The sequence below is a fragment of the Etheostoma spectabile genome, unplaced genomic scaffold (genome assembly GCF_008692095.1).
Source record: "Etheostoma spectabile isolate EspeVRDwgs_2016 unplaced genomic scaffold, UIUC_Espe_1.0 scaffold00000886, whole genome shotgun sequence".
In the NCBI taxonomy this organism is placed as follows: Eukaryota; Metazoa; Chordata; class Actinopteri; order Perciformes; family Percidae; genus Etheostoma; species Etheostoma spectabile.
Genome location: NW_022602660.1, coordinates 1 through 51744, shown reverse-complemented (window position 1 = coordinate 51744; position 51744 = coordinate 1). Strand labels below are relative to the sequence as shown.

Genomic DNA, 51744 nt, shown 5'->3' with positions numbered 1-51744 from the left:
ATTTTATTTATATAGCGTGTGGGAAAATAATACAATGACTGAGGTGGTGATGAACAGGGCACTCAGGAACGGCCACGTAAAGCTGGCTTAAAGTATATGCTGAATTAACCAAAGACTAAATAAGAGTGTGTGTATGTGTGACATATTATACATTATGCTTTGCAGCTGGGGTACGCTGGAGGGAGAGAAACAGGAGGGCTATCTTAGTCAGATAAGCTACAGTGAGCACAGAAGAGGAGATGGTGAGGCCAAGGACACTGAAGTTCGAGGACGTCTGATAACTCAGAGAACAGGACGTACCAACTTAGAAGGGAGTGAACATAGCTGTCTTGTGAAGTAAATGATAACTGAAAATAATAGACAGGCAAGAAGGAAGAGGCAGAGCGGGATTGTACCCAGCACAGTATAGCTGACCATCAGGCCCCACAAGGGGAACCAATATAACCCTGAGCACGCTATTGTTTAAGTGCCTTTTTGGGAACCTCTGTACTAGACAAGTTTCCATCAGGTCCGTGCACTGTAGAACTGCCCGGAAACGCATTTCATCTGTTGACCACAAGATAAACGCTGTGTTAATTCATCATGGAGTCAGTTGTCAGTTTATAGAAGGATTTCTCCAACAAATTTGGTGACCCCGTACGTGATAACGTATTGGACAGGAGAATCCAACTGGACCTTGGCATTGTGTCCACGGTCCGGTTCAGCTCAGCCACCGGACTGACATCCCGCAGCCCGTGAAGGGGACTGAGCGGCGATACTGCGATTCGTTGGTGTGATCACTGAGAGCTCTCAACAAAAAAGGTAAGCAGAAGCCTGTTTAAAATCAAAATTCTGTTATTGGCTGAAAACTAAATTGATGTGATCACATTTCAACTGTCGTAAGTGTTGTTTTAAGCGAAAAGTATTGATTGAATGTGCTGTAATTAAAGGGATATAAACAGATGAAATGTTGGGGCATGTGATGTGATTAACAGAGAAAAACAACTAGAGAGTTGTGAGAGAATTGTTGAATAATACGGGTGGCGGTAGGAGAGGAAAGGGACAAATAGTCAGAGGAAAATACGTCCAGATGGTTGACGAGGTAGGAGACTGCTAAGGACAGATAGTTCAGATGAGTGATTGTGAATTGCCACCCTTGGTTCTGTGTGAACAACCTGAAAAAGAATTGCAGTTAACAGATTGTCATTGTAATATTACGAGTCCACCGCGAGTGTATTTGTGCAAAGGAGTGAGAGGTCACTTTTTAAGTTGTAAAGATTATAGAGATGTACATAAAAAGGCTCTAGATGGAGTCTTAATGAAAAGTTGTTTGTTGTTGCATGTGTGATTTTTGTTGTGGTTTGGCTTGTTGGATTTTTTCTCACTGCTTATTTGTTGTAAAATGACGACCCCTTATGGTAAGTGTTAGTAGGGGCAGTGAAAAGTATGGCAATAAAGGAGAGGAGAAGTAGCAAAAGAGATTGTGAAAGAATGGGAGAGAGGAGGAGGATTGAGGGAGAAGGGGCGCCGTCCCCGGAGAAAGTGAATGAAATAGTGGAGTATGAAAAAAGTAAGTTGGAGTATGCGGAAAGGCAGGCAGAGGAGGAAAAGAAAGAAAATGGTTAAATGACTAAACCAAAGCAGAAGGAGTATGAAGCGCAGAAAGAGAAATATGGGGTGGGGTTGAAAATGACAAATGCAATACAGAAACAATTGGATTGACAAAACAAGATGACAAAAGTTCACCAAAACTGAGACAGAAGCTGAACAGAATAAAACCGCTAGCGCAGAGAAAACCCCGCTGCCCGCTGAGGCGCCCCCGCCAACAAACCCTTTTTATCCAGACATAAGAAACCTAAGATTTCCGCTCCACCGCCGCCGTAATACAGGTCCAACGGCATCAAAACCCACAGTCCAGCCCCAGTGGTAACTGCCCATTTACAGCCAATGCATTACAAATAACGTACCACAGGACCCTTGATACCGGCATTAGAGGGCCGCGTACAGGATTTAGAATGTTATCTAAATTTAATGGTACAGTCAGCGCCAGGGGAGCAGCAGCGGCTCCACCACAACCACGGCCACAGTCCCCCGGCCCAAGCAAAGCTAGTACCCCATATTCAGCGTCTTTTTGCCAACAAAATCCAGAGCATTTTCACATGTCAGTAAAAGGACCCAGTCCACCTCACCATAGTACCCCACAAGACTCAGGAAGTAAGGAAGATAGCGAACAGTCAGACAGCAGCAGGGAAAGTGAGCAAACAGACAGAAGCTCTAGCTCTAGGGAAAGGACTAAAAAACGACATAAACGCAGGCCCAGATCTAGATCACAAAGTCCTCAAGACGTTTTTGTAGCAGGCACATTTAAAGGTAAATTTACCAACGAGGACCTGACGAAGTTATGCTGCGAAGATCAACTAGAATAAGGGAAAGACTTAACAAAGAGTTCAGAGAGATAAAAGAGCAGCAAGAGCAGCTGCGTCGACAGTGAATGAGCTCAGTGAGGAAGAGCAGACGCGCCACACACCAGAGGCGGGGCTACAATGCCCACTCCGCCCAGTAGGAGGAGGAGGAGGACTGTTGATGTACACCCCTTACAGTTTTGGTGACTTAGATGCTCTGTGTGCAAAACTCCCCTCCCTGACAGGAGGGGCTGAGCATTTCCTCACAGCTTTCAATAGTCTTACAGCAGGAGTGCAGCTGTGTTTGGGAGATCTCAGAGCAGTATTGGGTAGAGTAATGGAGCAGATGAAGATAGTGCTGCCCTCACCAGAGGGGGAGCTGGACCCACTGTTCCCGCATCAGTGCCTGCATCAGCAGTAACCCCTGGCATTTGGGCTGAGCTGCACCGCATGTATCCCACAGTTGGGGATCATGCAGCATGCATGATTTAAAAAGACTAAGTGATGAAAATTTTGATGCCTATGCAGATAGAGCAAAAAAGATTTGGCAGCGTGCTATGAGGGAACCGTGGGACCAGTCCGCCGCCACAGTGGCGCTGTTCCGCCATGGGGTACTAGGGGGATTACCCACAGCAGTTCAGACACAGTAGGAGGAGTAGTAGGCCTGCAAACAATGACCGATGCAACATGGGGCGAGAATGTGCGTCATTCCTGTCAAAACACCAAAAAGGTTCTGGGCCTCACAGGATACAGCCGCTCACATATCCCTGACTAAACTAACAGAACTACATCGCTCAGGAACTGGTGGCTGCTGCTGGGCATCGCTGTCTCACCGCCCCCCTCCTATGGACAACAGAGGCCGAGGTCGCCTTCTCTGACCTCAAAAGTGCCCTAGCAAGGGCAGAGACACTCACCTCCCCAGACTACTCACTCTCCCATTTCATATGGATGTTTCTGAAAACAATGGCTTTCTCAATGCCATTTTATTTCAGAAAAAGGGGGAGACAGACATGTACTGATGTACCACTCATCAAGGCTGGATACAGTGGAAAAAGGCAGGAGCCTATGAATGGAATCAGTGGCAGCGGAGCGGCGCCACAAAAGACAAAGATGGGATATGGAGGTCTCATCAAGGAAAGATAGCAGCATCAGCCGAGATGTGCAGAATGTTGCTACCTGAGGCACACAGACCAACACATGAAGGAAGAAAACAGACTCTCCTGAATCTGTCTGAGCTGTGGTGGCACCCCAATTTGAGGGACATGGTGACACATTTTGTCAGGAATGCAGGGTGTGTGGAGAGCATAATGTTCAGAAACCATACACCACACTAAAAGGAGCGTACCCAGTCCCCACAGCTTGTTTTCAAGATATCAGTATAGATTATACTGATATGGGCGCAGAAAATGTGGTAGGGGGAAAAAGGTATCTTCTGGTGATGGTAGACAGGTTCTCTAGGTGGGTAGAAGCCATTCCCACCAGAAAAGAGGACGCAAAAAACAGTGGTGAAATGGCTCAAAACTGAACTCATCCCGAGGTATGGGGTCCCAGGCAAATAAGGTCAGATAATGGCACACATTTTAACAACAAACTACTAAGAGAAGTAGAACAGGCCCTGGGAATCACTCATGCCTTCGGATCAGTTTATCATCCACAGTCACAGGGAATGGTGGAAAGAGCAAACCAGACATTGAAGGCTAAGATAGCCAAGGCATGTGCAGGAAGCAAGTTAACATGGGTAGAAGCGCTCCCATTGGCCCTCATGGCTATGAGGTCCTCAGAAGGACGAGAAACACATTTGACCCCACATGAAATAATGACAGGGAGAAAAATGCCAGGACCTCCACTAGATGGAGGCCACATGCCAATGTTAGATGTTCAGCAAATAGAAATGACAGACTATATGAAAAAGCTAACATCTCTGGTTTCAGCCCTTTCTACGCAGGTCCAGTTGGCGAACAGGAAACCGCAGGAGGAAGCAACACTACCTGTCAAGGTAGGCGACTGGGTCAGGGTCAAAGTTCACAAGAGGAAGTGGACTGACCCCAGGTGGTCCGGGCCTTACGAAGTGGGGGAGGTTACTTCACACTCGGTCCAGGTTAAAGGTAAAAAAGGAGCACCTTGGCACCACCTGACACATTGTGCCCCAGCCGCACCTCCTAGCCGCCCATTGGCAGAAATTAGAAAAGCAATCCAAAATGTATAGATGGAAGAGATGTTTTGGCGGGGAACAGCCCCACATAGTACATCCATAACTTGGAAGGCAATGGGGTTTGGGAAAAAGACAACAGTTGTCCTAGCAGTAGTAGTAGTAGTGGGAGTTGCAGCATTAATTCTGGGGTTGGAACATGCGTATGGGGACCGAGACCACAAAGAACAATCACCCGGTAGTGTCCAACCACCTCTCAGTAACAAAGGAAATGAAACTAGACGAGAGAAAAGAAGAGCAGTTTGGGCAGTAGTGAAGCAACACACTAAGGCCCATCCCCAAGGTGCGGTGCCAGATTGACTCTCCCCTATGTGAGAGACTCAACCACGTCATTTACCTTTGATTTGTGTCAGGCTATAGACTGCGGGGGGTATAATAGTTTCTACAAAAACACAGATGTGTACATCTGTGACGACTATCAAAAGGTAGAGGACTGTGAAAGGAGCGCTTCCGGACAGGTGAAAGGTAGTCTCTGTAACAGCTGGTATGACGCGGGTTGGACAACAGGAGGGTGGAAACCATGGGCGAGGTTGACAGACAAAAGAGATTGGTGGGTACAACAAGATGAATGGGAGATATTATCTATACAGCGGGACTATAGTTCAGACCCCACGAAAAATCCCATAACCCTGTCAGTAAATAGAGCAATTGGGAGCAGGAACGGTCAGGATGTGTGGATGTTAGCCATAGGTGTATGGATAGCAGGAAGTGACCAGATAACCCCCTGCAGATAAATATTTTGGATCCCCTCACGCACACACAGAATGACACTGACATGGCAGAGACTACAGTAAAACCCCCCCTGAAGGAGGAAGACGTAATAGTGCAGGACTTCTCTAAAATGAGGGTGGAAGATGTGTTAGAGTTATCAGCAGGTGCAGGCCAGGACAATTTATGGATCAGGTGGCTAATACAGAATGCCAAAGAACAACACATGGAAGGGTGCGTGGCCTGTGCCACAGCTAGACCAGTCATGTTCACTAACCCGGCCCCGTTGTTTCCTAATGAGGACCCAGCAGGATATGCATGCATGTTGAACTTCACACACTCTAAGACAGCTTCCCGCAATTGTACTACCCTAGCATCCCTCTTTCCCCCAGGCTTTGAAAAACCAGGGTATTTTACCGCCATAAAGGGGGAGGGTGCAAGATATCACTGTTTCAATCTCACCGGATCAAGCAAGCCCACAATCAAACTAGGTGATATACCCCCAGACTGGTGTAATACAACTGTACAAAACAAAACAGCCCTAGGCCCAGTGGCTAGAATAGGACTATTCTACTATTGTGGTGGTCTTAGGTTGTACTCCCAGATAAAGTTCCCAAATCAAACGTCAGGAGTTTGTGCTATGGTTAGATTAGCTATGCCCATATCTTTGGTGGGGAGTAGAGTCCACTATACCCACCATAAGGCTGTGCAACTGACCGTAAAGAGAAGGCGCAGGGCCCGTAGTATGCAAGGCCCGGCTTTTGATCCATGGGCGGGAACCCCAACCTATATAGACAGCATAGGAGTTCCTAGGGGTGTCCCGAATGAATACAAATTGGCAGATCAAATAGCCGCAGGATTTGAGAATATACCACTGCTTTCAGCCATCTTCCCCGTCACTCCCAGCAAAAATGTAGATAGGATAAATTTTGTGCATTATAATGTTTTACGCTTGAGCAATGCAACTAGGGATGCCATCGAAGGCCTGGCCGAGCAGATGGCCCCAACGTCCCTCATGGCGCTCCAGAATAGGATGGCGCTGGACATGCTGTTGGCTGAAAAAGGAGGAGTCTGTTCCATGTTCGGAGAGATGTGCTGTACGGTCATCCCTAACAACACTGCCCCGGATGGGAAGGTCACCAGGGCTTTGAACCAACTTCGAGCCCTTTCCCAGGAGATGCATGACGCCTCAGGTGTATCAAATCCATTGGAGGGGTGGATGACAACCTTTTTTGGCAAATGGAAGAATCTTATCACTGCTTGTTTGACATCTATTGCTGTTTTTCTCGCTATTCTAGTTACCTGTGGGTGTTGCTGTGTGCCCTGCCTGCGGACCATGATATCCCGGCTCATCACCACTGCCTTGTCCAAAGAAAAAGCGCCGCCTCCCTATTCCGCTGGGATGCTGCCATTACTCACCATGCCTGAGGACGGGGAGGACGTTGAGGCACTGCAGTTAGTGTAAAAAGTGTTCGCACCTAGTAGGTGCGAAAAGGGGGAATTTGTGGGAAAATAATACAATGACTGAGGTGGTGATGAACAGGGCACTCAGGAACGGCCACGTAAAAGCTGGCTTAAAGTATATACTGAATTAACCAAAGACTAAATAAGAGTGTGTGTATGTGTGACATATTATACATTATGCTTTGCAGCTGGGGTACAGCTAGGAGGGAGAGAACAGGAGGGCTATCTTAGTCAGATAAGCTACAGTGAGCACGAGAAGAGGAGATGGTGAGGCCAAGGACACTGAAGTTCGAGGACGGTCTGATAACTCAGAGAACAGGACAAGAAGGAGTGAACATAGCTGTCTTGTGAAGTAAATGATACTGAAAATAATAGACAGGCAAGAAGGAAGAGGCAGAGCAGGGATTGTACCCCAGCAACAGTATAGCTGACCAATCAGGCCCCACAAGGGGAACCAATATAACCCTGAGCACGCTATTGTTTAAGTGCCTTTTTGGGAACCTCTGTACTAGACAAGTTTCCATCTGGTCCGTGCACGTTTAACTGCCCGGAAACGCATTTCATCTGTTGACCACAAGAATAAACGCTGTGTTAATTCATCATGGAGTCAGTTGTCAGTTTATAGAAGGATTTCTCCAACACTAATATTAACAGCTGTCTATAGATAACAGCTGACCGGTGTTTTAAAAACATCAAGATAACCCCGCCCCCAGCACCTGACGTATCCGTTTAGACCAGCGCTAAGTTTTACGAATTGATACTATAAATTAAATTTGAATTAAGTTGGTGCTGATTTGGAACCCGTTTACTTGGCCCAGAGCCAGGTTTATTTGTGTGGAAAAGCAAAGAACCGGTTCGATGTCTGGCACTGACTAAGAAACAGCACCAGAACTGCGTTGGGGGAAAAGACATATTATAGCTACCTTAACTTTAGCTCAACGGTCTGAGCAATAATCACTTATATAATTACAATTTGACACATCTACACAAAATCAACACTTAACATAAACAGTCTTAGGACCTTAGCGAATGTCACTTTACAACTTTTACTTAAAAGATTAGAAAAATAAGAGCCTTGCTAAAACCTTCTGCGGCAACGTCACAAATAGCAGCCATTTTCTGCTAACTAACTTTACATTGGTTATTTACGGTAACAAAACGTTACTAATTTACCAAAACACAGTAGTATACTACACACAAAACACAGACAAAACACATGTAACGTTACCGGGGCCCTGGTGACATTTATTCACCTAAAAGAGAGAATTAAAACACAGTAAGTCTGTCGTCTGGCCTTCAGCGGAAAGTTCCCTCAGACGCTGGTTCAGACATTGGGCCGAAACCAACCGTTAATATACGTGACGTAACCAACGGATGATCTCTTAATATACAGTACGTAAAATACAGTACTTAACGTAACCAAAGGATGATCTCTTAATATAAAGTATGTAACATAACCAACGGATGATCCCTTAATATACAGTACGTAACGTAACCAACGGATGAGCTTGTGCCTTAATAACATAGACCGTTAACTGTTGTCAAAATTAGTCTTCCATGTGTAGACAATGTTGGAGCTAAATCCTGCTCCATTCTCAGGTTCATTCAATTAGTAGTCCAAATCTCAGATGGAATAAATAAAGAATAAATACAACAATGTGGTTGCAATTATTAAGTAAATTGTAATGAGGAAGAGTTTTCATACTCAATAATTTAATTTCCTTTTTTAACTCTTAATCATTTTTTGGGGGGGGTTCTTTTTTATTTTCACAGGTTTGTGTGAGTGTGTGTGTCTATGAGTGAGTAAGAGATACAGAGAGAAAGAGAGAGAGAGAGGGGGGGGGGGGCGGGGGGTTGGAATGTGTTTGTGTGTGTAACTTAATTTGTAATATTATTTATTTATACCGCAACTGCCTTTTATTTTTTTATAAAACACAGAAAGAAAGTTTCAGACACTCAAAAAAACTGGTTAGAGCCAGCAGGCAGTTTAAAAAAAAATAAAACTCCGACGGCAGAGATGCAACCCAAATAGCTTTCTACCAAGCACTATGTCTGAACAATCCCCACGGTTACCAGAAGTCTCCTGGTTGCTAAGTACTAGTTTGAAACGAAGTATAAAACAAACCTGAAGCTGAAGAAACCCTAAATGTTAACAGAAAAGCCCGTCTTCTAAAATGTCTACCTGCTGCGTGCACTGGTAGAAACCTGAAAACAACAAGTACAACAGGCATTTTAGTTCCAAGCCATTATAGTCACATGGTTCTAATGTGTACTGTATGAATATATTGCCTCTTTTTTTAAAGCATAAGTCAAAAAACCACACAAACCTAACCACTAAGGGCGGTGGATATGAAGGTAAATGTTGCAAAATGCAAAAACAAATATATGTAAATGTAAAACAAAAAAGTTTATAGCTGTCATTGTAGTTATGTAAACATCAATGTACACATTTTTCAAATCTTTTTAAGAAAATGGGTGTGTTTTTTCTGTGAGTAAAAATTTCAGTTACAGCAAATTACAAGCTCCCATTTTATCAGCTCAAATGTGTATGCATAGTGAGTGAAAGTGTGTCAATGGTTAGACAGCTGGGACTGTGGCTAGCTAACGTTAGCTTCTGTAACGTCACAGAAGTCACTACCGAAGAAATAACTAGCCAACAGTAATGTTAAAATATGCATGTAAGCATGTAGCCTGTTCATATCCCCAAAAATATAAATTTTTTAACTTACTCTCAAAACGTTGCTGAATTTATTTATCCTAAATCTAGTTGACTATCAAAACATTAGCACTGGCGAACAGTTATACCGGAAACCCTTCAAAATAAAAGAACGAGTCACTGAATTGGACCAGCTAGCTTACGTTGAGACTCAGCTTTTACTTCAAAAGCAAGAATGTTAAGCCAGAAATGGGGCACTGACAAGTGAATTTGCTTGATAATATAAAAATACTCTTAGTATTGGTGCTATATATTTGCTCTGATTTCACTCAAAAAACTTAAACATTTTATAATACAATAATAATAATAATGACAACATCGGTGGCTCAGGAGACCAAAAGATTACCTTTACAATCAGTTACCTATTATATGATAATGTGTACTGTACGTTAAAGCCTCACTCTGCCTCGCCCCCTTATCGCGTTAACGTCACTGCCAAACAGAGACTGGCCCACGGAACAACAGCGTTAACGAGATAAATGTTGGATGAGTCGCTGATGTCGCGATATCAACATTAACGCCAAATTAACGGACCCTTCTGGCCACAACCACACGAAACGCACTCACAATACCGACAAAATCAACATTGTTATATTCTACTAATTTTCTATGAAATAATTACCTTTTACACAAATTTGAGGAGATCAACCTTAAACTTTTGGTTGGCAGACACACAGTGGTGGGGGGGGGGGCATTATTGTTTCATATCTGCTCAGATTAAAAATACGGACAATTTACTGTGAATAATTCCTAGATAAAGACCCACAAGTAATGTTGAAGCGGAACATAATGGATGCTTATTTGACCTAATGCTATAAAAATACCTCATACAAAGCTGCTCAGTTTGTAAAAAATCAGTTTTTTTTATCTCCAAATCCCAAAGAGCTCATAAACAGCACACACTGTAAAGCCGTCGAACAGCAGCTCGCGTTAGCAAGCTAACGTTAATATTAGTTAACGTTATTAGCATTGTACCGCTTTTCCCATGAAAAGTTCCCATGATGCAATTTGAAGTGTAAATTAACAGAAATATACCTATGAATTACGTACTGTGGACAATTTCTGTTAAAATATACAGCCAAACAACTGTTAATTTACAGATATTTCTCAGAGTGCTGCTGTTTGCGAGACTTCCTAGTAATGTAAAAAATAAATTAGTTATATGGGGCAGAATTATGTAATAGTAGGCCTATAAATGTATCTACAGAAAGTGAGAAGTGCTTCTCCCAAGAAATGTGATGTAATGATGGTAGTGAGGCCAAGAAAGAAAAAGTTCCATATCTTTTCATACTTCTCTGGGTTCCTCCTCACACTGAATAAGATTTTCTCAAGTGTGCTGTGACTCCTTGTAAATAAACATGTCCAACATAAAAAAAATGTCATTTAGCATCGTAACCAGAGATGGGAAGTAACAAAGTACAAATACTTTGTTGCTGTACTCAAGTAGATTTTTCAGATATTTTTTACTTTACTTTACTATTTATTTTTGTGGCAACTTTTTACTTCTACTCCTTACATTTAACACAAATATCGGTACTTTCTACTCCTTACATTTTACAAAATTGGCTCGTTACTTTAGTTTTGTACAAGAGGTTGTTATGTCGGACAATAGCGTAGACACGCGCCTCAAACCTCGAGCGGGTGCGCGCACCACACGGAGAAAAAAATGAGAGAAAAGAAAAAGAGACTAGCTGTCCGGAGGATAATCAGCTGAGATTGTATGTGTGCCTCTTTGAGAACTGTAAGTCATATAACTCATGTTGTCAGTTCACTTAAGCCTGTTATTGGTCTATAGTTCTTGCACATTTAAAGTAAGTTAGCTAGTGATTCTGGTGTGTTCTTCACCTGTTAGCTAGGTTGCACGTTGGTCTTAATGAAGCATCAGCACTTTCACCAGCTTTATTCGCATGAGTTTTTTGTTTTTTTAACTGAACTTCAGATACTGTAATTCAATTGACAAGTGGATGGAAACTTAGCTAGAGAGAAGTTATCGCCGTCTGTTTTAACAGACACATCAGAATCAGCTTTAATGCAGTCCTAATCTAGTCCTCAACTTTCACATCATTTCACTGGAGTTATCCTCATTTATGTTTACGTCAATAATACCATATTCAATTTAAATGGATGGGAATATATCTACTGTACGTTGCATTTGCCGCAAGACTAAGACAACTCAACAGATTCGACATTTGGCATTAATTCACAGCCAATCATTGAGGCTTGATGGCGCTAACGTTAGCACCATAGACCGTTAATATTAATGGACAGAGCATGTGTGACGTCACCCATTGGTTTGTGGAGATCAGAAATGAGTCGTTGAGTTTGCGTTTATGGGCGCAGCCATCGTGGTTACGGATGTGACGATTTTAGAGAAGAGGGCGGAGTGAGAGAGGAGCCACAGACCGGTGGGCGGGATATACAGTCTATGGGCGGGATCTGACTGACGTTAGCTGAGAGTTAGCAACGCTGCTCTACCGTTACGTTAGCTAACCACTTTCACTGGCACTGTGGTTGCAACTGCTGCTGAATAATTCAAGGTAAGATTTAGCTTCACTAGGTTTTAAGTATATCTTTGTCCCATATAGTCTATGGTTATATAACATATAAGAGTCACATTGCAAAGTAAATGTATCTGAAGTTACCATGTAAATTGTCTGTAACGTTAGCTTGCCGCTTAGCTAGCTATGGTAAAACATGCTAACGTTAAATTTTTTAATCGAAGTTTACTTCTCGTAGTTTCAGCGAAATGCAAAACGGCGATTGTCAATGCTTATCATTGTGTAACGCTATTAGCACATGTATAACCAAGTTTCTTATAACATTTGGCTAACTGTAATAACCATAATGCACCGATAATGTGCTACTGTTTGCCCTGTCAGTCTATAGTTGGGGCATTTAACCTTGACATGCTGTTAAGAGCTAATGTTAGCAGAAATAAGCTTATTTAACTAAGTTACAGTTACACTAAAGAACAATGGACTGTTGTTGATTCATGTGTATTCTCCTGGATAATTAATGAAGTAGTTACATGCTAGTGTGCATAGATATTTAACTGTGAGGGGCTCAAATGGAAATTGATGATTCTTTCATTCTTTTAGAAATAAGAGTGCTGAGAGCCACGATGGCATGTTCACCCCCCAAATACCCCAGAAGTAAGCAAAAGTAATAGTTCTTTTGCTATATATTGTGAAACATTAAACTTTAATCAGACTTTTTTTACAACTAAGCCAAGGTAATAATGCATTTTCAAAAGTGTGTAATTAAGAGTGCTGTTCATTTATCCTTTTTCTCTATAGCTTAAAATATTTGCTTGGCTGGTCTGCGGTGGAAGAGACTTCTCCCTTTCTTTTACCAGTCCCTACAAGGAAGAGCTGTCCCGGACGTCCTCCTTATTCACTGTGGCGGGAATGACCTGGGAGATGTCAAGGGCGTCAACCTCGTCGCAGGGATGGAGGAGGACCTGCAGCACCTCCACCTGCAGTATCCAGGCATGATAGCACAAGTGCTGTAAGATTTAAATGTTAAGCTGTATTTTTATATTGTGATTTGTAAAGTCAACCATTTCTACTGTAATTAACAGACATAGAGATTCAGCGACCTCTTTATTATGCAGACATGTCTTGTGACAGTTAAGTTTGCCTTTACCTTAACCCACAGCAGTGTTTTATGTATGGAATTTACTCTGGTAAAAGGTGAACTACATTATTTAATTCATATATTTTTAAAAATCTTTAGTGGTTGGTTAATGTATTTTTTTTTAAGTTGATGCCCATTTCAATGTGAAATAAAGGTCCTTCTAAAGCTACATTTGTTGTTTTTCTGAAGTAACTATAATAGGAACATCCAGCATTGTAGTCATACAAGAAGACATTGGTAATTTTATAGAATTTGTAATTGATAAAAAGTGTCTTTCTATTTTGGCTTTAATACACATAAATGTTACCATACTTGCTTTTCTTGTGTATTTTGAACATTTTTAGTAGATAATTGAAAATGCACTAGGTGCTGTTTAATCTGTGCAGGGCTATTGTAAAATCATAGCGTATGATCACAAATTGCAAAGGAGAATTAAACAACTTATTAAATGTCAGTAACTAATGATTAAATCAAATGTGTCTGGTACATTTGATTTAATCATTAGTTACTGACATTTTTAAAGTATGAAAACTAAAAACCATACAAGGAGATGCAATGTCAATATTTAATTCTAACAGTACATAAATACATAAAATATACAAGACCCTTTATGTGAAATTACTAAACATACTTTCACCTGTGACTGCTAGAGTATATTCATTATTTTATTCCAGTTTAATACTTATAAAAGTTTTAATCCACAAAACTACTTAATGTTACTACTATCACCTATCAAACTACAGCAGAAACTAAGTCAACCACAAGAAATTGAACCTCTAACTACCAAGTGCCAAAAGTTGGTCCATCCTTCCAGCAGAAGATGCTGAACCAAAAATGATTTTCTGGCATTTTTACAATCAGAACACATTTGAGAACTTTGGATGTGGTCAACGCTCTGGTTTCCACATCCAGATGAAATGGCACCAAATACGCCGCTCTATAACACCAGGTCTTCCTTCTGGAGGCTCTATACACCAGGTCTTCCTTCTGGAGGCTCTGCTCATTCAGTTTTCAGTGTGGATACCTTTGTAGTTCCAGTAAAAGACAAACATGTAGTTAAGGCACGGTAGATCACAATTAATTATATTAATATATGAGCTAATTTATGAGACACACACTAAATTATTTATTTAAATTAATAATACCTGCTTGTCTCTAAAAACTGATCTTCCTCAAAGTGTGAACTGCAGACGTGACTTTTCGTGGTTCCATTTGCTGGTCTCTCTCCTCATGTTCACCAACCATTGCTTCAGCCTGGCCTCATCAACAGGAAGTCTGTTAGGACAGAAATTCATGTTGTGCATTTAGAACTCACATCCCAAAGGCGTATATACTATCAATTTACACTAACAAAGCACCACATCTGCTGTATGCATCTGTAATGAAAATGATTGAAATGTATATTTAATAGATTAATATAATGTCATACCCCAACGTAACTTTACAATAATGTCTAATTGTTTCATGTGCGCCATTTTATCGCTAACAATCTGACCCACCCCCCCACCCGGAGACCTCCGTCTCCAAGTCAACGCGCTCCCGCCGCAGCTTAGTCCGTGTGGTGATGGCGATGCTGGGTGGCTGCTGCCGCGGCGAGGGTGACAGGGTGCCCGGTAACCTCTCGCCCAGAAAGATCCGCAGCCCCGACTGGGGGGGGTGCAGGCCTCACCATGGCCGTCTTTAGCCCGCCTCCGGGTAACGTTGCCCAAACTTTCGGGATACATATATTTGACTCAAAAGCAGGTCTACGTTTGACGTACAAATCCGCCACACGAAGATGTGAGGGGTTATGTCTGAATCACACGCTGTTCCACGATGATCTTACCCCGTGCTAATAGGGTCTATGAATTTGCAATATAACGTTAGCTACATCAGGCTTTGATTTTAAGCTAACGTTACCATTACATGCGCATCGATTAGCACTAATACCACCTATTACAGATCAACAGATCACAGGCGAGATCGTTGGCGAGATCGGTGCATACCTACTGTATTCGACTGTAACATTAAATATATTTTAATACGTTTATACATAGACTGCATGCGTTTATACGGTCTGCATAGCCTTATTAGTTAGTCCGCTAGCTTGCTTAGCAAGGTGCAATCTAGAAACTAGCTAACTGATATTAATTGAGATGCTAACGTTGGCTGACGAAAAACTGTATTAAAACAAAATATAATTTTACTTACCGGGAAAACTGAACTGCCGATTCCTTTGAGTGTCTTGCCGTGCAACCCAACGCTGAACAAGACATTATTATCCGACCAAAGTGTCACAGCCACAGCGATGAAACGTAGTCAACCCCCAAAATGAAGTTCACGTGCCGTGGACAAGCTTTGCTAACACTCTGTCATGATTGACAGGCCGAGAACTGTCAATCACATCGTAGCCACGCCCTAAAACACCCCCGGCTTTATCGCCTATTTTAAAATCAACGAGACCGTAATTTCAAAAATGAACATCATTCTGTATTGCAGAATACTTAGAACTAGCGATCGAGACCATAAACTCATTATGAAGATGTTTACTGAGGTAATAAATCAAGTGAGAAGTGGCTCATTTCTCCATAGACTTCTATTGAAACCGACCTCTTTTGCAACCACGCGTGTCGCCCTCTGCAGGAATTCAGATAGAATGCAGGTTTAAGTTACTTCCGCAGTGGTTGCACTTTTCGAAACCGGATGCTCTGTCCACTTATATTAACGGTCTATGGTTTCAAGTCAGGTCAATTTAGCAGGGTGGTGTGAGGGCCAAAAGAACAGCAAAAGCAACATTTTCAGCCCAACAAATGTTACATACCCTATCAGGAGACCTCAAGGAACAGCGTGATATACTCTATACAACCATTCTATCACCCCTTTAAATAAACCTGTTAATTCACACTCCTGTCTCTGTGTTCTGTCTGCATTTGGGTTCTGTTCCTAGTAGTTACCACTTCAGAAGTACAGTAAGTACATCATTTATATGTTGGATGTATATTTTATTATATTTAAACTGTTTGAATTTGATATTGACATTGCATGTCCTTGTATGGTTTGGTTTTACTCTAAAAAAAGGTCAGTGCATTTGAATTAATCATCAGATTGAATCATTAGATTGAATAAGTTTTTTTTCCTTTGCAATTTGTGATCATACTTGTTATGAATTTATAATAACCCTACACAAATTAAACAGCACCTAGTGCATTTTCAATTACACTTGACTTAATTACAAATTCAATGTCTTCTTGTATGACTACAATACTGTATGTCCCTATAGTCACTACAGAAAAACGACAAATGTATTTCCAGAAAGACCTATTATTGCACATTGAAATGGGCAGTAACTTAAAGAATTACATAAACCACAAACACTGTCAATATTTCTAAGTTTCTGTTGAAAATTGAATTAAATAGTGTAGTTCACCTTTTACAATCTAATGTAAATTCCACACATAAAACACTGCTGTGGGTTAAGGTAAAGGCAAACTTGCCATCATGGCTCTCAGCAATCCTATTTCTGAAAGAAATAAAGAATCTCAATTTCCGTTTGAGTCCCTTATGTTAAATATCTATGCACACTAGCATGCAACTGTACTTTATTAATTAGCTAGGAGAATACACATGAATCAACAACAGTCCGTTGTTCTTTAGTGTAACTGCAAGTTAGTTAAATTAGCTTTTTTCTGCTAACAGTAGCTCTTAACAGCATGTCAAGGCTAAATGCGCCTAAAAAAAAAAACTAAAGACTGACGGGGAAAACAGTAGCACGGCATTATTGGTGCATGATGGTTATTACAGTTAGCTAAATTAAAAGTAAACTTTGATTGGCAGAAAATGAACGTTAGCATGTTTTACCATAGCTAGCAAAAGTGGCAAGCTAACGTTACAGACCATTTACATGGTAACTTCAGATACATTTACTTTACAATGGGACTCCTCTTATATGTAATAACTATGGGATTAAGATATACTTAAAACCTAGCAAAGCTACATCTTACCTTGAATTATGTAGGCTAGCTTTCAGCAGCAGTCGCATCCACATTGGCGGTGAAAGTGGTTAGCTGAAGTAACGGTTGAGCAGCATTGCTAACTCTCAGCTAACGTCAGTCAGATCCCGCCCATAGACTGTATATCCCACCCACCCGTCTGTGGCTCCTCCCTCACCTCCGCCCTCTCGTCTAAAATCATCACATCCACAACCAGGATGGCTGCACCCATAAACGCAAACTTGACGACTTATATCAGATCTCTACGAACCAATGGGTGACATCACGCATGCTCTGTACATTAATATTAACGGTATATGGCGTAACCTTTATTGTTCATATGTCAAGCATTTAGGATGACATATCTTTCTCCACCTAGATTTTGGTTTAAGTAATTAGCCAGGGCCCCTCATCCAGTCTCCTGTAATCAAACAACATAAAACACTCCACGACCGGTTGCGGAAGCGCTATGCTATAGGCAGACGCCAAGCCAAATGCATACATGTTGATTCATAAACAATCTGCAGAGCAAGCAGTGTATCGATTGCATTTCTGGTTTAAATGACTGATAAATAAAAAAATATCCACCAGACTCCATTTTAAAAAACAGTACTTTTGGCGTGTATAGAGCAAACATATGTGCACATGTAAATGAGTAACGTATGTGTTTATTCCTACCAACACTAGAGTTGTGATGGTTAGAAAAGTGTAACAAAGACCAAAATCGGCTTTTCATAATTTTATTTGGTTTCTGTCTGCTTTGAATGAAGAATACGATGCTAAAATTAGTGTTTATTTACATGGAGTCTGGTGGGTTTATCGATGCGAGCCTTAGCAAAGCACACTGTACATGTATAAACCCCCAGTTTTGCTCAAATTATAATTTTAGTTTCAATGGTAAAGTGTCTTATCCCTTCAGCGCTATACCTTTTTACAACCTATTTAATAGGGATGAGCGAGTACAGCATTATCTGTATCTGTATCTGTATCTGTTTACCACATGAATTATCCGGATCCGTACTCGGACTGGGCGGGGCCTAAACCGGAAGTGGTCATATTTAACCCGGAAGTGGGTCAGGTTCTCTTGAAATGTGCGGGCCTTTAACCGGTATGTTATTTTAAGCATGCAATTGATATGAGTTGATCAAAAATTGTTATATTTATTGCTGATTTGAAAACTATTTACATGACAGCATCAAGCTTCAGATCAATGGTGTTGTCATGGTAACAAACAAACTATGTACATAACGTTTTGCAACAATGAATACAACACATGGGGTTGCAATTATGAAGTAAAATGTAATGAACAAGAGTTTTCATACTCAATATAACTTTCTTTTTTTAACTTTTTAACTTTTTTATGATCAGTGTGATTTTTTTTTTTTGGTTCTTTATTTTTTTTATTTCCACACCAGGTATATGTGTGTGTGTGTGTGTGTGTGTGTGTGAGTAAGAGAGAGACACAGAGAGAGAGGGGGCGGGGGCAGCTGACAGTAAAAAAAAAAAATCTCCGATGGCAGAGACGCAACTGGAGTCGCATTTAAAACAAGCAGCACGTCTGAAACCCACGTTCACCAGAAATCTACTGGTTACTATGTAAGGACTACAAACCCCACGTTCACCAGAAATCTACTGGTTACTATGTAAGGACTACAAACCCCACGTTCACCAGAAATCTACTGGTTACTAAGTCTGTAAGTACTACAAACCGAAGTTAAAAACAAACCTGAAGCTGAAGAAACCCTAAACGTTACCGGAACAGATCCGCAGACCGAATTGACTGCCTGCCTGACGGAGCGGGAGCGCGCTCGCGAGAGAGAGCGAGATCGAGTGAGAGAGAGAGAGAGAGGGAGAGGGAGAGTGGCCAGGGAGCGCATTTCTCCTTGTTCTGTGTGTGTGATTGATCCGAGCGTGTTTGTAGGCGGGGGCGCTGTGATTATCACAGAACGCAGCGCGGCCAGTTGAGGAGTTTTATTCAATCCGAGCACGGATATTGACTCTTATTACTCGGATAATACTTGTACTCGGCAAAAGTGCTTTATCCGTACCGGATACTCGTTTCAGCCGGATACTCGGATCACCCCTACTATTTAAGACCTTTCTGTTTCCCAGAAAAGGCTATGACGTACCTAGCACTAAACCAACCAGACTCCATTTAAAAAACAGTACTTTTAGCGTGTATAAAGCCAACATATGTTCACGTGGAAATCGGTAAAAAATTTATTTTATTTTATTTTTATTTAACCTTTATTTATCCAGGTAAACTGTTTGAGAACCAATTCTCATTTACAAACATGACCTGGCCAAGAGGCTACAGAAATAGATATGAACATACTGTACAACTTTACATAGTCAAACACATGACACATAGAACAAGCAACTGAATAAAAAGGAAATAAACATACTGTACAACTTTACATAGTCAAACGCATGACACATAGAACAAGCGACTGAATAAAAAAAGACAGTCAACGAAGAAAGATAAAGAATAAGAGCTTAAATATGTGTGTATAAATATGGTTCATGATTGTCAGCAGGAACAAGAGTCAACAATGTAATTTTGGAGGTTTTGCTTAAAGGTGGAAATTGGGATCAGAGATGTAAGTTTCAGGGTATTTTGTAGTGTATTCCAGTCATGTACTGCTGCAAAGCGGAAGGCATTACGTCCAAAGGTAGTAGAGGTAGGAGGGGTACTAAATTTAATCAAATTACTCGATCTTGTGTGATAGGTGTTATGAACGGCATGAAGAAGAGATAACAAATAGGGAGGTGTCTTGCCCAGGATCGTCTTGTATATAAAGAGAAACCAGTGATGTAGCCGCCGGGTGTAAAGGGAGGGCCATCCCACCAGGTTGTACAGGTCACAATGATGAGTGTGAAAGGGTGCATTAGTAGCAAAACGAATGGCTGAATGGTAGATTGTGTCAAGTTTTTTTAGGGCTGTGTTTGGTGCCATTTTGTAAATAATATCACCATAGTCCAAAATTGGCAGTACTGTCATCTTAACAAGGGTGCATTTGGTAGCATGAGTAAAGGAAGCTTTATTACGGAAAAGAAAGGCTAGTCTAGCTTTGACTTTTGCTTGAAGGTTATTGATGTGTGTTTTGAATGACAGAGATGAATCCAACCAAATACCTAGATATTTATATTTATTGACGTACTCCAAAGCCATACCGTTCATACAGGTGATTGTAGGTGGAGTCTCGGTGATCGGTTTTCGGCTAAAAAGGATACATTTTGTCTTACTGGTATTAATACGGAGTTGGAGTTTATCAAAGAACTGTTCTATATTGGTGAAGCTGAGTTTAAGACTAGAAGCCGCAGAATTGAGAGAGGAACCAACTGAGTACAAAATGGTATCATCTGCATAAAGATGAATCCGAGAGGTTCCAACAGCTCTGGCTATATCATTGATGTAGATAGAAAAAAGGGTTGGGCCCAAGATAGAGCCTTGAGGCACACCTTTAGAGATAATAAGTGGGTCTGACATAATATTTTCAACCTTCAATTGTTGTACAAATGTGTTGATTTTTACCAACACTAGAGTAGTGATGGTTGGAAAGTGTGATTTGGGAGAAACCGTGCTTGATATCTGAATGCGCATTCAGCCCAATAAACACAACAAGTCTTGTCTTCGGTTTCAACTTTTAATTATGTTTCTACGTTAAAGTATGGCAATGCAGCGTGGCCTCAAAGAGGTGTTGTTTTGAGCTGTGTTGAGTGATATCCCATTAAAGTCTATGAGTAATTTTGCACCGATTTTTGCAGATTTTGCAGATTAGACACGTTTCATGTAATTTGTGTGCACGTGTTGGCAACGCTCCTTAACCTATAGTAGCCTACTAACGTTAGCTACTTCATGACAGCTAGCTACTATCCGGTTAACAGTCAGCTAGCATGTCTATGCGCTCTAACTTAGTTTAACGTTTTAAATCCCAAAATACTTAAGTTACGTTGATTATTGTTAATTACTGTTAAGTTATTTATTGTGTAATGCAGCTTACAGTTGATGGCAGCTGATTAGACAACAAAACAACAATAATAGGTTTTCTAACGTAACTTTTCTATGTAATTAATTATGTTAACGTTAAAGAAAACATACAATTAGTGCAAAAAATGCATCCCTTTCTCTATTTCCCTAAGACAGTGAACTAACTATAAACCAGCAGGAGTAACGGGGGGCAGAGCCAGAGCGCTTTCAGCAGCAGACCTAACAGTAAGTTTATCTTTGTTCCATAGTTATTACATAGAAGGAGTCACATTGTAAAGTAAATGTATCTGTAAGTTACCATGTAAAATTGTCTGTAACGTTTGATTAGATTTTCGAGTATAATTCCACGGTTCCATTTCTTAATATTACTTTATTTTTTTTAAGTGGCAGGTTGCTATGCCATTTTTAGACTTTTATGCAATATAATCTGACCTTTGTTTGCAATGTACCCACTACATTGTTAAATGTAAAACAGTAACAACATAATGTAACAATAACTTATATCTTCAGTCAATCAAGTTAAAAGAAAAAGAAAAGCTTGCAAAAAATGATGAGAAAAGAGTCTTCGGACAGCAGTGTTAGGTAACTCTGATAGCTGCTAATGTGCAATGGTAAATAAATACACAGAATATAGTACACACATAACAGACCTTGTAAACTGTGGCTTTTTTTGCGACAATGCAAACTTTGTCAATATAAATCATGGAAATCCAAAATACTTCCAAAATGGCAACTTTGGTGAAAGCAGAGGGGGTTCAAGTTCTGTCTATGGGTCTCCTGCATCTGCACTCTGTTAACTGGCAAGACTTTTTTTTTTTTTTCACTTGTCAAGCTGACCAGATGTGACACGGGGCGAGGCAGCATCAAAGAGTCCATTTGTTATATTAAAAATTTGAGACTGTAACTAAATTTCGGTCAATTTCGATTTAAAATAGAAATCGTGACACCCTTTGTGTTCAATCAAGGGCAAAGTCAAGGCAAAACAATTGTGTGTGATGTATACTAATTACAAGTATGTAGAGTGCAGATGTGTACAGTAAGGTTAGACAGTAGTAGTACCCAGCCAACATTTATGCGGGCCCATGTGGGTAAAAAGTGGGCAGAATCATGGGCCCATGTGGGATTGTCAGATCACACCCATATGGGATTGTCCGCGGGTTCCATGTTGGCCCCAAGCCAATTGCCCATGTGGGTTTAAGGCAGGATTACACCAGGTTGTAGATGGGCCCCAGCTGGGCTAAACAGACAAGACCCATCTTGGTCCCAGCTTTAAGTCCTATGTGGGGCCTACATGGGGCCAGTATGGGCTGAAATATGGGGGATTGTCCGCAGATTCCATGTTGGCCCCAAGCCAATTGCCCATGTGGGTTTAAGGCAGGATCACACCAGGTTTTAGATGGGCCCCAGCTGGGCAAAACAGACAAGACCCATCTTGGTCCTAGCTTTAAGTCCTATGTGGGGCCTACATGGGACAGTATGGGCTAAAATATGGGTTGCAAGTGGGATTGTCCGCAGTTTCCATGTTGGCCCCAAGCCACTTGCCCATGTGGGTCGAAAGCAGGATTACACCAGGTTTTAAACTGGCCCCAGATGGGCGACGCAGACAAGACCCATCTTGGTCCCAGCTTTAAATCTTATGTGGGGCCTACATGGGAAGTATGAGCTGAAATATGGGTTGCAAATGGGATTGTCCGCAGTTTCCATGTTGGCCCCAAGCCACTTGCCCATGTGGGTCTAAAGCAGGATTGCACCAGGTTTTAAACTGGCCCCAGATGGGCGACACAGACAAGACCCATCTTGGTCCCAGCTTTAAAACTTTATGTGGGGCCTACATGGGGAAGTATGAGCTGAAATATGGGTTGCAAGTGGGATTGTCCAAGGGTTCCATGGCCCCGGGCCAATTGCCCATGTGGGTCTAAGGCAGGATTACATCAGGTTTTAGATGGGCCCCAGCTAGGCAAGACATGTTTTTTAAAATCCTAATTGAGTACTCAGTACAATTTGATTAAACCATCCTAGAGCTGCAACAATTAATAAAAAAAAATTACCAGTTTGAGTCAGGTTCTTTAAAAATGGCCACATTCTCTGATTTCAACTTTTTATTTAGAAAGTTTTTGTTGATAGACAAAATGATCAACATTCATTAATGAAAATAACAGTGATTCAATATTTTTTAACATGTGATAAAAATATTGATGAAAAATTATAAATATTTTAACAGTTTAAATCTACTTTTAGCTGAATACAAATGTTCTGCACTCACATTCCACCACTGCTCAGTTCTGTTTAATTTGGCACTGGCTGTCTAGATAACGTTCGTCCTCCTCTGTCTCTTGCCCCAGTGAACCATTTCGACAGTGCCCTCTCTGCCTCCTGCTGGTTCACCTGTGCAGTCAACGAATTCTTCTTAAGAGCCTCTGTAAAACAAATTTGGTTGACAGTATAAGTTAACATTAAAAAAACTCTTTAAACACCATTTAGAATTGGAAAATTGCCAAATTCAGTGCTATATTAGCAAAAGTATGAAGGATATGTTATGTATTTATGAAGTATTTGAACTTAAAACAGTTTCCCTCATAATCATAATTAATATCTAGGAGCTTTGTTAGGTGTGTACAAATAATTATAAATGATGCACATTTGTCACATTAAAATGCCAAAATACATTAAAAGCAATAGCTGATACACTTTAGTTGAGGCTTCAATTGTAAAATGCAGGCTTCAGGTTTGAAATGCCAATATAACCAGCATTATTTGTATAAAAAGATTGCTATTTATATGTTGATTTAAACTTATTTAGTATTAAAAATAATTAGATGAGCAGTTCTCAAAATAGTGCAGTCCAGGATGTTCCTTGCATTTTCATCTTGTGAAAAATGTTTCCTCTAATTTACTTTAATTTGAAAATGCCACCGTGCTCCCTACCTTACTGGTGCGTATTCAAAATAAATGTAAGTCCATATGAAATGTGGGCCGCAAACAGATACAGGGATTAAAGCAAAAAAAAATTATTTCACTGAAAAAAAGTAATACCTAAGTACTACACAGATAAGAACATCTGCACCACCACCACCAAAGGGAACAAAAAATAACTAAATATTTAAATGCACGACACTGTTGTCAAAACCCACACAATCAACATATAGACACACTTACAGACAGCATCTTGGAAGTTTGTGATCAATACTGTATGATGATTAAAAAAAGTGGTGTCCCATTTCATAGGGGTATGTTTTCACTCCTAGCCCTTACCACTCGGTGTCAAGGGCCAAGGGCTAGTGGTAAGGAGTAAGGGGCAGGGTAAGATGGAGAAATAGGATTCAGCCTTAATCCTTGCAGATGGAATGTTTTTCAACAAATTATTTTCAATAGTTGTAGAACTTCTCTGATTTACTTACCGTACAGAACGTTGAAAAGACACAAGTCCTTAAACTTCTTTTTCCCGTGACGGCCAAACATGTTGTAGTCCAATGCCAGCTCGTTTGACAGAATGTATTTCATCATTCGTCTCGTTGCGTCATCTACATTTGTGCCCCCTATGTCTGCCACCATGGCAACCTAGGAATGAGAACCAAAAGGAGAAAAAAAGGCTTACAATAACTGCCAAGACCATAAGGAAATAAATAAATAAATAAATAAATACCTACAACAGCAGACATTAGACTGCGGTCCCCCAGTAGCTCCTCAAGCGCCTCAACGTCTGCTTGAGTTTGCAGTGGGAAAACCACACCATCAGGAACCTCCATCACTGATGTATCTTGCTTCTTCAGCAAGGCATTTAGCATCTTACCATGAACCTTCTGGGTCTCCTTAATTTCTTCAACAATTGTAAGAAGTTTAGAGAACATGGCTTCACAACTGGGGCTGGCAACTCGCTGGGCAGTGGGGCTGGCGATCTGCTGGACGGTGGCACTGGCAACTCGCTGGGCAGTGGGGCTGGTAATCTGGCTGGTCATTTTATTTGCTGCTGGCCAAAGGTGTTTTTCTGGGGGAGTGGGTGGAAGTTCGTCCTCTGAATCAGAATGCTCACTTGATTCTAGATGCTTGCTCTGACTCTGGAAGAGTTTTGATCTTGCCCTAGAGAGGTTAATATGAAGATATTAAGGTAAACCATACCTACTGATTCTATATTATGGAAATTACTTTTAACCTGTATTCCCCCACAAACACCTACTTTCTCTTTATCAAGCCATCTGCGGTGTCTGTCAGGTCGGATGTATACTCGGCTTGATGAAGCTTTACCCTGGCCTCCGCATAAGTAGCTGTAAAATACAATGACCACTGTAAAATACAATCACTGCTGTAAATCTCATGGTCAGGAATTTACTTGATAGAAGTGTGACGGCTTATAAACTAGTCAGTCTTCCTCTTCTTCTACTGTCACACAGATATGAGCTGCAGAGAGTATCACAGTGCACATCTGTATGTAGCAGTATGAATTGAAAAAAAAACATGCACATACAGTATACATAATATGAAGCAGATGTCTAATCTGCAGAGGGATAGTGTGGTTGCAGGTATGCAATCAAGAGCACACCGAGAGCAACTATGACATGTGTGAGGACTGAAATCAATTTAATTGGTTTGGTGTGATCTTGCCTGTTTGTAATGATGATCTAGAAATAGAGCAGTAGTTAATTAGGAAAATTAAAGTTACCTGCATTTCCCATCACACGCATATTACACAGAATCCAGTTTTGAGCTGGTGGTGTGCTCTCTTTCACGGCCTTGGTCACATTGAGCAATGTGGCTGGTGGCCACCAGCATAATTTTCCGTCGGTGCCCTCGAACCATTCTGATGGAATGATGTCCACCTTCTTGCAGCCATCAGGGTCAATTTCATCCACAAACTCCACCACACTGAATGAGGGCATCCTGCAAAGTTCATCATGTTATGTGCTGTGTAGTTGAGGCAACGCCACAAACATTTTCTGAAGAGGCAATAACAGCAGTGGTTTTGTAAAGTCTGTTACTGGAGCACTGGCAAGCTGACCAGACAGTTTTGATAGTAAACAAACTCCAAGACATGTCGAATCAATGGGGTAGTTGAAAAAACATGCCCCTGTTTCAAAAAGTTCATACACTATATGTGTTTCTGCAGTGGAATGTACAATATTCCTCACAATTGCAACTCTGCCTCTCAGTTCAAAACAGTTGGAACCACTGGAGTTTGAGATGATTGTGTCTTTGAGTTTATACATTTTATATTGAACACCCTGATGCATGGAAAAATTGCTGGCAGTGGTCCAGATACATGGGGCTGTTTCAGTTCAACACCTTCAGGAATGTCTTTTGAAACGTGAGGAAATAATTGCCTTTCATAGACACGGATTTTGCAGCCTTTTTTGAGATTGTTGCAAATGAAAATGGCTGGTGGATTTAAGATTTTTTTTCCCACACTTAATACATGTATTGCATTTGCATTGCATTTATTTGCAGCAGTGATTGCATAAGGGTTGGGGAGACACTGTCACTGCAACACACATTATGAAGTAAACAAACAAGATTCCAGTAAAAAAAAATGGAGACTTATTGAGTTTACACTGAGAAAGACAGCATTTTCTTAAAAAGAATACCCACTCAGGAAAAACAAACTAGATTCATAGATTCAAACCTAGATTCATACAACTGCAGCTGAAACGGATATAGCTTAAACAATTACTTTATGTAACACAAGCTTCATCACAGCTTACACAGCTTGTTTTGTACATTACTAACAAATGTCTTTTAACTAATTCACACAAAACTAAAAAGAAAAAAGCGGCAGAAGCAAAAAAAAAAAAAAGAGCCGCCCAATGTGGCTGCTGAGCTAATTCAGCTTGCATTTTTGTGTTCAAAATGGTTTAGAATACTGCCTCCAAATAGTTTATTCTGCCATTGGTTTCGAGAGGGGCTGTATAAAACCAGTAACGTTATGTCGACTAACTGGGTTGATTAGGCCTAACTACTAACGTTAGCTAAAGTTAGCTAGCTAAAACACACAACATTAGCTTAGTCTAACAAGCATTTTTGTAAATTCGCCATTGTTTTAAACTAGCTCACATTACTTCGATAGATAGTAATGATGGTGTAATGCAAGACGGCTACATCATTTTACATAACAGAGAGACAGGTATGCTACTCACCAGTGTTGAGAGCGAGCTGCTACTGCGACGTCTGCTCTGCTACTGCTGCTGTCGGCGCTGATCCGTTAAAATTCAAAATAAAAGCGCGCAGTGTGACCGTTATAGTATGTTGCAATACGCATGCGTTTAAACTGAACTCTTATTTTAAAAAGCCTGGCCAGCATATATATATAAATAAAACCAAAGAAAAAATAATAATTGATACGTATTACGTACGTATATGTACGTAATACGTATCATTAGTCTTTTTTTTTCTTTGTTTATTCTTGTCTATACAATTATTATTGTGAAATCTATAGGCTATCCAGTGGCTTAACACTGAACAGCCATGACGGTCATTTTGACTGCTTTTAAATTTATATATGAAATAACTTTGCTGGATGAAAAAATACAATCCTGCCGGTATCTGACTTTTCACAGAAAGTCTATATTTTCATTTAAAACAGTTTGTTTATACATTAGCCTTCACACAAGGCAAAAAAAATAAAATCACTTTCTCCTATTTCTGCCATACACTGTCATATTTGCTTGGTAACTATAAGCGTCTCTATCAGAGAAACGTTAAGCGGTGTAGAGCAACAAGTGTGAGCATCAGCGATAGACCGAAGGCAAAGCCAGAATCGGTAAAGCAGGATACCACAATAAATACGGTGTAAATGGACACTGTTCTGAATCAGCAGGCAGCGCCGGGTGCTCTCTCTGTGGAAGGAGCGGTAGGCTCCATGTAGCTAGGTGGCCGGTGGTTGCCTACGTGTTTATATAACTTCACACATCCTCAAAGTGGCTGGATTCACTGCACACATCCGCTCCAATGAGTGCACCAACAGTAAATTATTCAGAGAAATTTCATGAAGCTGAGAGCCGAGTTTATAGAAGGGAAAAGGGCACTGGGCCACGGTCCGAGCAGCGCATGCCACCACAGCAGACGCAACATAGGCAGTGCCAGGCTAGGTTAGGTTATAAATGTTCAAATAAGATACTTTTATTGCCTGTTATGAGTTATGTTGAATGAATTTCGATACCATCTTTTTTCAGATATGAAATAATTACATTTTACTAGGCCATGATATGAATTATTGACACCTGGGCTACTCAGTGCATAATTGAACTCGATAAATTGTACATTTTGGTGTTATTTCGTTTTTCTAAAAGATATATTATCTTGAGAGATTATAGAGTTTGGAATCTGGCGGTCAAAATGCATTGGCCTACAGAATCCCGGCCTTCTATAGTGTTGAGGAATTGCTGTTGTAGACAATTGTCAGCTTCAACCTGCCTGGCCATTCCATTCCGCTTCAGCCCCATAGAACTGCAGCTGCTTACTTGTGTTGTGTTTTCCCCCCGCAATGTGATGTGTCAGAGGTAAGAGAGCACTAAAATCCTAGTAAAAGAGTTTAATCAGGTCTGGCCAACCACAGAACCAGCTCTCCTTACAAGCCTGTCCAACCACACGCTAGGCCTACCTGCCAAACATGCCACAGCAGACAATGCTGATGACAATGCTGTCACGTTGTTTGCAAGTTTGACTGTAATATTGACTGTATGAATACAGAGCAATCCAGTCTAACACCAACGGCAGTCCACCTTGTTACAGCACTCCTGAATTTTGTTGCTTTCATGTCTACAGTCACAGAGTTATGAAGAAGGAAACTATAACCTGTAGATCTTAATCAGGGTTTATACCCTGATTTATTCTGAACTGAGAATGTTTCACATGTCCATGTAAGCCTATCATATGTCTGTATTTACATTAATTATGATTATAAAAGATAGTCCACCCATGTTTAACTGGGATTTGGATGTTTTTAAGATGCAAAAAATAACAGAGTTCTGTAGAAAAAAAAACATTAAAAAAACAACAACACAGCATCAGAAAGCTGCCTAACCTTTGGCCAGTAGTGCTCTAAAAATAAGAGGAACATGTAACATGTGAGTCTCATGTTAGGTAAACCCACATGGGGCCCACATAAATCCGCCTACTTCCATCCCATGACCACTTCTCCTACTCATATCCCCTTTGGGGCCCTTAAGTTGGCCCACAAGGGCTTTCCATGTGGGTCTCATGTTAGGTAACCCTCATGGGCCCACAGTAATCGCCTACTTCCATCCCATGCCCACTTTGCCCACTCATATCCCCTATGGGGCCCTTAGAGTTGGCCCTCATGGGCTTTCCATGTGGGTCTCATGTTAGGTAACCCACATGGGGCCCACATAAATGCCTACTTCCATCCCATGCCCACTTTGCCCACTCATATCCCCTATGGGGCACTTAGAGTTGGCCCTCATGGGCTTTCCATGTGGGTCTCATGTTAGGTAACCCACATGGGGCCCACATAAATTGCCTACTTCCATCCCATGCCCACTTGCCCACTCATATCCCCTATGGGGCCCTTAGAGTTGGCCCTCATGGGCTTTCCATGTGGGTCTCATGTTAGGTAACCCACATGGGGCCCACATAAATCGCCTACTTCCATCCCATGCCCACTTTGCCCACTCATATCCCCTATGGGGCCCTTAGAGTTGGTTTCATGGGCTTTCCATGTGGTCTCATGTTAGGTAACCCACATGGGGCCCACATAAATCTCCTACTTCCATCCCATGCCCACTTTGCCCACTCATATCCCCTATGGGGCCCTTAGAGTTGGCCTTCATGGGCTTTCCATGTGGGTCTCATGTTAGGTAACCCACATGGGGCCCACATAAATCACCTACTTCCATCCCATGCCCACTTTGCCCACTCATATCCCCTATGGTGCCCTTAGAGTTGGCCCTCAGGGCTTTCCATGTGGGTCTCATGTTAGGTAACCCACATGGGGCCACATAAATCGCCTACTTCCATCCCATGCCCACTTTGCCCACTCATATCCCTATGGGGCCTAGACATTTTGCCCAGTTAAAGCCCATGCCCACTTGGTACCCATTGAGCCCATTTGTAACCCATATGGGGCCCATATGTACATGTTGGCTGGGTAGTAGTATTTACTGCCAAACAAAGTGTATGGGAACACATTACAAAATACATGTGTGTGAACATATTGTTGAGTTCATAACAGGAATTTATTAAATTATCAAGATTTGTCTATATTACTGTAATATAAAATTCATACATAGTCTGTCTGTATGTGTGTGGCTTTTTTCTAAACAAAACTTAGTTTACTTACTTAACTTACTTTAAGGTTACGGATGCTAAATTGTTATCTACAGTCAAGTTATGTGATGCATTATCAATTTTTAGTTATAGCATTACTATACTTACCAATCAATGACGTACAGCAGTACAAATGTTCTGTTAAGACAGTGACAAACTGAGTTATTGGGCTGAACGATATTGTTACATGATATATGTTACATATGCATATGTAACAGTCAGTGTGACAGAGCAACATACGTTTGTTTTTCAAGTGGCAATAGCTAGCTAAAGCACTAACATGTTGTTTTATAACAGTTAACAAAGGTACAATTAGCTAAAAACAGCTAACCATAATATGACCACGGTGCTACCATTAGCTAATATTAGCGCCGATGCTAACGCTAGCTAAGCACGCTAGCTAGCGTCGATGTTAACGCTAGCTAAGCTAGCATCGGCGCTAATATTAGGTAATGATAGCACCTTGGTTAATTTTATTATATACTAATATTAGCGCCGAAGGTAAAGCCATACTAATATTAGCGCTAGCTAGCTATCGTTAGCATCGGCGCTAATATTAGCTAATGATAGCGAAGCATAATCTTCCAAGCTGTAACGTTTCGCCCTTTATTCGTGTTTGCATTCTGTATGAGGTAGAAAGCGACGCCAGCCATTTTTTAAAAACACAACAGATGTATTTCTACCGTTCAAAAGCGTTATTAGATAACAGACAGGCTAGGCTACTTACTGTAGAAAGTTCTAGACCACAATGACGCCTCCTTCAAAGCTGCGCAGTTACGTTTTATGAGGCGTTCAGGGAAAGTCCAACATTCCAGTGCCGAGTGTGTGTGTGTGTGTGTGTGTGTGTGTGTGTGTGTGTGAGAGAGAGAGAGAGAGAGAGAGAGATGCTAAACTGGATGAAAATTTTAAATCAGTAAGAAGTTGAAAAAGAATGGGTTTAACTAAGTTGAATAACACCACTAATGTAAAAACAAGGAATAAATTAAAAAATGCTTTTAATGCTAAAGCTAAACTGGGTTGCTGGTAAAAATGGGAATCAGATTTATTTCCCCAACTATGATGACACATACGAGGAATTTTGCTTTGGATCGTATATTGGTCACGATGCGCTCGTACATACAAAAACTAACCAAAAAACAAACAATATATACAACCTAATATTTACACACACACTCTAAACAGAAGAAGAATAAGTTCTAAGAAATCTTGCACCAATGATAAAACCACTGATTATTTGCATGGAGTCTAGTGGCATTCGCGGAGTTTGCACTGCCTACTTTTCTCTGTCTCTCCCCTATTGGTTAAAACCTTTCTATATGACATGGTGGCAATTACTGTTCCAACAGCATTCCTAAATATCTAAATATTATAAATACGATGAAAACATGTTGCAAACATTTTGACTTTTATTACATTTTCAAAAACTCCATACATACAAAACACAACAAGGCTTTACAACACATAACATCTCTCCCCCCCCAACAAAATGTATTTATTCATCCCCCTTCACTACCTCGGCCTTAGTGACCCTCCTTCCCTTCACGTGTAGTTCAACATAAAATGGCAGCTTTACCATTGCCAAAGGTCCTCCTCAATGTGAAAAACCTTTTCCCCCTCAGTCAAAAGTTGGAGCATTCCTGCTTTACCCTCCATCTCAATGGTCCCTAACGCGCTCACGATAAACCTTTTGTTCACCAGCATCTTTAAAACACATATTTTTGCAATTATGTAAGGACAGGATGATCACAATGGCTGAAATTAAATCTGACATTTTTAATTTCACTATTATTTAAACAAGGTAAAAATCTTAAAACATTTTAAGCATACATATAAGAAGACTATAATAATAATAATAATAAATACATAATGGCTCTTTACTGATTACAGATAATTATTTAAGTTTGTTAAATATTAATTATTTTTTAAATTATTATGAATGACTTTGTTGGATTTTAAGGCGTATACTGCTGCATGTTCATGTGTGTTTTTCATGTTTAGATTAACAATCAAATAATGTATAAAATCATAGAAACTTCATCCTAAAACCTACCTCACAAACTGTGAAGTTTGTGGACTGGACACGGCAGCCATACGAGGACTGGCGTCTTCTCAGGTGTCTCAGCCTGGCCTCGTTGCCTATATCAAAGGAGAACAGGGCTGCCTCCCGCCACAGAGTGATGGACACCCGTGCTTTGTCCTTTAAAAAACACGAGAAAAAACAGAAAGAAAAATATAAGAATTTCTTTGCTCCCATTTTCATGAATATTTCCTCTAAATAAAAACAAAAGTAACATTCAACTACATGAAGCTGTAGGCCTGTAGCAGTACATGGTTCGGAAAAGGTTAATAATCATCGGTCCAAACACAAGCTGACATTAAATAGCTTACCTGCTCCAGCACCACCGTCTTCAATGGCACTGTATCTTTTCCCACCTCCACCATTTTTACTGCGGAGATCTTAAAACAATACAGTGTATCATTGTCAAATAGACATGTTGTACTAACAAGCCCATAATATAATTTTTTTTTCAAAACTCACCTCTACCACCTCTCCCTGTACTGTGAGGAACCCCTCTTTACGGTTTCCGTCCTTTACTCCAGTTAGTGTTGAGGTGGGGCGTAGAAGTTGTTCTGCTCTTGTGCGCAGCTCCTCGCTCACCTCCACCGGGGCCGACCTGAAGAACTGCGTTTCTTTGGTTATATTAATGGCATATGGTGGGCCCTCACCCCGCAGGCTGTAGCCACGCATTATATATGCTCCGCCTTGGCTCACTCTTCCTGCGAAGGCCTCAAATAAGGTTATTTTAATCAGGCTGCACCCGTCACTGATGATGACAAGCCTGTTGAGTTTGGTTGTCAAGGCCTTGGCAACCCCACTCTCCTCATCAAAACCCCACGACACCACCCACCTCTCATCCCTCATCGCCACCACAGTGACGTGGAGTGGAGGAGGCCTCGAATAAGGGGTCTGTGGGCGCTCAGAAACAACCTTTTGAAGTGCCATTCTAAAATAAACACAAAGAGAGCTTAATTAGAAAACACACACACACAAAACCTCACCCCTGCATATTTTTTCCAATATGTATTTTAATTAATGCTGCCAAATTATCCGCAGACACTAAACATTAACAGCCTATAGACAACAATTTTCCCCTGCAGTCTAGTTAATTTGAGACAATGCTAGACTAAAGCCATAGCTAGTATCATGAACTTTCTTCATAAAAGGGCTTAAGGGCACAAAACATGGCTAACAGGCTACATATACTATTAGCCCTTATTTTAAGATAAAATAGTCTCTATAATAAATATCTTTAGGCTAATAATAAATTATTCCCTTAAGCTAAGAACAAAGTTAGCCTACACTGTAAACCTTTGATGTAAATTTACAGCTAAAATCTCACAGTATTTTACTGTTTTAATGGTATACAGTATCATACTGTAAGTGGCATTGCATTCTGGGAGAAAATAATAATATTACACCGCATTTTTGCAGAATGTTGCAGATTACAGATTTACTGTTAATCGCAGTGCATCTCGGGAAACTAAAGAAAAAAGCGGGGATTACACTTTGAAATCTTTCTTTTTCTTACCAGTCTATTTGAAGACATGCAGCTCATTTTGCTGTTGCTACTCTTTCCAAATTAGCTTTCAGGGCAGCAAATGTGTTTTATTAAGACAATAGATTAGTAGCTAATAATTAGTGAGAAAATATTTAGCACATAACAGAACATTTTTCACGGCAGAGTGTGTGTGTGTGTGGTGAGGGGGGGTGAGACGATGACAGGCTTGATGCATATCAGTCTCTGAGGAAAGCGCGTGGAAACGGACAGTAACTGCACCAAGAGGACGCCAGTCAGCGGATTTTTCAACATTTATGTAAGTTTGAAACTATTTTTGTTTGCCTGCATGCTTTGTTAAGAACAGTTTTATCGATGAATCTTTTGTCAGATATGGCAGCCGATCACCCAGTAACGTTAACGTTAAGCTAGCTAGCTAGTAGAGTAGGGTAATGTTAGCTAGCTAACGTTGTGTGACAGGTCACTAACAGCATTAACGTTAGCTTCCCTATAGAGAGATTGTGCTCAGGGAGTTTAACGTTACACTGTACACGCATTTAGAAAACTCCTTAACGCAGTGCTGCATCTCCCCTAACTTACTATTTGCTCGGGCTTTCTTATAAAACCATAACTTTAACTCGCTAGATAACAGACTTTTTGTGCAAAAGAAGAGCATGTTATACTATTGACGATTTTATTCATTTTTAATCTATTTTCAAACGGTTTCATGGTCAGTTTTGTGGCTTCATATTTAAATTTTTTTCCAAAGATTTTAGGCGGACTTTTTTGTTTTGCTAATGAACATTGTTTAGTCATATTTGCTTCTAAAACTATAACTTTAGAAAACGGAGTTTTTTGTGCAAACGAAGATATTATATTGACGTGTTATCTATCCATTTTCAAACGGTTTTATTGTCAATTTTGTGGCTCCTATGTTTAATTTTCAAATACACTTGGCGGACTTTTTTTTGCTAAGGAGCATTTGAAATGGTAAACGCGGCTTAATTTTTGCTCCTTTTCCATCTAAAACTATAGGTAACAGACTTTTTTTTTCTTTTCTTTTTTTAAGCAGATGAACATTTCAAAATGTTCTTTTGTCAAATCTGTGGTCATGACTGTGACACAAAATTTGCATTTGTTAGGCATATGAAAATTCACAGTAATGTCCCTAACTTATCCTTTCAATGTGCCATACCTAATTGTAAGCGTACATTCAGAAACATAACGGTTTTCAAAACTCATGTATATAGAGATCACCCAGATAAAAATAAGAGGCTAACTGGTAACGTTAACGCTACAAGTCTTTTTGTTGGCCATGAAATAATGTCTTATCATGTGGATTTTTGCACCGTCAAGTGTGACAATATTTCAAATTTCCACTCTCATTTAAAGAGCCATATTAAAGAGGGCAGGTCAGTTTCTTGTCCACATACAAACTGTGATAAAGTATTCTCTGTGGTGTCTACATTTTCATCACATTTGTCAAGGATGCACAAAAAAAGTGCAGTAGGATGTGTTGCAAGCCATCCGACGTCAGAAAGAGGAGCAGAAATTAAGGCAGAGCGTGTCAGTGAGCAGGTCGCAGGCGTGAGTGAACAGACAGAAGTCACGGGCAGGCAGTAATCACTTGTAATAGATCTAAAAGATTTAGAGGAAAATGGTGTGACCTTGTCTGATGGAAAAGTGCACAAAGGCACACTGTGTGCCATTGCTGGTGATAACCTGGGATCACACAATATCGGTGGTTTCAATGAAAATTTTAGCAGGAGTATTTACTTCTGCAGATTCTGTGATATTGATCATAAGACATTTCTTACTTGCCCCTTGGCAAAGACCTCAGCCAGGACAGTTGAATCGTACAATGGCCATGTGCAGCAAAATGTTGCAACAAACTCAGATTCATCTGCCGGCATTAAATTTGATTCAAAATTTAATGAACTATCTTTCTTTCATGTATGCAAACCTGGGCTACCTCCTTGCATAGGCCATGATCTTTTTGAAGGTGTTGTATCATACGATCTGGCCTTGTACATCAGACACCTCATTACAGAGCAGAAGCAATTTACTTACATTGAACTAAACCGCCGCATTAATCACTTCCGTTACCTTGGCAGTGACGCCAACAATAAACCGAGTGATGTCAATCCTGGAAGTGAGAAACTAAGTGGACATGCAGTGCAGAATTGGTGTCTTCTTAGACTTCTGCCAGTCTTGATTGGGGACAAGATTTTCAATCCGATGAACAACAATATTTGGCAACTGGTGCTGCAACTCAGACACATTGTTGAACTGATCTGTGCTCCAAAGATAACCACTGGTCAGATAGCATATTTGAAAGTTCTGACAGATGAGTATTTACTAAGCCGAAAAGAAGCTTTTCCAGATAGTCCATTGAAGCCAAAGCACCATTATGTATCACATTACCCAGATCTTACCATCTGTTTTGGGCCTCTCATACGCCTCTGGACGCTTCGATTTGAGAGTAAGCATACCTATTTTAAACAGTGTGCTCGCAAACTACACAACTTCAAAAACTTGCCTTCTATTCTTGCTGAAAGGCATCAGCTTCTGCAAGCATACCATAGTGCTGGGGATATCCTCCCACAATGTGTAGTTGTAGCAGGAGGGACAGATTTCTTTGTACCGGACTACAACGACAGGATACAAAAGGCAGTTGCTCATTTCAGTTTTCTGCCAAGCAACACTGTTGCTGCTCATGAAGTTACCGTAAAGGGTACATGCTATAAAAAGAACATGTGTGTTGTGTTAGAGGAAGACAATGAAGGACTAGTCTTTGGCAGGATTAAGTTGATTCTAACTCAAAATGCTTCTGTGGTCTTCTTTGTCACAGAAAAATGCAGATCTGTTTGTCTAGTTGATCAAGGGGTTCATTGCCTTACAACTGATGCACAGTATGTTTGCACTGAGCATGACAAATTACTGGACTACTATCCTCTGCCAGAGTATGATATGCAGGGTTTATCAGTAATAGCAATTCACCACTCTTTCCCGTCCCTATAGGATGTTGGACCCTAGTGCTCTGATCAGAGAGTCCATCCTCTGCACTCTTCCCAGCATCGCTCCAGAGTCACTACAAAATGTGATTGAGAAGCTTATGCAGCAAGGAGTGGACAGCAGAGAAGACTTGCAGTATGTGAGAGAGCAGGACATGGAAGAGTTCATCCGGCCAATTCAGTGCAGAAAACTGCTGGAAGCCTGGAAGCCCAAAGGTAATCTAACCTTTTGAGTGTATTTGCAAGCTATATTGTATGAGTTATAAAATTGTATTTATCTTAATGAGAGAAGACGATAGATAATAAACTAATAGAAGTTAAGACAAGAGAAGATAAATAAAATGTGACGATAAAAGAAGAGAAGACAATAATAAAAAAGTACAATAATATAATTTAGAAGATAAAAGTAGATACTGTACAATGACAAAAGAAGATTAGAGAAAATAAATAAATGTGTATCATATTTCTATTAACATATTAAAGAAATGTAAGTCTCAGTAAATATGTACAGGTATTAAATTATGGTGTTTTGTCAACACACTTAGCAAGTTTTACCCATTCACAGGTGGCTTCTAAAATTTATAGTAACATGATTGATCTTAATTCAGCAATTATATACAAAACTACAAATATCTATAAATTTGTGAGTGAGGGGTATCATTCTGACTCTACAACATACTATCTTAAAATTGAAAAATGTTGTCATTGCAGAGCCAGAGAACAGCTGTGACCTTCGCAGGCAGATGTCTGCATGCAGCCCATTGATGGAGACCTCTTCATTATCAAGTAGCCCCATGTCCTCTCCTCCAATGTCTCCACCTCACCTGAGAGTAGGAAACTGGCCTGACACTTTTGAAATTAAGTGGGACACAATGCCACTTGCCCTGCGTACAGCCATTCAGAATGGAAAGAGGCCTCTGCCGGGGGACAGGCGACAGTTTATTCGAATACTTGTTGATGACATGAGAAAGTTTGAAGTGAATCCAAGCAGAGCCCAATGTCTGCTGATTGCAAAGGCCATAGTGAGACAGTATCCACAGTCGTTTGCAGATACAATGGATGATGGAAGAACAACAATAGGAGCAGGATATGAATCAATTTTATCTCAAATGAAAGTACGCGTAGAGCATTTAAACAGAAACAACACCCTGGCTCGGCGGAGAAAATCTAAGGCAGTGACTGCGGAAACACCACAACGACAACCTGCAGACAGTTATGGCTGCATACGATGGAACCCTGAACTTCCACCTGAGGAGACATCAGAAGCTTTGGAAGAGATGAGACAAAGGATGACGGAGATCTTTTCACAAGAAGGTTTGTCAGGAGTGGAAAGGGCAGAAGTGATAAACTTTATGGAGACAACGTACTACCTGCAGCGTCAAATGATAAATGCCATTCCAGGGCCAGCATTTGAAGACTTGAAGCAGCAATGGCCCTACTTGTTTGTGCCAAGATGCATGTGTTCTCATTTTGAACTGCTGACTGATGTTCCAATTGTACGAAAAATCGAGGCCTTTGTTGAAGAGCATGGCAAAATCCTCACTGAATTCTTCAAACAAAACACAAACAATGAAGACGTTAAAGCTGTTCTCTACAGAGCTGGCTGCAGTGTGACAGCTCCCAACATCATCCAGCTGGTGATGGCGCATTTCAAAGAACCACTGGACGCCCTCATCATCGAAGCTGATGTAAGTATAAATCTGACAATGTCAGTTTGATTTTAGAACAATTATTAAAGCAGAGAAATACATACATAAAGTACATACACGATCCTCCTTTCCTCCCACAATATCTTTCCCTATGTTATAATTTAAATGTTTAATTTCTATCAAAATGTTACTATAAGGTAATTATTGCATTTTTGTTATGTTTTTTCTTTGCAGGTGTCTTCCACTCCAGCCATGATCCAGACTGTCCGCTGCCTGAAAGCCCGAGACTAATAGTACTCGGTACGTTGTTTGAATAGCAGTCTACTTTGCATTACCTTTTTGAGCTCATTATTATCATTTTTTTATATAACAGTCAATACTACAGAGCATTAACAAAAATATGTTGGTTGTTATGACCTAACACACCGTGGGCTACGGGGGAAATACACTGACGGAAAGTCATCAGGCTTTGTATTAGTTGGGTAAAGCCAAATGCCATAGAAAAAATAATTTTTAGTTTTATATTTGTAAAACAATGTATAATTCTACCATAGCCATAAATATGAAGACATTTCCATACGTGATTAAAAAAAATAAACTTATGAATCTAAGCTTATTTTGTTTGGTTTTGACATGCAGTATTTGTCACACACAAGTTGTAATGAAATTACTGAAGCAATTTTTTTCCCAACCCTATGTAAATAAATTCAAATCAAATGAATTTATGTACAGTGAAATCATATTGTTACCAACTCTATTAACTATTCCTATTTCTTTTAGGTCCAACTTTGCTGACTGATCAGCGGGGGTGTGTGAGCGTGGAGGGCCAGGTTGTCAGTGAGGGGGGTCCTTTGTGCTGGGGCTTGCTGTTCTACTGTCAACATACTACAACTTTAACCTGCAGTACCAGGACCAGGCTGCATGCTCGTTGGAGTTCATTCAGAGGTAGGAGATTTTCCACACAGACTGTATTATGCACCGGGATTGACTTTTTATTGATTAAGTGCTCCAAGATTTGAATTTCAGTAGCTAAAGCTTCTGATGTGCTACAAGCATATACATTGACTTAAATAAAAATACTTAGTGGTTTGAAGAAATTTCGCGAAAACCCCGCCTATTGTCACTTGTCACGCTGTAGCGGCAGCCCCATAACTACCCACCGTCAAGCATCATTACTTTTTGTGACATTTCAAAATAAAAGAATATTTCCCTCATTAAAGTTTTCTAAAATAATACTGTAACAACAGCTCTAATGTTCATGAAAGGTTACCAACAAATGCAGAAGGAATAAATTGAACTTAGTTGTATTATGCTGTAAAATATCTTTTCCAGAAATTATTTCTGGACATTTCTAAATTATTGGTAACTGTATTGTTTATTTCCTTTGGAATGTGTACTTCTCCATTGGCATAAATATTATACAGTTTTTAATCTTGTTTAGTAGCTGAATACTGCTTGTATAAGAAAAATACAAATTAAGTTGTAGTGACTTTAACACTAAAAGAGTATATCTTCTCCAAAATGAACCATTTCTTCATTAACCTTTGTGTTGTTCCATTGTCATTTAGGATCTGCATGGGGATTAATCCTGAGAGAGGATCAAAGGCACACAGTGGACCAACCCCCAGCAGAAAAACTGGAAAGATGGTCCAGAAGAAACCTTCTACAGTGAACCCGCATGTCTGCACCCTGATAAGGAAGCTCAATGACTTCAAGTGGGACTTTGTTTGAGTTTCTTTTGTATTGTTTTGTTTAGCTGCAGTTATTATTTATTGATAATCATTTAACAATATCTGCAGATAAAAGGCCAATACTGCTAGTTTTTGTGTTTAGTTAAGTTCTTGCGGCTGTACTGTTTGGCCCCATTCAAGTGCATTGACGTTTGATAAATTGTTGATATAATGATTACTGCATGATTGAGCCAAGCAGTTAAAAGATGAGTTCCTACATTTTTGATTGAAATAAATAATTAATTAGATTTTGAATCTTGCTTTTTCATTGTTATTTAGGACAAATTATTTATTGCAGTGTTCCCTGAGGTATATTTAAAAATGCGGAATTTCTTCTTCTGGATCAGTATACTGAGATTGCCAATATGTATACCCGTTTACAGTAAAATACCTTAATTATAAAATACAGTATGCTTACTGTAAATTAACAGTAGTTTACTGGCGAAGCTGCTGCCAGTATATTACTGTAAATTCAAATAATACAGTAAGTAACTGTATACCCGTTTACAGTAAAATACCTTAATTATAAAATACAGTATGCTTACTGTAAATTAACAGTAGTTTACTGGCGAAGCTGCTGCCAGTATATTACTGTAAATTTACGGTGAAATGTTTTACAGTGCAGCGGTGAAAGATCGCTAAAGACTTTGTTTTCCTACATGCCTAACAGTCCAAGCTATTAGAATATCCAAGCCTTGTAATCCATAATTATCTGGTCCCCTCACAATCTTGTAGTTTCTGGCCAAGTTTCGACGTTCAGAAATCTAGATCATGCATCATTTCTCGGTTTTGATCGCGTGTATCTTTTTCCGTGTGCGCGCTACATTCTCACTCGGCACACCTTCGGAATCTGTGGGTTGTGCAGTTTCCAATGAACTTTGTTCTCAGCCAATAGCATCAGTATTTCTCAAGATACTCCCAAGGTAAGCCAATCAAATCCCACAGTCACCATTGGGCCCACGTGGGAAAAACTGACAGCATTTCCCACCAGTCAGAGAAAAAGGTAATAAAACTGGCATTCCTGTGTAGCCAATAGGAAGACGAGTTGAATGATATCAAACATGGCCAAAAAAAACTATCCCTGGGATGGTCTCCAGCCCTTTCATTGCAAAAATAAGGCCGTCTTATGGCATTTCACCATTTCATCAAATTATGATTACTTATTCCTATAAATCTATGTATGTACTTCTTTAAGGCATGTGTGTGAGTGATGTGGATGTGTTTTTGTATTTCAGAAGTTATGTATTTAGCACTTTTGGGCTTTTTTAGAAATAAGAAATGAGATAAACGCACAGACATATCTGTAGAAATACATTCATATAAAATCCATTTTATAAGTAATTTTCTTCTGGATTTTTTCTGTTCTAAGTTGAGACATGTGACTAGGGTACTATTTTAATATATAGCACCTGTAATATGCTTACAGTAGTGCTTTTATTAATTTTTCAGATGATTTACTTGGACGGAAATAGAAATTCTGTGTTCTAACCTGTGTAGCTCTGTGTCAGTAAGGCCTAGTGTCACAATGCCACTAGAAACAACAATTGAGAGTGTTAGCTTCACAATGACCTCAGGGTCATCACAGAGGGCCAAAGCATGTGGAAACTGCAGCACTTTTTAGGGGGTAAAAATTTAGGCGAGAAAATCATATATTTTCCAGTGTTTATAAGAGGTTTAAAGAGATTAAAATTATCATTATTCGTTCCCCCTAAATTTTGGACAGGAAGTGGTTAAAGCTTTGGCTCAAAGACGCCTAGGCTCAGCTTGTCCAGCCCATTCAAACTATGCTTCGCTTGTCGCTCTACAATGCACCCTTCATATATTGCATATTCGCCCCTTCCCAGCATTAGCCCTCGTCTCGGGGCCCATTTGGGGAACAACAATGGAATAGAGACTTAGGAACCCTTTTGGCTGAATGCCGGGGTTGCTCTGGTAAATCCTGTCAATTTTGACACTTATGACACAAAAGGAAGTTAATAAACACTTAATTAAAATATCTGTTAAATAATTAAGATTTTAAGATGATAATATATGAAAATATGGATTTAGAGTAATTTCTATTAAAATTTGCTACTCTGGGTCACATTGCCTGTAGTGATAATTTTCTGTAATTTTAGATCAAAATCTGGAATTTGGCAATTTTTAAGGTTTTGCTGAACTCTAGTGGTCACTCGTGAACTGATTCTTGAATTCCACATTTTGAATTATTTATTTTGGAATATGGAATCTGGAAGTTCCATTTTCCTGTCTGTTGGAAGTGAGATTTTCATTTCATTGTCAATGCGAAAACCCTACACTTAACCCTAACCCCTAACCCCTAACCCACCCTGAAAGCGCCCGCTCTCGTCTGATCTCGGAAGCCAAGCAGGGTTGGGCCGGCTTAGTACTTGGATGGGAGACCGCCTGGGAATACCTGGTGCTGTAAGCTTTTTAGTTAGCCTAAGGCGCTGTGACTTCTTTGCTGGACGCAGAGCTGACAAGGAAACTTGTTCCAACACAAGCTTGCTTGCGTGCTTGAACATGAAGAGCTTTGTAGGTGAGAAGAAGGATTTTAAATTCTATTCTGGATTTTACAGGAAGCCAATGCAGAGAAGCCAAACCAGGAGAGATGTGATCTCTTTTCCTGGTTCCTATCAGAACACGTGCTGCAGCATTCTGGATCAGCTGAAGAATCTTTATGGACTCTTTTAAGCAGCCTGATAATAAAGAATGGAGTAATCCAGCTTAGAAGTAACCAATGCTTGGACTAGTTTTTCTGCATCAATTTTCGACAGGATACTCCTGAATCTCTGAATGTGATGACTACTGCACTGGGGAAACTTCGGCAGGCCTGGCCACGATTTCACGTCAGGGAGATTTTTCCGTGAAGGTCATGGAGAGTTTAACTTTGCAGAGTTTGATTGTGCGAAGTCGATACAAACAAAGAAATGTGTTTCCGCCCTGTTTCGAACAGGTGACCTTTCGCGTGTTAGGCGAACGTGATAACCACTACACTACGGAAACTGACAAAAGGCATTTATTTTGCATATTTGTGGGAAAATGCACTATTTTTATTTTACTGCAAATGTTCAAAAAGCTACAAAATAGAGATTTTAAACTAGATTCAGTCACAGATGCTTTGTCATGGATTTGAATGATAGCAAATATGTAGTAAACCTAATATTTCTACATGCATTGACTGTGGTCTGAATGTTGGAATAGCGCCACCTATTTCTTGATGTGCCAAATATTTAGCTTGGGCATTCCTCGTTAGTATAATGGACAGTATCTCCGCCTGTCACGCGGAAGATCGGGGTTCGATTCCCCGACAGGGAGCTTTTTCTACCAGCTAACCGATGCAAGGCCTCGAGGAAGTCCCGGCGAACGCGTGGGACTACTCGGGAAAGTGGGCCTTGGCTCAAGCTGTGTTCAGCATGGAAGGAGAACTCCTGATCCTAAATGGGAATATTTTCAAGCGATTGAAAGAGCACAACTCCTGGACGTGAACAAAACGTCACAAGGTGCCGCAGGAGTTTGGAGAGTGTCAAGTCTAGCCACCTTGGAATTCCATTTATGCTCTTTGCAGACTATGTGGTTCATTTGGCTTTATCAGGCATTGATCTACAGCTTCCACTGGGGTGAATCATGAGGGGGAAAGCGTGCCTTGGCTCAGGCTGTGTTCAGCATGGGAGGAGAACTCCTGACCCTAAATGGGAATATCGTCAAGCGATGGAAAAAGCATATCTACTGGACATGAACAGCACCTCACAAGGCGCAGCAGAAGGTGGGAGAGTGTCAAGTCTGGGCACCTTATAATTCCTCTTCTGCTCTTTCCAGATTATGTTGTTCTGTGGGCTTCATCAAACAGTGATCTACAGCACCCACTGGGGCAGATTGAAGTCCAGTGTCAAGCATTCGTAATCAAAGTCAGCCCCTCCAAATCTCAAAGCTCAGGATTTCTCCCTTCGGGTTGGGAGTCAATTGCTGTCCCAAGTGAAGACGTTCTTCACAAGCTTCACAAGCGTATCTCAAAAGCTTATTTCAAACAGTGCAACTAGTTCCAACACAAAAACCACAATACTACTGAAACTTTGGACGGTCGCCTCCGCCTCTCACACGGAAGACTGGGGTTTTATTTCCCGATGGGGAGATCTGTCTACCAGCTGCTAATTATTTCCCAAGGCTAAATCGACACTAGTATCATCTGCCAGAGTAGTTTGGATACGAGGCCCAACCAGGCACGGCGTCATGGGTGGGCCTGACGGGCCTAGGCCCACCCACTTTTCAACAGGCCCACCCACAAATTTTCATTAAAAAAAAAAGAATATAATAGGCTATATTAATTATAAAGAATTATTAAAAAGTGTCAAATTATCTCATAATTTGTGCTAAATAGTCTAAATCTTAAGTAGTTTTTAACTTAATTAAAAAAAAAGTTGTTTGTCTATTAAGTGACATCGATCTGCGCAACATTTCCAACGCGCTAGACTACCAGCTTAGCGAACTGAACACTCGATTCCACAGTGACACCTATGGCCTCATGGCATCTGCAGCAGTCCTGATGTCTCCTAGCCTTCATACAAATGACACCAGCTGGTCAATGAGGACGTTTTCCCAAATATCCATGCTTTCCTAAAAGCTCTGATAACACTGCCGATGACTTCCTGTACAGTTGAACGCGTCTTTTCCAGTGTCAATCGGATTAAAACACCAAACAGGAGCACCATGCTTACGTCTCGCCTTATGTCTCTGTGTCTGTTGACATACGAGAGCTTACAGTAACTCTTGACTTCGATGATATCATCTACATTTTAAAGAGCAAACCCCGCCGACTACTGCTGTAATTTGTGTCAGTGTGTGTGTGTGCGAGGCGACCTAAAAACATGCGATGAATCCGTAGGCTACATGTTGAAAGTTAGTAACATAGCAGAGAGAAAAAGAGGGAATGAGTCGTTCCATGTTCGCTTCTTCTAGGCCTTTTTAGCGAGTTTAATTGTGTACCACGAGGGGATAAGAGTATGTGAAGGCTACTCTGTCTGTATTGAGATATATTAAAATAATCGATTCATAACCCGTTACAAATCTACAGGCGCATTTCTATTTCTATATCAGCTTGTTACTGTTCTTTTTCCCTCCTGGGCTCCCCTTGTTATCAGCGCTGTCTGTTGTTAATGTGATTTATTTCCTTTTGTTAAATATGGTTATAACATGAATCACACTAAAGTAACAGTTTGTCTCTTTCGGAAATAACTTGAGTTTTACACGACAGATGACGTCAATGAACAAGTTCTGTGCCTGAGTATTGAATGAAACTGTCGGGAGGTGTTGTTGATCTGTAGTGTTGAAAACATAAAAACAAATAAACAGAATTGTGAAATATTCGGCCTCCTGTTATACGAGCAGAACTAAATTATGTTTTGGGGAAATATTAAATGCCCGACCACTGTTCCAGTCTTAGGTCTATGGGGCTTTGCGTAATAGCGCAGCCAGGTATGGTGCGTAATGGAGATTCCAAAGCGCTCCTCTCTGGGCAGAACCAAGGAGAGCGGTCGCGGATAGGGTCGTCCTATACAACCAAACGTTTGTACAATGTTTTTTTACAACATATTTAAAGAGCATCAAGCTATTGAAATCTCTATTATGTTAGCACATATAATATAACAGTATAGTAGTTATTTGTATTAGGTTAAACAGTGATTTGATATCATGTTTTAATTTAAGGCCCACCCAAAATTGGTCTGGCCCATCCAAAACTGAAATCCTGGCGCCGTGCCTGGGCCCAACCATAGCAAAAGATATGACATTTTTTAAGAATGTATTATAGTGGATATACTCCAAGAAAGACAAAGGTTTTACAAAAGGATTGAGAATGATCCTGCTATCAAAGATATGTTTTCAGTGACGATATGATCACCTACTTCAGGATCCAGGAACGTAGGCAGACGGCAGGAACCTAAGACGGATCCAAGAATGTAAAACATCAACTATGAGGCTAGGAAGTTGAGGTTCAGGTAATTTAATTCAATTCAATTTTATTTATATAGCGCCAAATCACAACAACACTTATCTCATTGCGCTTTTCATAAAAGAGCAGGTCCAGACCATCTTCTGTGATGTTATTTACAGAAACCGGAAAATTCCCACCAAGAGCAAGCACTAGGCGAAAAAAGCAAGGAAAAACTGAGCCAGAACTACCTATAAGCTTCATCAAGAGGAAAGTCTCAAGCCTACTCTTAAATGTGGAGATGGTGTCTGCCTCCTGAACCCAAACGGGAACCTGGTGAGGAGCTTGATAGCTGAACACTCTGGCTCCCATTCTACTTTTGGAGACTTTAGGAACCACAAGGAACCCTGCATTCTGGGAGCGCAGTGCTCTGGTGGGGTAATAAGGTACAATGAGCTCTTTAAGATAAGATGGTGCTTGAACATGAAGAGCTTTGTAGGTGAGAAGAAGGATTTTAAATTCTATTCTGGATTTTACAGGAAGCCAATGCAGAGAAGCCAAACCAGGAGAGATGTGATCTCTTTTATGGTTCCTATCAGACACGTGCTGCAGCATTCTGGATCAGCTGAAGAATCTTTATGGACTCTTTTAAGCAGCCTGATAATAAAGAACTGGAGTAATCCAGCTTAGAGTAACAAATGCGTGGACTAGTTTTTCTGCATCAATTTTCGACAGGATACTCCTGAATCTCTGAATGTGATGACTACTGCACTGGGGAAACTTCGGCAGGCCTGGCCACGATTTCACATCAGGGAGATTTTTCCGTGAATGTCATGGAGAGTTTAACTTTGCAGAGTTTGATTGTGCGAAGTCAATACAAACAAAGAAATGTGTTTCCGCCCTGTTTCGAACAGGGGACCTTTCGCGTGTTAGGCGAACGTGATAACCACTACACTACGGAAACTGACGAAAAGCATTTATTTTGCATATTGTGGGGAAAATGCACCATTTTTATTTTACTGCAAATGTTCAAAAAACTACAAAATAGATATTTTAAACTAGATTCAGTCACAGATGCTTTGTCATGGATTTGAATGATAGCAAATATGTAGTAAACCTAAATATTTCTACATGCATTGACTGTGGTCTGAATGTTGGAATAGCGCCACCTATTTCTTGATGTGCCAAATATTTAGCTTGGGCATTCCTCGTTAGTATAATGGACAGTATCTCCGCCTGTCACGCGGAAGATCGGGGTTCGATTCCCCGACGGGGAGATTTTTCTACCAGCTAACCGATGCAAGGCCTCGAGGAAGTCCCGGCGAACGCGTGGGACTACTCGGGAAGTGGGCCTTGGCTCAAGCTGTGTTCAGCATGGAAGGAGAACTCCTGATCCTAAATGGGAATATTTTCAAGCGATTGAAAGAGCACAACTCCTGGACGTGAACAAAACGTCACAAGGTGCCGCAGGAGTTGGGAGAGTGTCAAGTCTAGCCACCTTGCAATTCCATTTATGCTCTTTGCAGACTATGTGGTTCATTTGGCTTTATCAGGCATTGATCTACAGCTTCCACTGGGTGAATCATGAGGGGGAAAGCGTGCCTTGGCTCAGGCTGTGTTCAGCATGGGAGGAGAACTCCTGACCCTAAATGGGAATATCGTCAAGCCATGGAAAAAGCATATCTACTGGACATGAACAGCACCTCACAAGGCGCAGCAGAAGGTGGGAGAGTGTCAAGTCTGGGCACCTTATAATTCCTTTCTGCTCTTTCCAGATTATGTTGTTCTGTGGGCTTCATCAAACAGTGCTCTACAGCGCCCACTGGGGCAGATTGAAGTCCAGTGTCAAGCATTCGTAATCAAAGTCAGCCCCTCCAAATCTCAAAGCTCAGGATTTCTCCATCGGGTTGGGAGTCAATTGCTGTCCCAAGTGAAGACGTTCTTGTATCTCAAAAGCTTATTTCAAACAGTGCAACTTGTTCCAACACAAAAACCACAATACTACTGAAACTTTGGATGGTCGCCTCCGCCTCTCACACGGAAGACTGGGGTTTTATTCCCGATGGGGAGATCTGTCTACCAGCTGCTAATTATTTCCCAAGGCTAAGTCGACACTAGTATCATCTGCCAGAGTAGTTTGGATACGAGGCCCAACCATAGCAAAAGATATGACATTTTTAAGAATGTATTATAGTGGATATACTCCAAGAAAGACAAAGGTTTTACAAAAGGATTGAGAATGATCCTGCTATCAAAGATATGTTTCAGTGACGATATGATCACCTACTTCAGGATCCAGGAACGTAGGCAGACAGCAGGAACCTAAGACGGATCCAAGAATGTAAAACATCAACTATGAGGCTAGGAAGTTGAGGTTCAGGTAATTTAATTCAATTCAATTTTATTTATATAGCGCCAAATCACAACAACACTTATCTCATTGCGCTTTTCATAAAAGAGCAGGTCCAGACCATCTTCTGTGATGTTATTTACAGAAACCGGAAATTCCCACCAAGAGCAAGAACTAGGCGAAAGAAGCAAGGAAAACTGAGCCAGAACTACCTTTAAGCTTCATCAAAGAGGAAAGTCTCAAGCCTACTCTCAATGTGGAGATGGTGTCTGCCTCCTGAACCCAAACGGGAACCTGGTGAAGAGCTTGATAGCTGAACACTCTGGCTCCATTCTACTTTTGGAGACTTTAGGAACCACAAGGAACCCTGCATTCTGGAGCGCAGTGCTCTGGTGGGGTAATAAGGTACAATGAGCTCTTTAAGATAAGATGGTGCTTGAACATGAAGAGCTTTGTAGGTGAGAAGAAGGATTTTAATTCTATTCTGGATTTTACAGGAAGCCAATGCAGAGAAGCCAAACCAGGAGAGATGTGATCTCTTTCCTGGTTCCTATCAGAACACGTGCTGCAGCATTCTGGATCAGCTGAAGAATCTTTATGGACTCTTTAAGCAGCCTGATAAAAAGCTGGAGTAATCCAGCTTAGAAGTAACCAATGCGTGGACTAGTTTTTCTGCATCAATTTCGACAGGATACTCCTGAATCTCTGAATGTGATGACTACTGCACTGGGGAAACTTCGGCAGGCCTGGCCACGATTTCACGTCAGGGAGATTTTTCCGTGAATGTCATGGAGAGTTAACTTTGCAGAGTTTGATTGTGCGAAGTCAATACAAACAAAGAAATGTGTTTCCGCCCTGTTTCAAACAGGGGAGGTTCAGGTAATTTAATTCAATTCAATTTTATTATATAGCGCCAAATCACAACAACACTTATCTCATTGCGCTTTTCATAAAAGAGCAGGTCCAGACCATCTTCTGTGATGTTATTTACAGAAACCGGAAATTCCCACCAAGAGCAAGAACTAGGCGAAAGAAGCAAGGAAAAACTGAGCCAGAACTACCTTAAGCTTCATCAAAGAGGAAAGTCTCAAGCCTACTCTTAAATGTGGAGATGGTGTCTGCCTCCTGAACCAAACGGGAACCTGGTGAGGAGCTTGATAGCTGAACACTCTGGCTCCCTTTCTACTTTTGGAGACTTAGGAACCACAAGGAACAAATATATATATATATATATATATATATATATCTATATATATATATATATATGCAGACAAGGTGGTAGTACTCTGTGTGTGTGTGTGTGTGTGTGTGTGTGTGTGTGTGTGTGACAAAGAGAGAAACAAATATAAAAAGCTTCAAGTAGACTCTAATAACATAATCATATTGTTTCTTGTACTTAAATATCTGAATTTACGGTCACATCTGTTCTTCTTCCCTATCGTATTTAGAATGTGTGATTTGGTATTTAACCTATTATAGTCTACATCACATATGTGATGTAAGGGTATTTGCAAATACCATCATTTACAAATGATATACACCGAGGATGTCTGGTCTAGGGTCTATGGTCTAGGGCAGGGTTCCCAAAACTTTCAGCCACAAACCCCAAAAGTAACGGTCCAAGTGAGTTGCGACCCCCCCACTATAATGTATATAAACATTGCAGGCGTATCCAAACACGAGCTTATTGACAACACAAAATAACACAATAGTTTTATCTTGTGTTAAAATCATGGCCAACATATGCTATTTTAAATTTAAATTTTAATTATTTCTGGAAATCAACCTGCGCCCCCCCCCCCCCCCCCCTCTGGCTCGCGAACCGCCCTGTGGGTCCCGACCCCCACTTCGGGAATCACTGGTCTAGGGTGACCAGACGTCCTCGGATTTAGGGGACAGTCCCGTTTTGGTTGTCTGTCCCTAACTACATACAGAAGAAAAAAAACTACCTCTGTCCCTGTTCTGTTTTTAAAGAAACAACATTAGGTTTTTCAATCAGATTGATAGTCAAACTGAAATGTCCCCGTTTGTCTCCCTTTTGGGGATTATGTTCCCAGTTTGATCTCGGACGTCTGGTGACTTTATATCATATCAGAATATTCTATTACAGTTAAGCCCACTATGAATATTAAAATACGCCTAACCATGTGTCCTGTTTCATAGCTACATGTATGACCTTTGTAGCAAAAAAACCCATGAAGATCAGTTTTGTATTCAGTGTGATTGATTATTAAACACGCTGACAGCTCATTTCACCAAACACGTTCCACTGAGTGGAGCTGGTGACCGATCCAAGATGGCGGACCACGTCTCGTCAGCGCAGTAGGCAGTAGCGGTTGATGCGGCGTCTGCTCTTTATAGTCTATGCTTTTGACCCTATGATCAGATCAAAGGTGCTTAGGATGTTCTATCTCCACCATTTAATTCATACACCCATCAACTTTCTTTTAGATTAATTCATGTACACATCAACTTTCTTTTTAATTAATGCATACACATCAACTTTCTTTTTAATAAGCATATACCATAAACTTTCTTTTTGATTAATGCTTATACATATTAACTTTATTTAGATTAATGCATATACACATCAACTATCTCTTAATTATATCATCACATTCATTAATCATCATCACTATTCATTATGTCATCATCACTATTCATTATGTCTATATAACATCACTTATTTAGATTAATGCATATACACATCAACTTTATTTTAGATTTATGCATATTCACATCATCTTTCTTTTTGATTAATGCATAATACAAATCAACTTTCTTTGATATTAATGCATAACACATACCCCTTTCGGTAACACTTTATAATAACTACATGCTATAAAGCATTAGTTAAGCATTAGTAAATTAGGAATTTATCATTTATAAAGCAGTATTCATACATTAATACCCATTAGTAAGTCATTTACAAGCACAGTTATAAATGTTTTAACTTCACATTATAAGCATTAGTTAAGCATTAGTAACTTAGGAATTCATCATTTATAAAGCATTATTCATACATTAATACCCATTAGTAAGTCATTACAAGCACAGTATAAATGTTTTAACTTCACATATTAAGCAGTAGTTAAGCATAGTAAATTAGGAATTCATCATTTATAAAGCATATTCATACATAATACCCATTAGTCAAGTCATTTATAAGCACAGT

At 40.4% G+C, this 51744-nt stretch overlaps 2 protein-coding genes, 4 non-coding genes and 1 pseudogene across 6 annotated transcripts; 4 read left to right on the top strand and 3 right to left on the bottom strand.

The window, feature by feature from the left end:
* Window positions 1–23159: 23159 nt before the first annotated feature.
* Window positions 23160–27228, bottom strand: LOC116674617 (uncharacterized). The gene is made up of 6 exons (XM_032507003.1): window positions 27199–27228; window positions 25731–25948; window positions 25248–25335; window positions 24721–25150; window positions 24472–24631; window positions 23160–23490 (listed from the first exon to the last, which is right to left on the bottom strand). The coding sequence occupies exons 2-6, from the start codon at window positions 25945–25947 to the stop codon at window positions 23360–23362; spliced, it is 1026 nt and encodes a 341-aa protein (XP_032362894.1). The 5' UTR covers window position 25948; window positions 27199–27228; the 3' UTR covers window positions 23160–23359.
* A 9697-nt stretch (window positions 27229–36925) lies between these two features.
* Window positions 36926–38857, top strand: LOC116674616 (uncharacterized). The gene is made up of 3 exons (XM_032507002.1): window positions 36926–37133; window positions 37629–38605; window positions 38801–38857. Exons 1-3 carry the CDS (start codon window positions 36926–36928, stop codon window positions 38855–38857), a joined length of 1242 nt encoding a protein of 413 aa, XP_032362893.1.
* A 3748-nt stretch (window positions 38858–42605) lies between these two features.
* On the top strand, window positions 42606–42724 carry LOC116674618 (uncharacterized; annotated as a pseudogene).
* A 502-nt stretch (window positions 42725–43226) lies between these two features.
* Window positions 43227–43299, bottom strand: trnav-aac (transfer RNA valine (anticodon AAC)). Its single transcript has one exon. It is a non-coding gene; the product is annotated as a tRNA-Val (tRNA).
* Window positions 43300–43539: 240 nt separating this feature from the next.
* trnad-guc (transfer RNA aspartic acid (anticodon GUC)) lies at window positions 43540–43611 on the top strand. Its single transcript has one exon. It is a non-coding gene; the product is annotated as a tRNA-Asp (tRNA).
* A 3499-nt stretch (window positions 43612–47110) lies between these two features.
* trnav-aac (transfer RNA valine (anticodon AAC)) lies at window positions 47111–47183 on the bottom strand. The gene has a single exon. It is a non-coding gene; the product is annotated as a tRNA-Val (tRNA).
* A 241-nt stretch (window positions 47184–47424) lies between these two features.
* On the top strand, window positions 47425–47496 carry trnad-guc (transfer RNA aspartic acid (anticodon GUC)). The gene has a single exon. It is a non-coding gene; the product is annotated as a tRNA-Asp (tRNA).
* The last annotated feature ends 4248 nt before the right edge of the window (window positions 47497–51744 follow it).

Excerpts from the sequence above, each read along its gene's own strand:
- LOC116674617 (XM_032507003.1), bottom strand. The coding sequence starts at position 25,947 with ATGCCCTCATTCAGTGTGGTGGAGTTTGTGGATGAAATTGACCCTGAT. Across the intron at positions 25,336-25,730 it reads GCGTGTGATGGGAAATGCAG|CTACTTATGCGGAGGCCAGG; the intron begins GTAACTTTAATT and ends TGTATTTTACAG. Across the intron at positions 23,491-24,471 it reads TCTTTTCAACGTTCTGTACG|AGGCTCTTAAGAAGAATTCG; the intron begins GTAAGTAAATCA and ends TTTGTTTTACAG.
- LOC116674616 (XM_032507002.1), top strand. The coding sequence starts at position 36,926 with ATGTTGGACCCTAGTGCTCTGATCAGAGAGTCCATCCTCTGCACTCTT. Across the intron at positions 37,134-37,628 it reads GGAAGCCTGGAAGCCCAAAG|AGCCAGAGAACAGCTGTGAC; the intron begins GTAATCTAACCT and ends TTGTCATTGCAG. Across the intron at positions 38,606-38,800 it reads CCCTCATCATCGAAGCTGAT|GTGTCTTCCACTCCAGCCAT; the intron begins GTAAGTATAAAT and ends TTTTCTTTGCAG.